This window comes from Solanum dulcamara, chromosome 10 (genome assembly GCF_947179165.1).
Source record: "Solanum dulcamara chromosome 10, daSolDulc1.2, whole genome shotgun sequence".
NCBI lineage: Eukaryota > Viridiplantae > Streptophyta > Magnoliopsida > Solanales > Solanaceae > Solanum > Solanum dulcamara.
The window spans coordinates 61,987,452-62,059,540 of record NC_077246.1 but is presented as its reverse complement, the minus strand read 5'-3'; the positions used below and the strand labels follow the sequence as shown (position 1 = coordinate 62,059,540).

General features: G+C 32.8%; 2 protein-coding genes and 1 pseudogene across 3 annotated transcripts; 1 reads left to right on the top strand and 2 right to left on the bottom strand.

Moving 5' to 3' along the window:
• The first annotated feature begins 18,481 nt into the window (after positions 1 to 18,481).
• Positions 18,482 to 22,718, top strand: LOC129870569 (uncharacterized). Of its 2 annotated transcripts, XR_008762097.1 has the most exons (4): positions 18,482 to 19,209; positions 21,142 to 21,958; positions 22,063 to 22,139; positions 22,615 to 22,718. XR_008762097.1 is itself a non-coding variant. In XM_055945392.1 (2 exons), exons 1-2 carry the CDS (start codon positions 18,728 to 18,730, stop codon positions 21,587 to 21,589), a joined length of 930 nt encoding a protein of 309 aa, XP_055801367.1. In that variant the 5' UTR covers positions 18,482 to 18,727; the 3' UTR covers positions 21,590 to 21,988. The 2 variants fall into 2 exon arrangements, 1 of the variants encoding a protein (XP_055801367.1); XM_055945392.1 differs by lacking the exons at positions 22,063 to 22,139; positions 22,615 to 22,718 and having other exon boundaries at positions 21,142 to 21,988.
• On the bottom strand, positions 22,268 to 33,094 carry LOC129869856 (thioredoxin H2-like; annotated as a pseudogene).
• A 25,606-nt stretch (positions 33,095 to 58,700) lies between these two features.
• Positions 58,701 to 61,026, bottom strand: LOC129871511 (homeobox-leucine zipper protein ATHB-54-like). Its single transcript, XM_055946441.1, has 3 exons — positions 60,716 to 61,026; positions 59,739 to 60,145; positions 58,701 to 59,208 (listed from the first exon to the last, which is right to left on the bottom strand). The coding sequence occupies exons 1-3, from the start codon at positions 60,822 to 60,824 to the stop codon at positions 58,858 to 58,860; spliced, it is 867 nt and encodes a 288-aa protein (XP_055802416.1). The 5' UTR covers positions 60,825 to 61,026; the 3' UTR covers positions 58,701 to 58,857.
• Positions 61,027 to 72,089: the final 11,063 nt, after the last annotated feature.

Below are 72,089 nucleotides of genomic sequence, written 5' to 3'. Positions count from 1 at the left end.
ATCCTTCCTAAGTGTCTTCTTGAGCCTTTCAGCGTGTCTACTCCTGTTGGTGAGTCTATCTTAGCTGAGAAGGTCTATAGAAATTGTAATGTATCAATCTATCATAGGGATACCATGGCTGACTTAGTTGAGTTGGACATGGTTGATTTTGATGTGATTCTTGGCATGGACTGGCTTTATTCTTGTTATGCTTCAGTTGATTGTAGGACCCGAATTGTCAAGTTTCAATTTCCAAACGATCCTATCTTAGAGTGGAAGGGGAATTCTGTAGTGCCTAGGGGTAAATTTATTTCCTACCTTAAGACCAGAAAATTAATCTCTAAGGGATGTATATATCATATAGTCCGAGTCAAAAATATTAATGATCAGACTCCATCTCTTGAGTCAGTTTCCATTATGAATGAGTTTCCTAAAGTCTTTCCTGAGGATCTACCCAGAATCCCTCCTGATAGAGAGATACACTTTGGTATTGATGTCCTTCCTAATACACAACTTATATCCATTCCTCCTTATAGGATGGCTCCTGCTGAGTTGAAAGAACAACTGAAAGACCTCCTAGATAAGAGGTTTATTAGGCCAAGTATCTCACCTTGGGGCGCTCCTTTCCTATTCGTGCGAAAGAAAGATGGGTCCCTTAGAATGTGCATTGATTACCGACAACTAAACAAGGTCACCATTAAAAACAAGTACCCTCTCCCCAGAATAGATGATTTATTTGACCAACTTCAGGGTGCCATATGCTTCTCTAAGATAGACCTCAGATCAGGCTATCACCAGTTAAAAGTGAGAGAATGTGACATCCCGAAGACGGCTTTCTGAACCCGCTATGGTCATTTTGAGTTTCTTGTTTTGTCCTTTGGATTGACAAATGCTCCAGCAGCTTTTATGGACCTCATGAACCGAGTATTCAAGCCATACCTAGATACGTTTGTAATTGTCTTCATCGATGATATTTTGGTCTACTCTAGAAGTAAGAGTGAGCATGCTAATCACCTTAGGATTGTCCTTCAAACTCTTAAGGAGGAGGAGTTGTATGCTAAGTTTTCAAAGTGTGAGTTTTGGCTTGAGTCTGTAGCATTCCTAGGCCATATTATATCTGGGGATGGAATCCAAGTTGATACTCAAAAGATTGAGGCAGTTAAGAACTGGCCCCGACCCACTTCTCCAACCGACATAAGGAGTTTCTTAGGTTTGGCTGGTTACTACAGGAGGTTTGTTGAGGGATTTTCATCCATATCCTCACCATTGACTAAGCTGACTCAGAAGAAGGCTAAGTTTCAATGGTCTGATGTTTGTGAGAAAAGTTTTCAAGAGTTGAAAGCTAGATTGACTACTGCTCTAGTACTATCCCTACCCGAAGGAACGGATGGTTTTGTAATCTATTGTGATGCTTCAAGAGTTGGGTTGGGATGTGTATTGATGCAGAAAGGTAAGGTCATTGCCTATGCCTCCAGGCAGCTTAAGACTCATGAGAGAAACTACCCCACTTATGACCTTGAGTTGGCAGCTGTGGTATTTGCTCTTAAGATCTGGCGTCACTATCTTTATGGTGTACATGTGGATGTGTTCACATACCATAAGAGCTTACAGTATGTATTCAGCCAGAAGGAGCTGAATTTGAGGCAGAGGAGATGGCTAGAGTTGCTTAAGGATTATGACATGAGCATTCTCTACCACCCAGGTAAACCAAATGTAGTTGTTGATGCTCTTAGCAGGTTATCTACGGGGAGTACAACCCATGTGGAAGAGGAAAAGAAAGAGTTGGCAAAGGAAGTGCATAGACTTGCGCGTTTGGGAGTTCAACTTATTGACTCTAGTGAGGGTGGTATAATAGTACGAAATGGAGCTGAATCATCTCTAGTTGCAGAGGTGAAAGAAAAGCAAGATCAGGATCCCATTCTTCTTCAACTGAAAGATGAGGTTCACAAGCAGAAGGTAATGGCTTTTACCAAAGGGGGAGATGGAGTGTTGAGATATCAAGAAAGATTATGTGTTCTAAGTGTTGATGGTATTCGGGAGAGAATCATGAAAGAAGCCCATAATTCTAAGTATTCCATCCATCCAGTTTCAATAAAGATATATCATGACTTGAGAGAAGTATACTGGTGGAGTGGAATGAAGAGAGATATAGCAGAGTTTGTGTCCAAGTGCCCAAATTGCCAACAAGTTAAAGTTGAGCACCAAAGGCCTTGTAGAGTGGCTCAGAATATAGAGATCCTGGAATGGAAGTGGGAAATGATTAATATGGACTTCATTACCGGTTTACCATGAACCCGCAAACAACATGACTCTATTTGGGTGATTGTGGATAGGATGACTAAATCGGCCCATTTCTTGCCGGTTAAGACTACGAACACTGCAGAGGATTATGCCAAACTGTATCTTAGAGAGATTGTTAGACTGCATGGAGTTCCTTTGTCTATCATCTCTAATAGGGGAGCTTAATTTACTGCTCAGTTTTGGAAGTCATTTCAGAAGAGCTTGGGTTCAAGAGTGAACCTTAGTACTGCTTTTCATCCACAAACAGATGGCCAGGCAGAGCGTATGATATAGACTTTGGAGGATATGTTAAGAGCCTATGTCATTGACTTCAAAGGAAATTGGGATAATCATTTACCTCTTATTGAGTCTGCATACAATAATAGTTTCCATTCGAGTATTTAAATGGCTCCTTACGAAGCTCTGTATGGGAGGAGATGTAGATCACCAATTGGTTGGTTTGAAGTTGGTGAAGCTGAGTTGATTGGACCAGACTTGGTTCACCAAGCTATGGAGAAGGTGAAAACCATACAAGAGAGGTTGAGGACTGCTCAAAGTCGCCAGAAATCCTACACTGATGTTAGAAGAAGAGATTTGGAGTTCAAAGTATACGATTGGGTATACTTGAAAGTTTCACCCATGAAGAGTGTGATGAGATTTGGAAAGAAAGGGAAGCTTAGTCCCCGCTACATTGGTCCTTATCAGATTATGAGGAGGGTAGGTAACGTAGCCTATGAATTGGAGCTGCCCTCAGAATTAGCTGCTATTCATCCCGTGTTTCACATATCTATGCTTAAGAAGTGTTTGGGAGATCCTTCTCTTGTTGTGCCAGCTGAGAGCATTGGGGTGAAAGAGAGTTTGAGTTATGAAGAGATTCCAGTTCAAATTCTTGATCGTCAGGTTCGCAAATTAAGAACTAAGGAAGTGGCATCTATCAAAATCCTATGGCGAAATCAATTTGTTGAAGAGGCTACATGGGAAGCTGAAGAAGATATGAAGGCTAACTATCCTCATCTATTTGTGCCTTCTGATGACGATATTCAAGGTAATATTCCTTACTTCTACCTTTGAATCGATGTTTATTCTTGAGTTTGAGTCATTGACCATTTGAGTATCGGAGTTGATGTATTGATGATATTCATTCTCTATGTCTCCTATTTTCATCTTCATTCGAGGATGAATGATCCCAAGGGGGAGATATTGTAACAACCCCTAAAATGTTGTATGTCGGTATTTCAATTCTCGATGAAAAAATACAGCTTTTGTATTTTGGGCATAACTTTTCATAGGTTGGTCCAAATTAGGTGATTCAAATTTCTAAGTAACCACAACATCATTCCCTACAACTTTTATGAAGAACACATCTTAATATTCGGAGTATAAGTAGATCAAATAAATTAATCTTTGCAAGATATAGTGTTGTGACGGAATTGAGTATTTATAGAAGAAAATTCATATCTCACTGTAGGTTGCTCTAAATTGGTTGATTCTTGGACGATATGAAACTAAACTTCCATATCTACAAATCTTATGAAGACACCAAATCCTAATAAGGAATTTATCTTATTCAAACGCAGCTTCGAAAAAGAGTATTCGGTTAAAAAGAACTCATCTTACCTACCATGGAAACATCTAGATACATTTGACATCATTCATGACATAAATTATTCTCCATTTAATATCATCCATGACATCAATATATTCCATTAAATTTTTAGATTTTTCTTTATAATTATTTTATTTATTGTTAGGTCCCTCTTTCCCACCTATAAATACCCACCTTATTTCCTCATTTTATTCATCAATCTTTCTTAAGCATTTCTTCTCTCTATATACTTCTTGTCAAATATAGTTTTAGTTTTAGTAGTATAAAAATACTACTCCGGTTATTCTTATACTCCGGGTAGTACACAAAACGCTCCGGCGAGAAGAAAAGGCTAGGAGTCCAAGAGTGTTCAAATTCGGAGTAAACCTTCGGATTTAAGGTATGTAAGGCTTTCATAGCATTGGATTGAGTTCGTCCATGCGCCCAATATTTAAATTCATTATAATTGAGATATAGTTGAGTTTTATCCAAATCTTGAATTCTAAATAAATTAATTCTTCTTCTATTGAGTTTGATATATTTATGCATTAATATTATTATTGTTATCTCTCATATTATTGGAATTATTATTCATGGCTACTTTCCCATGAATTCTAATTGATTTGATGTTCATGAATATTTTTATACATGTTTTGAGTAAAGATGTTGGCTTTTTATTATTTTCATTGATAAAAAGAAAGTTATATGAATTAATACTATATATGTATTTTATTGAGTTTTGAAAGAGCAAAAGAGTTGAGTTTGAATGAATTTAAGCAAATGATATTTTGAGCAAGATGTTTTGATGAGATGTAAATGATGTTTTTGAAAGTATAACGATTGATGAACATGAAATGAGATGAGTTTGATAATTTAAATTAAAGTCCAATGAGACTAGATGATGAGTTTAATATGAGCACATATTTTGGGAGTAGTATTGAGCACCGAGTTGGGTAAGAGTTTAATTGACTCAAACCCCAGAACTACGTAGCCAGCATAGGATAGAGGCTATGCCTCTTAAGTCCCAAAAAGAGGACTTTGATGAGTGGATCCAAGATGGTGATGTCCTTTACCCTGGCAAGATATTGGATGGATGTGGCAACGACATCGCTTCATTGTATCATAGCTAGCTCATAAGTGATGGTTGTCGGTTAGAGAAACTCCCAACTGAGTAAGCATTGCTTATTACTATTATTTTTATTATTATATTTTAAACTTGCATTACATATTGATGTTGAGATGATGTTGAGTTCTGAGCTGAGTTTTATTGAGAGGAGTATCTTGATATTTGTCCTTACCTTCCTTCCAGTTTACATACTCGTTCATTCCACGTACTGACGTCATTCGACCTGCATCATTTTATGATGCAGATATAGGTGTTAGAGATCCTCAACAGGCGCATCGTTGAAGATCATTTCTTTTCGGCTATTTGGTGAGTCCTTCTTGTATTCGAAGGAACTCCTTATCCTTTTATTATATTTGAGTGTGATGTTTCTTTTGAGGTAGCCATGGACATGCCATTGGCACCATCTAAGAGTATTAGAGGCTTTATAGACAGAGTCTGATGATATAATCGGAGTAGTTCTCCTTAGAAACTACTTCTTCTAAGAATTATCTATTTTTCCTTTGATTATGACAAGCCCACATTAGTATTCTTAAGTCTTACGCTGATGAATAAATAAGAAATGAGACCAAGTGGTTCTCTTAGAAGCCAAAAATGGTTTCTAAGTGTCGGCCACGCCTAGGGTACCCTCTCTGGGCGTGACAAAATGATCACGCTTGTTCCTACTTCTGTGAATGGATTCTTAATGGTAGATCGTGTGTTCTGATCCTGTGATGCCCTCTTAATAGGGAAGGATTCTTCTGCAAACTTAGTCGGTTTGGATATGACATACTTGGTGTTTCCTTGGGCCAGTTGAAGTGTTCCAGTAGTTCTAAAAGTGCCACCTTTCTTATGAGAACTTAGAAAAGAGTTACCATAGATATTTACAGTGACTGGCGGTCTTATTATATACCTCGTCATCGAGTTCACATTTTGTCTATGTATAATGGAATGTGGGGGTCATTGGGTCTAGTGATACCACTCTTAAGGATTGTTTACAACTACAACTACTAATCTGCTATTTTTGATAGTGTTGTTAGAGGTTTTATATGCTTGGGTATATCGCTTGCCAATTGGTTATGCGATCATTTTTTTCTTTTGGTTAGATGAGTCATATTCTCTAGTGATGAGTAGCCAATGTTTAAATATCAGATTTGTATAGCTTAAGCTTATGGAAAGATTTGATTGTGAGAATGGAATCTTGACATGATCTATGATGGTTTGTGTATTATGAGTATGGCTCTTGGTTTAGGTCTACTTCTAGTCGTAGCCGATATTGGTTCGGACTTGTCTCGTGGTTATCTGAGGAAAGATTGTCCTAATGGTTATGCCGTGACATAGAGGGTTTTGATTCTGGTTTGGTCCATGGGGTAGTATATGACATGGAAATTACTCCTGATTTGTAAATTTGCCAAATTTTGATTCGAAAGTTCAGTTCTTGGTTAGTAGATCCTGATAGTGTGGTTTTAAAAATGAGTTCATTTAGAGAGGCAATTACTGACGTTGAAAATTGTGACTCTGACTCTTAATAGTGCCGAGAATTCTTCCTTCTTTTACTTTATGTTTGAGAACGAACATGGTTTTTAGTAGTGAATAATGTAATGACCCTGGAGGTAATTTTTGGTAATATTTTCAAAATGACTGTTTCACCCCTCCCATCCAAAGTTGGTTTTGTGAAATCCCTTGGAAAGTTAAGATTTTGGGGAAAAATTAAATTTTGAAGGCTTAAGTTGTCAAATAGTGGTTTTTGGTGTCTTTCAAAGTTTCAATTTTTGTAATGGAATTTCGTCCATTCAATCAGCTCCGAATGTGAAATTTAGTCTAGGAGAGTTGAAGAAATCATATTTTGAGTGATATCGTGGATTTGAGGTCCTAAGTTAGAAATTGCTAAGTTTTTGATTCTATAGTTGACTTTGGTCAACATTAGGTTGGACATAATTTGGTTCAAACTGAAAAAACCAATGGAGTTGAACTTTTTTTAATTTTGGTTTTAATTTTTCGATTTGATCGGTTGATTTCAGTTTTTAATTTTTAATTTTGATAATTCAGTTTGTTTTTTTGTTTTTAATTATTTAATTTTGGTTAATCGAAAAACCAAAACTAATTAATACACCAATAGTCCAAATGTCCAATACCATACATGACCCAATTCAAATATCAAATATGTGGCCCAATGCAAACCCAATTGGCCAATTCCATATCTTATATGCCAAATTCCCAATTCCCAGATTCTGAAATCCCTAGTCTAAACTCTCTTGTTGTAACACCCCATATTTTTTTCGCCAAGACTCAAACCATTCTTCATATGTGTGTAGACTCGAATTGAATGACTTGTAATTTTATATATGAGTTAGTATAAATTCCTGAGTATTTGAAGGGTATTAGAAGTGATTTAGGGTCATAAGAGATCCCTAAAACCAAGCCAAGTCCAAAGAATTTTTATTGGCTAAGTTTTTGAATGAGTTCGTATAAGGGTTAACTTCAAACAACCATATCTCCTAGAATATAACAAATTGTATGGCCCATGACCTATCAAATTACAGGTCTTTGAGTCTTCTTTCCAACACCACCAAGATTGTATTTTTTGGAATTTGAAGTAAATTGTTATGATCATTTTACTGAAGCATATCCGGACAGGAAAATTCGGCGAGCTCACCAGCCAATTTGGCGACTCGCCGAATAGTTCGGCGAACCACGACCTAGCTCACCGAATAATGCCTGAAATCCTTCAGAAACTGTTGGATTGGGCGAGCTAAAGCACCCTTTGGCGACTCGCCGAATGGTTCGGCGAGGAGACCCCCAGCTCGCCGAAATTGCCGACAGAATTTATTAAAAGGTGATTTTTCTCAATCTTTCAACCTAATAATATTCTTATACATAGAGATACTCTCAAAATCCCAAATTCTCCTTCTCCCAAATATCAAGAACTTCAAGAAAGGAATTTCTCCAATATTGGAAGATCTAAAGACTCCAAGTTCAAGATCTCCTTCACAAATCCATAGATTGGTTTCTCAACTTCAAGATACAAGGTTTCAAACCCAACACTTTTATCCAATAACTCCTAAGATTCAGGTATGTAAGTCTAACACAACGTTGGACCAATTCCTTCCATGTGCCCCTTCATATTTATTGATTCAAGTTGAGTTGAGTTGGAGTTTTCGAGTTCCTTGTATTGAATTCTTGAGTTATCTATTGTCTTTTGGGTTCCTTGTACATATTTAAAATACGTATTGATACTGTTCATGGGTTGAGTATTTGATTTGGATGCATGTTCATGTCTTTATTCACATGAACCCTAATTGAAGATTATATTTGATTTTGAGCATTGATTGTACAAGATTTTGAATTTTCACATAAGTTGATTTTTTTCATTATTTTGAATATGGATATATTGAGCATAAATGATGATTTTGAGAAAAAATTTTAATGAGTTGTGATTGATTTTCAAAAATATATTTCTAAAAAAACTTGATGATATGAGTATGAGTTGAGCCCGAGTTGAATTGAAAGAGTCTTTAAGAATTTTAACCGTTTTGATCGTAATTTCGCTATGCATTATATTGAGTCAAAATTGCATGTTTTAAAGAGATTTAAAAGAGTTGAGTATTTAATCTCAATGATTGGATTTGATTGAGTTGATTTGAAAGAGCATAATAATTGAGATGAGATTGAGTTTAGATGGGAGTCCAATGAGACTAGTCGAAAATTTTGATTGAACTGATTTGTTTAAGTTGAATGAGCATTTTGAGTTTTGGGGGTAGTATCAAACACCGAATTGAGCGAGATTAAAACTCACTAACTATGTATCCAGCATAGAAGAGGATTGGACTATTACAGTCGGATGTTTCCCTATTTTATTGTCCTGAAAAGATAAGACTTGATTGATTGGTGGATCCAGATTGGTAGATTTATCCTTTACCTTGGCAAGTATTGGACGGATGTGGCAACGAAGTCGGTTCATTGTACATCACCTAATTATAGGTGGTGGTATTGTTGTTAGTTAAGAGAGACTCCCAGATTATGCATGAAAGTATATGACATGTTTTGAACAAGTTGCATATTACTGATTCTTTCTTAAAGCATTGTTATATTTTATACTTGCATATCATATTGAGTTGGGTGAGTTTGATTCTATCTTAAGTACCTTTAATGTATTGTTATTTCATTCTGTCATATTACATACTCATACATTCCACATACTGACGTCCATTTAGGCCTGGATCATTTTATAATGTAAGGACAAGTGTTAGAGATCATCAACATGCGCTTCGTTGAAGATCTATTTCTTTCCTGATAGTGGTGAAACCTCCTTGCCTTCAAAGGGATCATATTAATTCTTTCCATTGCTTATGAGTAGTTTATTTGAGGTAGCCATGAACTTGTCATTGGCATCATTTAGGTAGTAGAGATAGAGGCTTCATAGACTAGATAGTGATGGATTTATTTTGATGTCTTTAACTCTTGATTAGTTTTCTTTCAAACTATATTTTTGATTTGATTGATGGAGATTGATGATTGAGTTATCCCACTAAGATTTGTTTTTCTCTTAAACTAAGTATTTCGATGAATCAATGAATGTGTGATCAGGCCAAGTGGTTCGCTTGGGAGCCAGCAATGGCTTCTGAGTGCCAGTCACGCCTAGAGTACCCTCTCAAGGTGTGACACTTGTCTCTCCATCTCTACTCTCCCATATCTTATGGACCCGACAGTTATGGACTCGATGGTCATAGACTCGTGGTTAGGGTTGGTTGGCTGGGCGTTCGTCTCTTGTCTTTCACCGCCGCTATCTCTCATCTCGTACTCTAAGTCGTGACTCATTACAGGCTCGCAGCTCACTCATGATTCATGACTCGTCCTATCGTCCATTAGTTGATTCAACTCAGTGGCTCTTCCAAAAATAATTCTTCTCCTCATCACAAAATTGCAATGGTCTCAGTTGGCAGGTGATAATAAATCTCCTGATTCTGATGTTGGTATGCAGTGAACATGCCATCTCTTAGAGATCTTCTACTGTGGTTGGTTATTGTTAATATCAGTGTTATTTACTTGTATTATTACTAAGACAAAGGGAAACCATATTGTGACATGGTGTTTTAATCTCGTACTTATTATGAGAATGTAAGAATGTTATTTGTGTTATTTCTAAACACTAGAAATAGTGTTGTGATGTTATGATTCTTGTTATGTTTGATGATGATTGATGAATGTCTTATTTTGGAGTATAACATATTGTTGAGAAAATCAAACTTATCAAATATAAAGTGCTTATTGACAAGAGAACATATTTCATTTTGAGGGTTAGTGGAAAAATCTCACAAATCGAAAATCAAATCGAAATTGCAAAAATTAAACCAAATCAAATTTATTTTAGCTTGATTCGGATCAACATTTTCACCAAACCAAAAATTGAAAAATTGAACCAAATTTTGTAAACTGAACTTAATTGATCGAACACTCAGCTCTAGTAAACATTCAGAGTCCAGATGCTCGAAATGGGATTTTGACGACTTCATTGGATTTAGGAGATGTTTTTAGGCTTAGAAAGAGTTCTAGCGTATTGTTCAGAAGCTCCAAGTGCGTTTTGATCTTTTTGAGTCCTAAACTAGTTTGGTTGCAACTAAATAGGTTCCGGGTTAAGGATGTAACACCCCGCCCATTTGCACATTGAAATTAACTTGTACTGTTGGAATAAGACTAAGACATCTTAACATATTAGGAAGTATGTTTTATGAGTTATTTTAATTGCACAAAGTTCGTATGTTAAATGTGGAAGTGAAGGAGTTGCAAAATAAAAGTTAGCAAAAGGTATTGTAAATATCATTAAGGAATTCTCTGAAATTCTGGGTCAAATGTCTCAGCATGTTTCTCCTAATATATGAGGAGTTAGACTATCTGTGATCTATCGAATCAAATTTCTACGAGTCTAGTTTCCAATGAACTAAACCGTTTGTCCATGACTTTTGAATTAAGAGATATTCGCATTTTCGTGAGACTACATAAGAAGGCACCTCAAGTGGGTCCCCAAACTCTAGTCGGTTTTGCTTTATATATATCCATATCCTTCATTTTTTTCCATTAACACTGATCAAAAACCCTAAAAATTAAAATACAATCCACTAAAGCCTCGATGAGTGTTGATCTTTTCAACTCGGGAGTTTAACAAAAGTTGTTTTATGTTGCGAGCTCATCGTTATGGTATAATTTTCTTATTGATTTAGGCTCCATTTGATATTGATAAAAGGAGGCAAATTTTTAAGCTCCTTATTCAAGAATTTTTATTGAGGTAACCTTTTTTTTACAACCCTCCTTAGTAATTTCATATCCTAGTATTATTTCTATTGATTTTTGAGCCACGTGGTGGTATTTTTGATATTGTGGCTTTGGACAACCCCTTTGTCTTAGTTATTTGGGATATTATTATTGTTTATTTATGGTTTTAAGGTGATGGAGGTAATGGGGGGATCGGTGTGATTCTTATTCCATTTGTTTTGGATGGTTGTTAGGTTGAACAACGTGAAGAATGACTAGTTAAGTTTCCTTGGGAGCTTGTCGCTTCGTCGAGATGTTGTTGGAATGTATTCAATGGATTTAGCTGCTGATTATTGTTGTTAGTAGACTCATATTTGCCTTGTACTTTGCTGGTCACGAATGTGGCATTAGCTCCTTATTGATTAGCTATGGCTTGTTTTGTGGTCATTTTAATTTTCGCATTATAGCACTATTTTTGGTTGGCCAAGCTTCATAGCGACATCTTTTGGGATTTAGTTGGAAGGTATGTTAAGGCTATTTTTTCTCTTCTGGCATGATCCTAATGGCCTAAACTTGTCATGGCCTATTTATAGTCGTTGCCATACCCTATTGAATTGGCTACCACTGTATGATTAATGTCTATCACCGATACTCTATTCATTACCTAGTGTCCTAGAAGAGCATGTTATAATTGTGTTTTGATCAATTATGATTACTTGTTATTATTGTGATGTTTTATCGTCTAGTTGCCGCTTATGATCTTGTTTTGGCCTCAATAGACATTGACACTCCAGGGTTCTTGAGCATACAGACTAATTTATTTTATGAGCCTATGAACCGGATAGACCAAGCCTATGGGCATGATAGATCGAGTCTATGGACCGAGTAGACCGAGCCTACGGGCTGGATAGACCGTACCTACGAGATGAGCAAGTTATACCTATGAGATAGTATATATGTATTATACCATAGAGCTTCAGAGTTGCATTGATTCATGGAACATGTACATTCAGACAGTTCAAATTAGATTATCATTGGGATCTAGATAAGGGGCTAATATGGGTATTTAGCGATTGTCTGCGCTCGTTAGGACTTATAGTGATTGTGTGTTGTTTGTACCTACCGGCTTATGGGTGTCAGGTTAGGTTATTACTTGTTATGTGTTATATTGTCTTGTTATAGGGAGATGAGGTATTGTACTTATGTTTCACCCCTGCCCTTTTCATTCAGTACTTATACTTCAGTTTCATCTTTCTATTTGCCTTATATGCTCAGTACATTATTCGGTATTGATGCCTTTGTCTGGGGTACTGCATTCATGCCTACAGGTTTTGAGTGACGATTAGACAAACCTATCGACTAGTATAGTAGAGCTTCAGCGGGTTGGTTGGAGCCTTTCCTTTCGGGGGTCGCCAAAGTCTTAGAGGTTTGTATTTTTCTATTTATAGTTTTTGGGTAGGTTAAGGCTCTGTCCCACCAAGTATTGTATTCATAGAGGTTTGCAGACTAGTCAATTGGGTTGCATAACTACGATGGTGGCCATTTTGGCCTTATATGTTTATTAGTTGCATCTTGTTAACCAATTATGCCTTGTTGAGTGTTGGTAGCAGTTAGCAACTTATTTGCCTAGTTACATTATGTATACATCTTTTTAGTTATTATATAGAGATCATGGTGGCCTTGACGGCCCACATAGCGTTAATGTTTTTCTAGATATCATGGCGGCCTCAACGTCCCAAAAAGGACTTATGTGCTATGTGCTTATTGATTTATATGAACTATTGAGAGTATTTATTTTCTTTCTAGAGCTATTGATAGGGGCCTTACGGCCGAGGGCTTATTTTAAGTTAAGATATAGTTGTTTGTTTTCTTGACTGTGTGTGGCTGCCACAAACCTTTAGCAAGTGGCTCAGCAAGGTTGGCTTTGGTCTAAGTTTTGGCAATAGGTGCCAGTTGTGCCCCATGAGTTTGGGGTGTGACAAAGGAGACCTAGAATTCAAATTTCGACAGTTTCATTGAGTCTGGAATATCAAATTTAGTATGATAGCATATATGGTTTGTGTGCACGAGATTCCCAATGAATTCCAAGAGTCAATTCAAGAACTTTTGTGCTTGTGTGGGATGTTTTTTCTATCTATTGCCTAGGCTAACCTCCTTCGCATTCGCGGTCACTGTACCGCTTTCGTGAAGAGTAGGGCGTGATAACCTCCATGATCGCGTTCTCCTCGCCACATTCACGGGAGGCTAACCTAGTGACATTCATATTCGCGGACGTCCTCCCACATTCGCAAAGGGTTGACCCAGTGTACTCTGCGTTCCTGGAGAAAGTGAGGCGCATTCGCAAAGAGGAAAAAAATTGTTGAACATTAATTTATTCCTAAATATGGGAAATAGGTCATTTTCATTATTTTTTTACTTTGGGAACTCGGGGGAAGGCAAATTCAAAAAGGGTTTTGCGTGAAAACTATTGGGTAAGCTAATATAACATATAATATTCTTTATCCATCGAATTTATCTTGATTTTAACCTTGAATCAGTGATTTTGGTTTCAAGAAATTAGGGTTTTTATTCAAGAACTTGGGTTCAGATAAATGATAAGTATGAGTTGAATACAACTCCATTTTCGAAATGGGTTTCGCCAAAAAGTTTCAAATGTTTTGAGGAACATTTTCATATAAAATTTCTAGATTTGAGTCCCATTCTCGAAACCGAATTTTGAGCCGATTTGACCCTTTTTCTCGAATTACATGTTTGGTGTCGTTAGTTTCAAAATTTGATTGTGAATTATTATTTGATTAGATTATGGTTATTTGGACACTATTCGAAAGGGGGAGGATCAAGTGTGTGATTGATCGGGTATTGATTAAGGCAAGTGAACATCTAAAACCACGTAAATCTTGTAGAACTCTCGAATTCTCTTTTGTTTGTGTGTTAAGGAGTAATGAAAATGAGGTATGGGACTTAAATCATATGAATTATCCTTAATGAAAGATCGATGTTAATATAAAGGCAATGTGTGCTATGATTTTGATCGAAAATGTGAACTTCTTGGCTTGAACTCGATGTGAATTCGATGAAATGCTATGATAGCCTTAATGTGATTGTGAACTTGATGAAATTGTCATTTGCTCATTGTTTATTCTGTGAATTGACTTAATATATTTTCTCACCGATTGATCCTAATTATGTGATAAATAGGTAATGAAATGGAGATTTTGATGACTATAATGATGTGGCTGATGTACATATTCGTGTTGATGTACCATTGATATGGTAATGTGAATGATCTTGATATGAGTTGAGTTGTGGTTGTGTATACTATTATATTCTTATTATCTGTGTGAATATGCTTATTTGCATTAGTTCTGGAACACTGTGATTAAACCCAATTGATACTTATGCCAATGAGAATTGGTTCTGGCTATTGATACTTATGCTGATGGAAAGTGGTTCTGGCGATTGATACTTACGCCGATGGGAAATAATTTTTTGATTGATAATTATGACGATGGGAAATGGTTTTGGCGTTGCCGATGGAAAATAATTCCGACAACTGATGATTATGCTGATGAAAAATGGTTCTGACGGATACATAGACCTTGTGCATTCCCCATGGGTTCCATCCTGCTAGTCAGCGGATGTATATCATTAGAACAGACATGCATCACTTTATTTAACATCGCATTGCATTGTATTACATTTTATCTGTCATCATGAAATTGTGCATAAACTCCTTGTTGTATTTGTGATTGATATACTTGATGATGATGTGACTTATTCGGTGATGCTGATGAGCTATTATTGATCCATATGCCATATGAACTGTGTACTCTAGATTGCGTTGATTTCTGTGCAGGTTTGTAGTTGAGGAGGTTTGGTTGGGATGAAAGGAGTTCTTGCGTACTAGTAGATTTACCTTGTTTTTTAGTTGGCTTGTTGAGTATCGTGTTATTTGGTACTCACTCCTTGCTTCTACACTTGTGTAGGTTTTGAGCCTGGATCGTGATACAGATTCCTTTTTTCTTATCCGAGGCTTCGAGGAGATTTGAGAGGTAGCTAATTGATGTCGGCGATCTCTCCTTGTCCCTTTTACTATGCTTTGTTCTATTTGAGAAACAAAGACATTGAGACTTGTACTTGTCTTTCATTTTCATTTTATTTAGAGGCTTGTACATGTGGCAACCAGTCTTTGGAGGTTATTGTAGTTGATTAAGACTTCCTCTTTTGTACTATCTATCTTATTTAAATTGCTTCCATATTATCTTTCCATAGTTGATTGGGTTTAGGTTGACTTGTCCAGTGGGATTGGACAAGTGGCATCACACCCGAATTTGGATCGTGACACTATATTTTTAATAATTTTTCTTTCACAAACCCAACAGAGGATTGATGTTTAACCATTGTTGAAGTTCGAAGTTTAAAAGTTTGAAAATCGATTTTTTCGCAAATAAGCTCATTTTGAGTGGTAATTTGGTGTAGCTTTTGAGGTGTTTTTGAATGAGTATGGTGCTTGAATTCAAAAAAAATGAAGTCAATTTTTTGTATAAGTGTATAAGATTATATATTATTGTATATGAAGGTATAAATACCTCTTATAATTTTATATAATATTATATATTGAATATATAATATTGTATATCAAGTTTTTAAATATTTTTCTAAAAATAAAATATCAAAATTTTGTATGTTGTTGTATATTATATTGTTGTATACCAAAATTAAGTTTGGGGCTAAAAATTTATAATATAAATTTGAAAAAAATTCAGAAAAATACAATTATCTAACTTATATCTTTAACATATAAGTTATATAATTGTACTTTCTAATAAATTTCCAAATTTTGTTTGTATAAAATAACAACAACAAAAACATACTCAGTGAAATCCCACAAGCAGGATCTGGGGAGGGTACACAGACCTTATCACTACCTCATGGAAGTAGAGATGTTGTTTTCGAAAGACTTTACCATTTTTTTTTTGTAAAATATAACTTATATTGTAAAAAAAAAACTAATTATAGGGGTGTTCAAAACCGAACCGTAACAATAAGCCAACAACAAAATTGGCTTATTGGTATTGGGTTATCGAATAAACTGTTGGGGAACAGATTAAAAATTTGTAATTAACGGCTTAATGGTGTGGAGGCGAATTATCCAATTTTCTTATCATGTAAACCGTTAATCCGCTAAGAATTACCATACTTACACTTTTATTTTAGGTATATTAGGCTCATTTAATATTTTATCATAATATATAAGAGTAATTATATATTTTTCCTTTATTAGTCCTAACTCTGAAAGGCTAAAGCCGTAGAGCCAGGAAAACTTATTTATTTTTATATAATTATATATTTTGCCTTCAAAAATAAAGAGCAACAAATTCAAAAAAGCACTAAAGTTTAAAAGTGGTAAATGTGTAAAGAAGCCCCTCCTAATTCACTGTATTTAAAATGGTGAAAAGAAGTCATCTCTTTTGTAAGGTACATTAATCGGAAAAAAAATGCACCATAAATATTAATTAGAAATTAGCCAATATATCGCTCGATAACTTTCCAATAATTTTTAATTCATTACCAAATCAACCGATATCTTATAAATTAACTAGCGAATTAGTAAATTTAAAAATCAATATCCAATAAACTAAAACTGTTAAATAAAATTATCCATCTAATCCACCCTTAAGCAGCACTAACTAATGTAACTTTATGGGGGTGGACTAGAGTGCATTTATCTCTTTAATTAAACTAATGCAGGTGAACTTTAAAGTATATTTCTTTCTTTTACCCGTTTTGGAGCCCCTCTTGTCGGGTAAACTTTATATTTAAAGTATGAAAATTATATTTTCTCCTATTTTATGTACCATATTTTTTTAAAAGGTTGTTTAAAAAAATGTGTTATTTTATTATAATTATAAATAATTTAATTTTAAAATTCTCCTTTTATTCTTAATAAAATAATTTAAAACCACATAAATATCTAATGATTATTTTAAAGCATAAATTTGAAAAGTCTTTTTTTCTTGAGGAAATTTCACCAATAACTAATATAAATATCTTAATTATACTCCTTAGCTACAATTTGCCTATTTATGAGTTGTAGTTTGTATAATTTATGGGTTTGTATAATTCGCGGATAATTAAGCTATTTTTATATAAACTCGAAATAACGAATTTATACAAACACAAACATCTGAACTATAAACAATTATACAAATTATATTAATACAAAATTACATTATACAAAAGTTATGCAAATTATATTATATATATTTCAAATTATACGAACGTGCGAATTATACGAGCTCGAATAATAATTAATGTTAAATGTTAGTGGCGAATTGTAAATTAGTTAAACTATATCTATGTTACCTAATTAACTAGTATATGTTTGCTTATTTACGTAGTTTTCCCTTTTTTCTTTCTTAAACACTATGTCACTTCAAAGCGTGTCACATAAATTGGAACGAAAGGGAGTAATATTATCAGTAGGGGTGTGCATCGATCGGTTCGGTTCAATTTTATATATTATCAGTTTGGTTTATCGATTTTTTATTTTTTATTACGCTAAACTAATAACCAAATGATAAGATTTTTTTTATCGATTTTTGATTTATCGATTTTGGTCTTGAACGATTCGATTTTTGATTTAACTAAAAAGAAAATGCTCATAAAACAATTATATGATTTCTCCAATAATTTAATGCGACAAGACAATAATTTAACTTTACAGAATGCTCATAAAATAAATTCGGTAGTAATTAACATGAAAAGAACTATACAGGTGCAACAAAAATAGAAAAACTAACACAATAATATGAATTGAAGGGTAAAGGGTGGGTTTAACCAAGATACTAATATTTAATATTTATGTATGGATAAAATAATAAATTAATATGTCTTAATGGTTATCGATTTACTCAATAACCCATATTAAAAATTCAATATCAAATCAATAACTCCAATAACAATAACTCAATAACAATTTTTTTGAATTCAATTTATTGATGGATTCAGTTTTTTCACACTCCTAAATTAATGGGTGTTTATTGGAACGGCGTCGTATACACCGCCGCCCAGTCGCCAAATCGCCCAAAACAGATTCTGTTAGTGCACGCATTTCCAACAGAAGATACTCTGTCGGCCCATTTTTTACGCGCCCTGCACGTTCTCTTAGCACCCACTAACTTTCCTTCTATTATATTCCTCCGTTATACTCCGTCACCGTTGTCATCCTACATGGCGTGTACAGTTGTACTCACCTTACATAACAGCCCCGTCCTTTTAAACATAAATAAACACTATATAAAAAAAAAATCTTTATCCCTCTGCGTATCTTAGCTCAACATTTACCATTTTTCTACCCTACGCATTTACCGGCTCACTCGCCGGAGTTTTTCCCGGTCAATGACTAATTCAACTTCCTTTTTCCCGATTTAACAAACTTTCCAGAATTTTCGCGAGAAACAGCCTTATATATTTATATACAAACATTCCTTCTTCGTTTTCATCAAACAGTACTGTGAAGAGAAGAAAATATGGGAGTTGATTACTATAAGACACTGAAAGTGTCACGCAATGCGAGTGAAGAAGATTTGAAAAAATCGTATAAGCGATTGGCAATGAAATGGCATCCGGATAAGAATAGTGAGAACAAGAAGGAAGCTGAAGCGAAATTCAAGCAGATATCTGAGGCTTATGATGTGCTTAGTGATCCACAGAAGAGGCAGATCTATGATTTATATGGTGATGAGGCGCTGAAATCCGGTCAATTCGATCCATCCTCACCTAGTGGTGTCTATGGTGATGGAAGAGGATTTAAGTTCAATTCACGTGATGCGGAAGATATTTTTGCGGAGTTTTTTGGTGGATCGGCTGGGTATACTAGGAGTACTGGTGGTACTGTACGGATTCGGAAAGCTGCGCCGGTGGAGAACAAGTTGCCGTGTAGCTTGGAGGAGTTATACAAGGGTTCTAAGAGGAAAATGAAGATTTCAAGGATTGTTCTTGATGGCACTGGGTAAGTAAACACCTTACATGTTACATTATACAAACTCCAGCAAATATTTACATTAAAATTCGTTATCTACTTTTCTCATTAAGAAATTTACGTTTGCTGAATGAATTACATCTGAGCCATCTATATTCGGAATTATTTCTTGTGTACTCCTTGTTTTCCTTTTCATCTGGCCTATTGACGGAGATAATTGGAGTTGATAGTAGTGATTTGATCTTTTGTGTGGTGAATTTGGCATAGGTTGCCAAGTTGATCCTCTCCACCAAGGTTGTTTATAGTTGTGATATGAATCTGGATCCTTATGAAGTTACTTCCATGCCTCAACCACTAGGCCATCCCCTTGAAACTGGGCCTTTGAGATTATCCCACAGTAATGTATTGGAACTGTACACAGTGTTGGACCTAGAATTTCGACTAAGGTTTGTCAAAATATAAAGAAGTAAAATTGCGTAAAAGCCAACGAGTGTCAATATGTAATATATATACATAAAATGATATTGGTGAGTCGAGGGGGAGTTCTTTTTTATCAGCATTAATCTGGCAAAAGTACATTTAACTTATATTATGCTTATTAGTTGGGACAGCACCGAAGCACAAATATAAATGGTTTGTGTAGTATGAAGTTACAGAGAAGAAGCTAGATATCAAATTTCAGAGTTGCTGATACTTTCTTGAATGTGTTTCAACCAATTTGAATGTGTAATTCTGTAGATGTGACAGTTGGAGCTAAGCCGAAGGAGTTTGTCACTTTTTGACCATTTAAAATAAACTCTTTTCATCAACCATTTGCAACTGCTACTTGTGACAACTAAGTTGTCCTTAATATGCTTTTACCATCTGCCTCTTGATGAAATGAGTGATAATTCTAATGTTAATCTAATTCCCTTGTGTTGACTCTAGTGGGAGATTGATAGCTTATTCACATCCCACTTCCCAATAGTGAGGGTCTTATGGTACATAACTTCTGAGAGTTACTTTTGAGCTTTAATGGGGAATAGAACACGTGGTTTCACAGAAAACCTTTTAGATAGCTCTTCAAGCTCAATGAGGAAAACCGTAATATATTGTTTGAAGCTTTCATTTTGAAAATGATGGAATTTGAAGTTAGGCTGCGTACACACCACCCTCGCCAGACCCCACTTGTGGAATTATACTAAGTATGTTGTTGTAAAATTGATATTTTTTGAGTTTGCAGACGCCAGAATGATTTATTTTAAAATAATACATCTTTGTTGCTTATCAATCTGAATATAATCTGAGGTAGTGTTTTTCCTATGTGTTTACATACTTCCAGTCTGTTAGACTTAAATCTTCCTATGCATTGTTACAGTTATGGAACTCGTGCTTCTGTCATCTATTATTACTTAAATCTTCCTATGCAAGAATACTCTTTTGCTTTGAGGAATTGCATATTGTTACTGTTATGGAACTCATGCTTCTGTCATCTATTATTACTTAAATCTTCCTATGCAAGAATACTCTTTTTCTTTGAGGAATTGCATATTGTTACTGTTACAGAACACATGCTTCTATCATCTATTATTACTAAATTAGTCCAAAAGTTTTTGATCAGAGATGATTTTAGGTTCAAAGCTACTTTCCCTACAGAATGCGTCTTAAAACATTGCTTAGATATGATTACTAGGGAGGTAGATTAGGCATGCTGCATGTTCCATTTCCTGGTTGCAATGATATAGTTTCTCACACAAAATACAGCTAATAGGAGGACAAATTTCCTGGCTGCTAAAGCAGCAATTCCTTTTTGGAGCTGAGGGGATAACACAGAAATGACTTAACAGTAGAATTCTGTGAACATATGATTCTACCGTGGCATGTACTTATAGAAGTTACAGTTAATTAGTTTGCACTTAATGGATCTAATACTGTTTCTTAGTCTCACAAGTTTTGTCTTCCATGTATGAACTATATTTTCAGTAAGCCCACAACTATTGAAGAGGTCTTGGCAATACACATTAAACCTGGTTGGAAGAAAGGCACAAAAATTACTTTTCCAGAGAAAGGGAACCATGAACCTGGAGCTGCACCTGGTGATCTTACTTTTGTGATAGATGAAAAGCCACATGATGTTTTCAAGAGAGATGGGAATGATCTAGTGATCAATCAGAAAATCTCATTAGTAGATGCTCTCGCTGGGAAAACTATCAACCTAACTAGTTTGGATGGAAGGGAACTCACAATACCAATCACAGATGTTGTTAAACCAGGACATGAACAGATAATCCCAAATGAAGGAATGCCAATATCAAAAGAACCTGGAAAGAAAGGAAAATTGAGGATCAAGTTTGAGGTTAAATTCCCGTCAAGGCTTAGTACAGATCAGAAATTTGATATCAGAAGAGTATTGGGCAGAACTGCTAACTAATCGAAGGTTTTACTTGAGATTTTACCAAGATTGATTGTTTATGTACATACTTGAAAAGTTTGCATAAAGTTTATGCTAGACATAAGACAGAAGAATTGTGCATAGTAGGATTAGTGTTTTGACACGATGCCTCTCTAAGTTTACTTTTATTTAGCACCATAAAGGGAGCTAATATAGCAGCTACTCCAGCTGCCCATCTATAATTCTTATGTTGGATATTGAACACGTTAGGTAGTTTACTAGTTTTAATAACTGTGCTATTTAATTTGGAGGTAGATGCTATATATCAAGTAGTTGGAGTTTGGAGTAGCTTGCTATGTTGTTCGGATTGTGAAATTTCATCTGTGGGTGGCAGATTGTTGCAGACTGGTAATGGAACATATTCGTTTGTTATTTTTAGCTTTGTCATGTTTGGTTTCCTGGCATTGGCTGGATGAAGCACTTTTTCATTCATATATTTTCTCTCTGTTCAGGTTTTGCCTTTTCATTTAGCTCCTTGTCAACCCAGAAGAATATGAAAACTTTTTTGTTAGTGTTGACATTTATGCAGGTAACTTCCAATCAGTTACTTGTAATATATACGCCATATGAACACAAAACAAGCAAGGCATCTTCTTATTCAAACCAGTATACATATACAGCAATCACAATAGTGCTATCATCACTCTTATTGAAGCAATAGTGCTATCTTTTGGTTTCTTAAGCTCTGTTTATTTCAATCTTGTTCTGCAGCCCATCTTTATCTGCTCCCACAAGTTTATCAACTATTTTACCTTGCTTTATCAGCACGAATGTTGGCATTGCTTGCACCCCATATTCTTGAGCTACGTCCTGCTTTCAACGAATTAGTAACATTAAATATTAGTGGCAAAAAGAAGTAAAAAACAAACAAACAAACAAAACTTGCAAGCAAAGCATATATAATTAAAGCTCATACAGCCAGTTCATCCACATCAATCTTGATGAACTCAACGTCTGTATATGTAGCGGCAAATTTATTGACAATTGGCTCCATGTGTCTGCAGGGACCACACCATGAAGCTGTAAAGTCAATAACAATCTAACAAATCACAACTCACAAGAAGAAAGAAAAAGAAAAGAGTCAAATGATATTAGTACAGCCTATATAGCTCCCGCTATGCGCGGAGTCCGGGGAAGGGCCTGACCACAAGGGTCTATTGTACGCAGTCTTACCTTGCATTTCTGCCAGAGGCTGTTTTCAAGGTTTGAACCCGTGACCTACTGGTCACATGGCAACAACTTTACCAGTTACTCCAAAGCTTCCCTTCTAGTACAGCCTATATAATTATATAATATATTCTTTGAAATGTTTTGAAGAAAAATCCTGTAAAATGAATATTACCAATTTGTTAGTTTGTTTCAAAGAATCACAATGAAGTTTCCATGTTGCTATGGAATGGAAATGAATGACTTGATTCTTGATGGGTAGAGTTGATGCCAGTGCATTATTAGTTTGTTGCTAAGCAGAAAGTTGTTGGCACCCATTTTCTCAAGAATTTCGAAGCAAATTTTTTGTGTGTTTAGAACTTTGGATTCAGTGGAAGAAATCCCTTGGCTTACTATTTATATTTCTTGCTAATGTGAGGGAAAATCTTATTCAAATTGAAGCAGAATATATTCTTTAGTAATTTGAAAAGCATTAATAAGTTGCTAATATTCTAAAAATTTTGAGAGTGCAAATTAAATACTCTAGGTCTATAGAACATTAATTTCTGTTTTTGATGGTAACATTGACCATAAAACTTCAAAGTATATATAGTTATACACTACTGATATAGCTTAAGGCATAATATATAAACCTGCATGATGAAGCTTTTAATATAATGTATAAATAGATAACATTTCGTACAAGAAGTTGATACATTAATTCTCATTAACTTTGCTCATACACACACAAAAATGACATTTGTAACTCATAAATAAATGGCATTGGTGTAGCAGTTAGCAACATTAATGTACACAAAATAAGGAAAATGTTTTTTCACGGAATTTTAATGCATTAGTTCATATTACTTGCTCCAACTAATAATTAGATGTTGTTGCTCTCAAGTTGTACATGCAAGCACATCAGTAGCAGTGACGGAACCAAGAATTTTATGAAGGGGTTCAAAAAAAATTAAACACGCTAATCAGAAAAAAAATATGTGCTTATTAGGATTCGAACCCTCGAGCTGAGACAAGCTAAGGCAAAATATTAAACCCCATTTGCCACTGAGCTAGTCCTTTGGCTTATGCTCAGGGGGTTCAATGTTAAATATATACACATAAATTAAAAATTTTATCATATATACAGTGTAATTTTTTAACGAAGGGGGTTCGGATGAACCCCTCACTTGCACGTGGGTCCGCCCCTGAGCACATGTGGTCGCTAAGTAATATAGTGACGTTTCAATGAATTAGAACTATAAGAATCGCAAAGTCCTTGCTTTTGAATCCAAAACGAATCATTTAGAGCTCCGATTTCTAGTTTATTTTATTTGGTAGTTCGATAATGGAATTTCTTTGTTTTTGTATTTCCTGAGTAATTGATTCTATTGATGGTACATAGAAAACTAAGTCAAATAGATATCGATCTCACAAGCACTTGATTTTACGGTTTATTGAATTCAACTATTATCAATTAATCACACAAGTATTTTGACCATTAGTTTTGATTTTTGTTCTATAAACTACTGTAGAAAAATAAACTAATAATTTACTCTAATTTGCGCTAGCTAATGTTGAGACGTAAGGATTTTAACACAATAGAAGATGATATTTCGTGGTTATGAATTTACTAGCAATCATCATGTTGAGTTATCACTTATTGACTCTAATTTTCTATCGAATTGTTGGTTAACAGAAACTATTGTGACTAGGCTCTCTCGAGCTGCGTAGCCCTTTGATCAATGCCCTCGCTTCTATGCTACCTCTCGGTGATCAAGAATATGATTATGAGTTATGGTTAAGTAATATAACTTGATGTAAGAATACTTATTAATAAGTGAATTTTCTTTTATACAAAATATGTGATTACGAGTTTGGTTCATTTATACATGTAAAAATCAAAGCACATGATTTAAAGAAAATAAAATAATATAGTTTAAGTGCTTACTTAAATGAAAGAAATATTTCTTTTTGAAAGTGTATTATAAAGTTGGTTTGTTAGTGGATGTTTCATTATTAAAGTGGATAACTTGGCCATTTTTTATTCTTCTTATTTGGCTATAAATATAGCCACATTTCAGCAATGAAGAAAATATACCGATACTCAACTCTCTCTCTTTCTCTTATTATCTCTCTTTCTTATTAATTTGCTAAGTTAGTTTATTTTATAGCACGTTATCAACACGAAAACTATAATCAACTGAATTTTATACCATCTACAAATTTGTCCTACGTCTAAAAGGGTGTAGTGGTAATATATTTTGCTACCAGGTAAGTCATATGTATCAGTTTCATTCCTTTTTCTGGTATGAAAATTTGCAACAACCTTTGCCAAATAAAAAGGGAAAACATCACTTTCTTTTATCAAGTAAGTTAAATGTTACATAACTTCTACGATTTTATTATGAATATTTATTTTTTTAATGTATAATTGTGTTCTCATATACAATGAGATGATTATGATTTGTTCTGATTTTGAAAGCCACGGAAGGTTACATAGTTTGCTTTGATCTAGATTTTCATGTTAAAATATTTTTATGATATCTGAAAGTTACTGGATTTTTAAATAAATTTATTTAATACAAGATGCACATTACTTACTCATGTTTAAGTTAACAACTGAAGGTGGTAATATATAGTTTAAAAGCTCAAGAGTGAGCTCCTATTGAACTTTGGAATATTAGGTCATTGGTTAAAAGTAAGACGATGGATTCAAATCCTATCACACCAAGAGAATAAGACATCAATTTGAGTTTTGATGCACCATGTATCCATGATGATACAATGAAGACTACAACAAAAATAAAATATTTTTTATGAAAAGTCATGAAATTTGTCCCACTAAATTTGCTCCATTCCCTGAAGTGAATGTGGTAGCATAACATGATAAGCTTGAAACTCACCCAATTCATTTGCTCCATTCTATCATATGAATGTGGTAGCAGTAAATAATAAGTCTAAAAAAATGACAAGTTATTAAATGTATAAAAAGGGCGTGAAGGGACAACACTATAGTAGTCATCATTGTGGTAATTATGAAAGGAAGAATCATGTGGGTTTTTCAAATAGTCCTTCGAAATGTGAAGCTAATTGGACCCGTGGTATTGGATAAGTTTATAAATCCTCCATCAAAAGAAACGAAGATAAAGTGATGGTATACTTGACCTTCAAATTGATGTTGAGGTGTGTCATGAAAATATGATGAATTTCAAAGGCATGACAATGAGTAACATAATGACCTTTTTAATGAAAAATTATGAAGTCCGTCCCACTAGAAATGCTCCCTAAAGCAAATATGGTAGACGCACAAGGCCAGTCTGAAATAAGACAAAATGATTGGGGCCAGAATAATGTGTGTGGGCATGGCAAAGGCAAGAGACGATATAATAATCGTCGATATGGTGCCTCCAATTCTAATGCCCGGATGGAGTCATATTTGACTCTTAAAGATGATGTTTTTGATGGCCTCGATGTTATTACTCATCTAGAAGTTGGAGACTTCTTTGAGGATCGAAACTAAAGATTTATTATTGAACTGAAAATAAATAATGTTGTTATTTTTATGTGTTTTACTTAAAGTTGAAGTACTTAAATTTTATTTTTGTTAATTTTTCGTACTCCTTATTATGAATTTTTATTTTATGAAGATAAATAAAATTTCAGTATTCAGTTGGATCAAAGATGAGTAATTGAGATATGTGTCTTTTGGATAGTGCTACAACTCACACTATATTAAGAGAAAAGAAATATTTATCTCATTTGGTTATAAAAGGGGTCAATATTAATACAATATCTGATACTACAAAAATAATTGAGGGATATGTAAAATCAGTCTTATCACTACCTGGGGGAACAATATTGGCCATTAATAATGTTTTGTATTATAGTAAGTCTCAAAGAAACTTATTAAGTTTTAAGGTTATTCGCCAAAATGGCTATCATATTGAGACTGCTAATGAAGGAAAGGTTGAGTACCTTTATATTACTACAATAAAAGCGGGAAAAAGATTTATGCATGAAAAATTATCCGCACTTTCTTCAAGGTTATACCACACAAGTATTAGTGTGGTTGAATCACATGCCATGGTAAATAAAAGATTTATTGACCATAATGATTTTATCATTTGGCATGGTCAGTTGAGTCATCCCGGTTATAATATGATACGCAGAATTATTGAGAATTCACATGGGCACACTTTGAAGAATCATAAAATTCTTCAATCTAAAGAATTCTCTTGTGTTGCTTGTTCCCAAGGAAAATTGATTATTAAACCATCAACAACTAAGGTTGGGATTGAATCCCCTGTATTTCTGGAACGTATATAGAGTGATATATGTGGGTCAACCTTCATGTGGACTATTTAAATATTTTATGGTTTTATGTAGATGCATCTACAAGATGGTCACATATGTGCTTATTATCAACTCGCAACATGGCTTTTGCGAGATTGTTAGCTCAAATTATAAGGTTAAGGACACAATTTCCAAATTATGCAATAAAGACAATTCGTCTTGATAATGCTGGTGAATTTACATCTTAGTTCTTTAATGATTATTGTATGTTGGTTGGAATAAAAGTTAAGCATCCGATCGCTCATGTCCATACTCAAAATGGTCTAGTAGAATCATTGATTAAACGCCTTCAGTTGATAGATAGACCATTACTAATGAGGACAAAACTTCTTCTTTCAGTAGAGGGCCATGCTATTTTGCATGCGGCAACACTTGTGCGCATAAGGCCAACCAATTTTCATGAATTCTCCCCATTACAGTTGGTTTTGGGGAAGGAGCCAAATATTTCCCATCTTAAAATTTTTGGGTGTGCGGTATATGTTTCAATTGCTCCACCGCACCGCACAAAGATGGGTCCCCAAAGAAGGTTGGGAATATATGTTGGGTATGAATCTCATTCTATTATAAAATATTTGAAACTTATGACTGGAGATTTATTTACGACAAGATTCGTTGATTGTCATTTTGATGAATTAGTATACCCAACATTAGGGGGAGAACATAAGCAATTGAAAAATGAGATAGATTGAAATTCATTGTCACTATCTCATTTAGATCCTCGAACAAATCAATGTGAGAAAGAAGTTCAAAAGTTGATTTATTTGCAGAATATTGCAAATCAACTGCCGGATGCATTTACTAACCTTCCACGGGTTACTAAATCGCATATCCCAGCTGCTAATGCTCAAGTTCGAGTTGATGTTTCGGTAGAAAAACTTGTTCAAGCAAATAAGTTTAGGCCATGCTTAAAACGTGGAAGACCAATTGGTTCCAAAGATAAAAATCCTCGAAAAAGAAAAGGAATAAATGATCAAGATGATCATAATTTGGAGGAAATTGCTCAAGAAGAGTCCAGAGACATAAAGAATGGTGATACCACCGAGGAGGTCCAAGTACCTGAAAATATGAGAACGAAGAAATCTCAATAAATTATGTTTCGGCGGAAAAAAGGTGAAACCGAAATGATATTATTATCGATAATATTTTTGCTTATAATGTTGCCATTGAAATAATGCAACAAGATGAGGATCTTGAACCAAAATCTGTTGATGAATGTAGACAGAGAAATAATTGATCAAAATGGAAGGATGTAATTCAAGCAGAGTTAACTTCACTTGAAAAATGTGAAGTTTTAGGATCAATAATCCGAACACCTGAAGGTGTCAAGCCAGTAAGGTACAAATGGGTTTCTGTGCGTAAACGAAATTAAAAAAGTGAAGTCGTAAGATATAAAGCACGACTTGTAGCCCAAGGATTTTCGCAAAGATCTAACATTGACTATATGGAAACATATTCCCCTGTGATGGATGCAATTACCTTCAGGCATCTAAGAATTTGGTAGTTCATGAAAAGCTTGAAATGCACCTAATGGATGTGGTCACTGCCTATTTATATGGCTCATTGGACCACGATATTTTTATGAAAATTCCCGAAGGATTCAAAATGTCTGAAGCATACAAGGATTCTCGATAAACTTGTTCAATAAAGCTTCAGAAATCCTTAAAGGGTTGAAACAATCAGGGCGAATGTGATATAATCGTCTTAGCGAATATTTGCTACAAGAAGGATTTAGAAATGATCCAATTTGCCCTTGTGTCTATAAAAAGGTTTGGATCTGAATTTGTCATAATAGCAGTATATGTTGATGATTTGAATATTATTGGAACTCCTGAAGAACTTTCAAAGGCAGTAAAATATTTGGAAAAAAAAGTTTGAAATGGAAGACCTCGAAAAGATTTTTTTTTGTCTTGATCTACAAATTAAATATTTTGCCAATGAAATATTTATCCATCAGTCAACATATACTGAAAGTATTTTAAAGAGGTTTTATATGGATAAAGCACATTCACTGAGTATCCCAATGATTGTGAGATCTCTTGATATTAATAAAGATCCATTTAGACCTCATGAAAATGATGAAGAACTTGTTGGTGCTGAAATACCATATCTTAGTGCAATTGATGCATTAATATATCTTGCCAACAATTCTAGATCAGATATAGCTTTCTCTATAAACTTGTTAGAAAGATTTAGTTCTTCTCCAACACGAAGACACTGGAATGGAATTAAGCATATATTCAGATACCTCCGAGGGACCATTGATATGGGATTGTTTTACTCAAATGAATCCACGTCACAATTGATTGGTTATGCAGATGCATGATATTTGTCTGATTCTCATAAAGGTCGATCGCAGACAGACTATTTATTTACATGTGGTGGTACAACTATATCATGGCATTCAACAAAGAAAACTATGGTTCTCACTTCTTCAAATCATGCAGAGATAATATCCATTCATGAAACAAGTCGAGAATGCATTTGGTTAAGATCAATAACTTAACTCATTCAAAAAACATGTTACCTTTCTTTGAAAAGAGACGTTCCAACAATATTGTATGAAGACAATGGTGCATGTATAGCTCAACTGAAGGGATGATACATCAAAAGAGACAGAACAAAACATACTTCACCAAAATTCTTTTTTACGCATGATCTTCAAAAGAAGGGTGAAATAGATGTCCAACAAGTTTGTTCAAGTGACAATTTAGTAGATATGTTTACCAAGGCATTGCCGACTTCAACCTTTAAGAAAATGAGATATAAAATTAGAATGCGTCGTCTTCGATATTAAGTGATGTTCTCATTAGGGGAGTAAAATACACGTTGTACTCTTTTTCCCTTAACCAAGTTTTTGTCCCACTGAGTTTTTCTGGCAAGGTTTTTAATGAGACAACAATCAAGGCGTATTACCAGATGTGTGTACTCTTTTTTCTTCACTAGGATTTTTCCCACTGAATTTTTCCTAGTAAGGTTTTAACGAGGCACAACATCTATAGGTGTTCAGAATAACTATATATATTTGTCCTTCCACTAGAATTTTTCTTTTACATGGACATCCAAGGGGGAGTATTATAAAATTGGTTTGTAAGTGGATGTTCCATTATTAAAGTGTACAACTTGGCCACTTTTTATTCTTCTCATTTGGCTATAAATATAGCCACATTTCAACAATGAAGAAAATATACCAATACTTAACTCTCTCTCTTTCTTTTACTATTTTTTTCTTATTAATTTGTTAAATTAGTTTGTTTTATAACAGAGTAGACTTTATTGGTTTATTATGATATATATCTTTTATCATTGGCCAGAACATTGTACAAATGGCTGGTAGTCCTCTTGCTCTTTCTTGTGATCAAATGCTCCTCACGTTATTCGTTTGGCCAATTTTGCAAATTAAGCCAATTACGTGATTCTCAATACTCACACCTAATTCTCTCATTTTATTTTACTTGGCTTGACATAAAATATTTATTAATTAATTGTATATTTATGTTTAATTATTAATATTTCTAATAGGCTTCTTGCTTACGACTTCCACATAATTGATAACACTTTCACAATTTGTATTTACTTTTCGAAAACTAATGTGATATTTATATTATTGTTAGATGAGTATCGTAATTGCTCGGTTAGTATCTTTCTATTCAAAGCTCTCCGTTAAACTCCTACTTGAAAAGGAGAATAGCGGAGATATTGTACTATTTTTACTACATATATATACAACTATTAACGAACATCACTTCAAGTTTGTCAATAACCTCATACAACAATGGAATTCAACTTTAGTTACATCACTTATTATAGCCAAGTTTATGAATGAATCATTCTTTCTAGTATTAGCATGCATAAAAAAAAAATTAATAAAAATATTAGAATAATAGCAAAGCTAACTGAAATGGAAAAAATAAACAAGAAAGAAACAAAATGTGAGAAAATGAAAAGGAATATAAATTAAAAGTACCCAATAGTCAATTTTGTTTATTCATGTAATTTAAAGTTATTGGAAATCTATTCTTTGACACGTTATGAACAAATTCAGGGCTTGTTCAACAACAAATAAATAATGCAATCTCTCTTTAATCTTGTCTATAATGTATGGTCGATGTTTACAACTATCTTGAAGATTTGAAGGTTCCCCTTTTTCTTCCATTTGCGGCATCAACTTTGCTTGTACCAACCGATTAGATTTAACAGATCAAATCTTGACAACTTCTTCATTTAAACACTTCTTTTTTTGGCGGAAAGATGATAAAAGATTAGTATATAATAGTGTATGTATTAAAATTTTATTGGATTTAAATGTATAAATTAATTTGGACTATATTAAAGTCAAGAAAATAGTCCAAATAATATGATAATTTAAGTCAAATGTCACGATCCCAACCCGCTGTGACTAGCACCCACAATTCTTATTCCAGTGGGAGAACCATTTCTATAGCCAGCTTATCAAAATCTAGGAGATAATAGTTTAAAACTTGTGAAAGCATGAATAAACCAGAAATAATGCTGACTTCCCATAAACTCAGTCAACCAGATTAATAACAATGAAGCGCGGAAGTAAACACATCCTGAAAGTCATCGTATTAAAACTATAACTAACTAGTCTAGAGCAGGAATACAACTCCAAATAGAACAAATAATAAACAGAAATATTGTCTAAACATTCGAGTCCTGAAAGAAGGACTAAGATAGATAGAAAAGTCCACGACAGCATGACAGAATAGCTCACCCTTGAACTTTAAACAACTGGCTAATCTTCCAACCTAAATCTCTCTGCAACCGGCTGAATATGCCCTGTACTCAACAAAAGGCAGAGCAAGAGTAGTGTCATTATACAAAACAACGGTGTACTAGTAGGATCACGCGGTTAGCCAGTAAGCGGATCATAGACAAGTAAATTCCAACGCAATAGACATATACATATACACAATAAGTCAACCACATCTCAATATCACAGCTCAATGTCTTTCACATGTTATAACTTCACTCAAGGGACCTTCAAACAATCAGCTTTGTGTCAGAACGTGACATCCGATCCAAGTATGTATCGGAACGTGACACTTGATCCAATTATGTGTTGGAACGTGACACCAATCCAAATTATGTGTCGGAATATGACACCCGATCCCAATTATGTGTCGGAATGTGACACCCGATCCCAAAATATCACAATCACAAGAACATTCAATGTTTACAATATTTATACCAACAAGTGATCATTTCACATATAATTTAGCATATTTCCCTATTCATATACATACATGCATATAATTAAGCAATTTAACAAGTATATGAAACACATACGGGAAACTAGACCATCACCTACCTCAAATTCAAGTTTTCAGAACCTTACAACGCAATAGCCTTCTCTTTTCGGGTTCGTTCTTCTCGTTCTTGATTTAGAAACATTAAATACATATCAAGGATCAATATAATGGACTATCTATCAAGAAATATAACACAATTTCATTCCCTAGGCCAAACCCATGATCCTAACCTTACCTTGGGATTATTTTTCACCTTAGATTTTCAGTCCAAACCCTTCCCCAATAAGTATCGCCCATACTTCTAGTTCCTAGGAATCAAAGTATGCATCTTGGGAGTAAAAATCTTACCTTAATTATAAAAATACGTGGAAAATCAATTAAAATTGCCCTAGGTCGCCTCTTGGGTTTTAGAAACTAAACTGGTAGAAAAAGACCATTTCTGGCCTTTTTCACGACTTAAGTCGCGATTGTCCCATTCTGGCGGGACAGATCCCGCCCTAGCGGGATATGCAGGAATAGAGAGCTCGGAGTTTGTGCTCTAAGCTCCCCTTTCACAACACACCCCTTTTCAAAGACGTATTAAAATATACCCCTCACGCAAACTCCATTTCGAGAGTTTTACTCGCCCGAATGCGATTCTACGAAGCCATAAATGCTCCGTATTGCCTTGGCTATCAGCCTGTCCAATCAAATTATCAATTTGACCTCCCGTCATTCATGTAATCACCCTAGACTTCACCTAACTCAGAATTCATCTAAGTCTAGCCTAGGCTCAAAGTTGCCAAAGTTACTACCCAAAGTTTTCTGGCTCGAAATTCTTCTCCATTGGCCTATCCCTAACGAAGGGAGTAGGTCGTTACATCAAATATGTGAGCCACTAAAATCATAGAATGTGTCAAAATTATGTGGTAATCCAAGTTAAATTAAATGAGTCACTACAATCATGTCACGTGTGTATGTGACATGTTGTGACCAATCAAATTAGAGCTTTTCACCAGTGGAATATGATTGGTCAATTATAACCGACCAATCAAACACATAGGTACACCTAGGGGTGTTCAAAACCGAACCGCAACCAATAAACCGATCGCAAAATTAGCTTATTGACTTATTGGTATTGAGTTATCAAATAAATGGTTGAGGAACAGATTAAAATTTTATAATTAATAGCTTATTGGTTTGGGGCGGATTATTCAATTTCCTTATCGAGTAAGCCGTCAATCCATTAAGAATTACCATACTTACACTTTTATTTTAGGTATATTAGCCTCATTTAATATTTTACCATAATATATAAGAGTAATTATTTTCCTTTGTTAGTCCCAATTCCTAAAGGCTACAGCGGGAAAGTCAAGAAAACTTATTTACTTTTCTATAATTATATAATTTACTTAAAGAATAAAGAGCAAGTCAGGAAACTAAAAAAAGCACTAAAGTTTAAAAGAGGTAAAGGTGTAAAGAAGCCTCTGGCTCATTGCATTTAAGATAGTGAAAAGAAGTCATCTTTTTTGTAAGGTACGTTCATCGAAAAAAAATATATCATAGAAATTAGAGGTTAACCGATACACCACCCGATAACTCTCCAATAATTGTTAGTCTGTTACCGAATCAACCGATATCTTATAGATTGGCTCGTGGATTAGTAAATTTAAAAACTGATATCCGATAGACCAAACCATTAAGTAAAATTATTCGTCCCTCTTTGTTACTTGTTCGACTCTAATCATGTCTTCTAATCTATTGAAGAAATATAAAACTTAATGTCTTCTCAGCGAATCTGGTTAATATATCTCTGTGAAAATTACGTAATGGTATTTTTTTCCTTTGTTATTACAACTTAGAAGACAAATTATTAAGTATTGAAATGAGATGACCCTAATTATCGGTGAAGAAAACAAAAATAAATTATTGAGGTTTAATTTATTTGTTTAATTCTACTTGGATTGCACCACCAGGAATAAATTATTGAGGTTTAATTTCATGTCTTTTCTCATATCCTTTAATACTGCATTTCTTAGCCTATATCTTATTCAAGCAAAGTTGTATACAATTGTATTAAGTAAGTTAAGTCAATCTCTTTATTTTCATCTTGAATGATCGAAAAAATAGAACATGCTCCATTTTTTCTCCTCTCTCTGTTCACTCTTCACTTATTGTACTCCCCTTTTACCGTGTCTGGGGATTCATGAATATAAATAAATGATGGAGAGTGTAGAAATTAATTGAAAAAATTCTTGTTTAAATTATCTATTTTTCGAGTCTATTTTGATAAAATATGTTTTTCAATTTGTATTTTATTCGCGGGATTTTTTCTAAAGTAGAGTTGTTTGTACTTTCAAATTCATTTAATTTCTGCAATCCACTTTGCATTCCGTAATTTAAATGGTTTAAGTTATTCATGAAATGATACATTTACAAAGTGATGAAAATCCTCTTTCATAGCCTCCCAACCAGTTCGATGATGTTAAGACACCTAAAAAGGTAAATCAACAATTACAACACAAAATATAGACAAAGATAAATAACATAAATCAATTATTTTGTTTGTTTCGATGCTCTTATCCATGATGATCAGGTTCTTGACTTCTATTTTCTATGTTGGAGCTTAGTTCTTATGTGCACCAATCGATACTTATAATTGAACTCTAAAATAACTTTGGCTAATTAGTAGCCACTTTGAATATTAAGTACATAATCTCGCACGACTTATCTTTGTCATGAAATTTCTTTATATTTTATCAGACCCAACATGTAAAGTTTTATTGGGTTATATTGTTTTTGTTGAGTTGCTATGTTTCATCCCTTGAGTTCTTGTACGTTAATTCACTTGGAGAAGCAACATCTCAGAATAATGCACGTGAACAAGCATGTCGAGAACCGCATATCGTGTGGTAATCATCTTTCGACATAATCTGTGGGAGGGACCAATGTTCTTGCTAAAATCCAATATCCTGAAATTGCCGTATTAAAATGTGCTATTTCCTAATGAAGTCGTGCTTCATTTAGACTTTTGTAAATCACAAGTATTCTACTAAAGCTTGGTTCTCATTACTTGTTACCGTAATATAATTTGATTTAGATAAATTCTAGGTCCAAGAGGAGGTGTTCCTGCAACAAAACTTTAATGATCTAAACCGTTGTTAGTTATGATTAAAAAAAATCGCAAAAATTTACTCGACTGAATCCCACCATTCCGCCAGAGTGGGAGGTCGTGGGACAAAATTTAAATCGCGACTTTCTTATTTTCTCCACTTCTCTCAAGTGGAAGTTAGAGGCGAGGGTTTCTGCAAAACCCTCCAAAGAGGTTGCTCTTGACTTGTGGAGAAGAGGGGAGGGAATCTCAACATTCGGAAGGCGTCAACCAGTGGCATTCAATACGGTCTTACCCGTAGAACATCAGGAATCAATGATTTCAGCAACATTATCTCTCCACGATTGTTTGGCGCCCAAGTAGGCTAGGCTTCTCTTTTCTGAGTAGTAAATCTATACCTACTGTGTAGTATAGAAGGGAATTTAATGAGAAATGATATAACTAAGCTGTGGGTCACGGGTCATGGGTAGAAATTCGATTGTGTTAGTGTCTGATTCGAATGTGACCTGGTAAAAAGGTGCTATAATGATTTGAAAAAATATTATTGATGGTGATATTATTGCATACAAATGGTTATTTTATAATGGGCGTAGTATTGCGTACAGTAATATAAAACTAAGTAAAGATTGATAATAAACCTTAAGGGGTCGTTTGGTTTGAATACAAGTTATGACGGGATAAGTTATGATGAGATTAGTTATGATGGGATAAATTGTGATGGATTATTTTTTATTGAGTGTTTGGTTTGTTACATTCAAAATAATATGCATTATATAAATTTTAAGAATAAATTATTTGTTTACGAAAATATCATTTATGAATGTGAAAAGTTATGTATAAAAAGGGTTTAAAGGAATATTTTTGTCATTTACCTACTTTATCCCGGGATTACTATACCACTCAAAGGGAAGGATAACTTATCCCAGTCATAATTATTAATACTGGGATAAGTTATCCAACACTTTGTAACCAAACAAACAATTGAGGGTTACTAAAAATTTATCTCAAGACTATTTTGCCTTATCTACCACACCAAACAACCCCTAAGAGTTTGATGGTGTGGGTGTTGGTTGGGTTCTCGGAATGGTCTTAAGGGTGTAATTGCATTACTTATGATATGCCTAAATGTGTACCGATAAAGGAAACGGGTTAGTTTTTATATAAATGATTACTTGTTGGCTTGTTTGTGATGAACTTATTCTGTTGATATAATGTGATCTATTGATGGTATTTTATGATTGATTTATATAACTGGATCGGGTGTCACGTTTCGACATATATTTGGATCGAGTGTACGTTTCGACACATATTTGGATCGAGTGTACGTTCCGACATATTTTTGGATCGGGTGCCACGTTCCGACATAAATATGACTGGATTGGGTCCTCTGAGAGTGCCAAGTACGTGTGTGTAGATGGTCCCATGAGAGGACTTGATGATATATGTATTTCCATGTAATAATAAGGTTAGTGGTAAATGAACCACGGATTAAGGACTTGTAAGTGGACTCTTGAGTTGAGGTGTGTTAGTTATAAGGAATTATGATCTTGAATAAACTTAACGGTGGATAAGAAAATGAGTCTTGTTAGGCCTAGATGTGATCTATATGGTATAATTGTATTCTATATTTATAAATTTAGAAGTTGAGGTTTCTAGTTGCCGGAGAGTTTTACCATTGTGATTTCCGAGTAACTGTGGTAGGGGTAGTGGCTACCTAGAACTCGGGGTGAGTTAGAAAATGTGGTTGTGAGATGGATATGCCTTGTGTTATAAGACAGTTAGACTAAGACTAGTGATGGTTGGGTGAAATCATTGAATAGTTAAGGTTATTAGACGGGGACTGTTACAGTGAATGAACAGTAGTATGGTGGGCTCACAACCCACGGGTCTTAAGTTGTAACTAGAATGGTAGTGGAAATTGAAGTTTAGAGTGGTAACCACCTTAAGGTGGGAATAAAGAGTGTACTCATTTGGTTGGGATGGATAAATTGATAAGTTTAATTATTATGATATTTCTTATTTTTCTGTTCATATATTATGCGGTGGGTATGAGACTGAACGATGATGCCTACCAGTACGAGTTATTTGTACTGATACTACTCTTGCTATGCCAATTGGCATAGTCTGATTGCAGGGTCAACCAATGACAAAACGCAATCAAAATTGACTTCCAATAAATTTAATTAATGAAACTGAGATACCTACCAATTAGAAAGTGCATCCTAAAGATGTAAATCACCATTAATATAATTAACGAACAAAAAATGCAGCTTCTTAATGTGAAGGCGGATTGCTAAACCGTAGAACGAAAAAAATTAAGGAACAAACAATCCAAATGAATTAAACTACTAAATGTGATGACAAATTGAAAAAAGCATTATGTCAGAGAAAATTGTCTAAGAATCAAATCTATGATCTGAACCAGTATAAGTGCTTGGACCAAAAGAAGATGACAGAAAGACGATGAGGCCCAAGAACAACACTACAAGAAAGTAGTGATACGATGACATTTATTTTGTGACATTTGAAATAAATGTCAGAAAATAAAGACTTTTTCGACATCAATGGAAAAATGTCGTAAAAAACGATATTTAATGTAGATGTCGTAAAAAGAACGATATTTATTACAAAATATCGTAAAAACAATGACATTTGCTACAAAATTTAAAGAATAAGAATAAATGTAGATAATATTTAAAGAGTATCAATTATTTTCAAATTATCACTACAACATAACCCATTTATAATACAAAATCTCAGCTACAAAAAAATAAAGCAAATTCCTCTTATTCTTTTTATATATATATAATATTACTTGTAAGCTTCAATATAAATTAAATAGCTATGTAATTTTATTTAATTTTTTTACATTATTTTTAATAGGAAATTTTTTATCCATAGTTATTACTTCCATTTGTAGTATATATACTAAAAAGTAAGCAAAGTAAAATATATATGTAAAACAATAAAATTGAGGATGACAATTAGGGGAGCAAAAATCCCCAAAACCTAGCTCTCATCATATTATTTTTTCCTCCAGCCGCCATACTTCCCGTTTCCTCTATCAACTTCACATATCTAATTTTATTTAATATTTTTCTCTTTTTGTTTATATGCGAAGTGCAGAATCATTGTTTTTCATGTGATAAAACTCATCGTGTTCATATTCTTTTCAGGAAACAATGAAAGAAATAAAACTCATTGTTTTTTATTGATTTTTGAACTTTTATTTTTTAATTTTTCTGAATCAAAGCTTGAATATCTATATATCTATTGATGTATTACTACTTTTGAATTATGTGAATTATTTGACAAACAAATTTAGTATTCTAATTTTTTTCCAGGTTAACATAATCAAAAAGATTGACAGTTAACCGGAAAAAATGTGGATAAATCTAAACAAATTATAAGGCACTTTAGTTTTTTTTTTTTTTATGTGAATATTTTGTGCAGAATTTTTGAAGGGAGTGGAATCAATTGCTTACGACGAAATGCTTAACTTGTGGAGGAATGGTTCAAGAAGCTTTGTTGCAGAAATTATTCAAGAATCTAAGGAAATTAAATCGAATTAGGAATAATTTTAACTTAGTTAGATATTAGATATTAGGAATTATTGTTCTTTTATTGTTTAATTAGATAGATTTCAAAAATTCTGCACAAAAAATTCACATAAAAAAAATAGAACTAAAGTGCTTAAAGGTAGTATTTACTTTGAATATATTTCATGTTTGTAAATATTGGCACTTGTGAATATGCAAATTGAACATATACATTTGTGTTAGACAAAACTTAAGTATATTAATATTTTAATGAATTTGGAATAGAACAGGTATAAGGATCATTTTTGTATATGTCGTTTATTTATTATCGAAATTTACTTAAATGTCGGATAATTTACGACACTAAATTAACGATATTTGGTTTAAATGTAAATTAAATATCGAAAAATAAATTTACGATATTTAAACAGCATAATACGATATTTATATAATGTTGTCGTATCTCTATTTTCTTGTAGTGCAACTTACTTCAATTATGTCAATATTAATCACTATTGTTGAAATTATGGTTCTTATTTATAGGATAATTATATAACTCATGATCAAGGGTGTGTTTGAACAAGAAGAAGAGATGTGGAAGAATTGCAAGACCAATTGTTGTAATACGATACCTTGATTTTTGTTTTCAAAATCTTATTGGTAGATAGTATGTTTTAAGTAGTTTAATTTAAAGTTTCAAAATATTAAACAAAGTTCTATGAGAAAATTTTCAAAACAATAATATTTTAGCATTTAATAGGACCCCTTAGCTACACTTTCAATATTTATTGAAAATAGTTATATTTTCACTTGCTATGGGGCTTATTTATGTATTACTTTTTTTGGTTTAATTTATTAGAATATAACTAAGAATTAACAACTTAGAGAAAATCATGGAGAAAATCTTTCAAATTAGGTAAATACAACTGAAAATAATTAATTACTAATGTTACTTTTTAGGAGTCAAAAATATTGACAATTGGCAATTATAGGTATTAATTTGGTCGTCTTCCTCATCCTCCCTAACGAGCTTGTATTCTCCATTGTTGATCCTTCTACGAAACACGTTTGATAAACTTTTTTGGCAGAAAAAAGGAGATCGATACAGTGAAGATTCAATTGAAAAAACTTGGTGAAAAACATAATGTAACTTATGATGAATCGTGAATTTATTTTAGATTAGTTTCGAATTCAATTTGTTTCGAACATCAAGTAATTGATAGTTTTCTGTCAAATTCTATATGCTTTGGATGCAGAAATTCAAAATTTTACGATTATATGTTTTGAATTATAATTCTTATGTGCTTGTTTGTTCTTTGATGCAGAGTTTGTATGGGTGTTTGATTTGAATATACATTTTGGACATAAAAAAATATAATTTAGGAAATACATGTGTGTATGTGTATATCTTTCGAATTTGTATTCTTATTTGGTTGTTTGTTCTTTATTTCAGAGTTTGTATGCTTATGTATTTTGAATACATAATTGCACCTAAAAAAATACTAATTTGAGGATAGAATGGTTGAATGGTTTGTATTTCTTGTATGTCATATATTTGAAATACAAAATAATTTTGAATACAAATAGACGGAATACAATGTGTTTGTAATACAATTGTTTTGGATCTTATTTTTATACTAAATTTTGTATTTGTGAATGAATGAAATAATTTATTTTTTTTGGAATACAGTTTGTATGCTTATCTGTTTTGAATAAATAATTGCACCTACAAAAATACAATTTGGAGGATAGAATGGTTGAGTGATTTGTATTTTTTGTATGATATATATTTGAAATACAAAAGAATTTTGAATACAATAAGTTGTTATTCTATAAATTCTTTGTTGATTATAGTCTATTTCTGGAATACATAACAATAATGAATACATTTTTTTATCGTGGAATGCAATGTGTTTGTAATACAATTATTTTTTATTCTTATTATGATACTAAATTTCATATTTTTGAATGATTTAAATACATTTATTAATGGATATCAGTTGAGGAAAATTATGAAATAAATTAGGAAAAGGGAATAGGGAAGAGAGAGAATGTGGGAGGGAAAGGAAATTGGGAGGAGCGAGAATGTGAGCAATAATTATTTGTTTTAGTTTTTCCCAAAAAAAATGGGTATCAATTGAGGAAAATTAGGGAATAAATTAGAATATCTTTAATTTGCTATAAAAGTATAATGTATTTATTTTTAATAATATTTTTAAATTATAATTATTTTCAATAAATAAGTTAGAAATTTTGACTAGTTCCATAATTTTTCCTTTTAAATTTATCTTATCAATAATTTTACAATTTTAACTAGGATTTTTTATGACAAAAATGACGCCTTCTTGGTATCAACATGTCAGCTTCTGGGAAATAAATTCACACCTGAGGGTATATTGATCTTACTAGTAAATTTGTCCGCGCTTCAAACGGTTATAAAAAATTAAAAGATACTAATAATTTTTTTAAATATTATTAAAGAACATAGCTATTTGTCTACAATATTATTGTTACGATTTTATAAATCTTTAAAAATAGAAGAAGAAAATACGAATTCAATGCATAATCTTTCGAGTTTTTGACGACATCTACTTTCATAAGCAGGTCATAATTCAATAGCCTTCATCTTATTCTTAAAGTCAAACTAAAACATCAATAAAATAAGCATTAAAAGCATAACAATTTAAAAGGCCAATCATTGATTTCTTCTAACAATATCTCTATTTATAGGATTACAATACGAAATATCAAATAATGTGATATAATTATGAATTATTTTAGAAATTATGATAAGAAAAAGTTTTTAGAGTAATAAAAATATAGACCATTAAGATTTATATTAAAAATAACTCTGAAGAATTACATATTTAATATAATTAATAATGTTAAAGAAGTGACTTTTTGGTTTTTTTTTAGTATAACACATAAATGAGAGAGAAATAGAGAAAAATCCCCAAAAGTAAGGAAAATAAATAAATAAATGGAGGTGTCACCTCACCTTTTCTATTCCTAACTTTATTATTATATATATATTTAAATATTTAAAATAACGTTTCTTTTCTTCAACTATAAATGAATTATAGATTATTAACACTTAGTTGTATGTTTTTCATTAATTTTGAGTCTTGCATAATTGATAGAGGTGAGGCTACAAAAAATTTCCTTAATAAAAATGCAAAGGAAGCAATGAATTTCAACTCTCTCTTTTTTTTCTTTGTTAGAGTAGAATTTGGGTACTATTATAATTTTATTCTTGTAAAATATTTAAAAGAAGTGAAAAAAAACTAAAAAAAATGTAAAGGAAAAAACTCAAAATCTTTCTAGCTTTTATACTTTTCTACGTGTTTATTTTTTTAAAAATAAAAAAGTATGTCTATATTTTATTATGATTCACATGAGGTACAATTATAAAAATTATGTTGATAATAGTAGTTTGTAAGCAATATTATTAAAGAACATAGCTATTTTTGGAGTTGTAAGTAACTATCGTTCTCATATTTTGAATAATAAAGTCAATATTTTTATGTGAGAGATTAAAGAGTACATAAATTTCTATAAAACAGTTAAAATACTTACAAATTTATCGAAATGCTATCTTCATGTTATCAATATTTGCTATAAAATAATCACTATTTACATATTTCAGATAATAAATTTAAATAACATTTTAAATGAGATCAAAATGTAAGACGTAAGTTTATATAAAATAATATATACACACACACCAACTTAGCTTTTTTTTCTCATGGCTTAAAGGCTAATTGCTATCGGGGGACTTATAATATGTCATTAGAACATGACATTTGAAAAGATAAGAATTATACGCAGCCAAATTAGAACTACAGCAATGATATTCTTATTTTTGAAATATTGAAAGTTAATCACCATATACATCTCATTTTGAGAAATGAAATTGAATTCCTTTTAAATTTTTTCAAGTGCTCTAAATTCTTCATTCATATTGAAATATCCTGATAAAATATATAAAATCTTCAAAAGGTTAAAATCACAATAAATCAAGAAAAAAAAAAGCATAAATAATATAAAAACAAAAGAAAAAGAGATTATGAATACACCTTCGTATCTTGACTTTCTTGAAAAAATTTATCACAACATTCTCTTTCATTCTTGTCACATGAAAATTCAATCTCCTGCAACTCAAAAAAAGAGAAGTTAAGAAAGCATGTAAATGAGTTTATAGCAAAAATAAGAAACTACAAAAATATGAATATTTTAGGAAAATATAATAAGGAAGGAAAGGTTAAAATTAAAGTTTGTAACTGACTTGAAATTATAATGCTTGATTGGTAAAACTTCTTCAATAGAAAATAAATGTGATTGAGATTTATCAGAATTTAAGATTTAAGAGGTGTTTTATTTTTTAATAAACCAAAGAAATATGAGAAAAGGAAAAGGAAGGGTCTTAGGAATTAATTAATAGTATTAATGATGATATTAAAAAATATTTTTAATTATCTGCAATTTTTATCGAACAAATTAAATGAGATTGGTTGATAGAAAAAATAATGGAAAAAAGAACACATTTATAATAATAAGGAGAAGAGATAAATAAGATATTTATATTTTTAGAAAATAGTAGAAATAGAAGGTATAATATTAAATTATGATAATAAAAAAGAGAATAAGTGAGATTTATTTTTAGAAAACTACAAAAATCAAAGGTAGAAAGAGGAATATAAGGAAAAACAATATTTAAAAAATATATTTTTATGTTGAGGAAAAACGGTGGCCTTTTGAACTTCCTTATTTTTAGGAAAGTATAACTGATCATTAAATACTAATTAATAATTAATAATATATAATATAATTGTGTAAAATATAGATGAAAAGGCCTAAATTCTGTGGAAATAGATAAATACCTAATTTGATCATTGAGGCATGCCACATCAGCGGGCGAAGATCCTCCTTTACATTGATAGTAGTATAGTACCCGCAGCGCGGATATTATATTAAATTATAATTATAATCATGATTTTATGTAATTGAATATGTTAAATCATATTATAATCAATAAATATCTAATTATTATCTTATTTTGTATTAAAATATACCTAATAATAAAAAATAATAATTGAAGAAATTTTTTTATAAATAAAATCATCAAGTAACTTTTCGATGTACTCCAAATATTTTAATTAGATACAAACAATTTGAAAGTATAAAATGATTAAAGAATAAGGATAATATAATTTAGAGAATATTTTAAAATCTCTCAAAATAAGTTGTTCTATATTATCTTAATTAATATTTTTTTGTTCTTTACGTGACTTCAATATTTTTTATTTTAGAAGAAAATATATTTTTAAATTTTTAACTAAGCAAAAACTCTTTAGTGAGATTTGTTTTTGTTGTGTTTATGGTTTATCAGAAACAAATTTTTTTATCCCACAAAGATAGATAGATACAAATAAGATCTAAGTACATCTTATCTTCTTCAAATCCTATACGTGAGATAATAATAAGTATGTTATTATTGTTGTTACAAAAATATAAAGCGCAACTAATAATTAATTTATTTTTACAAATTACTTTTGAATTTTAGCTTCAATTGTCTTGCATATAATTTATATTTTATTTTTAATTGTTTCAATCCATTCTCAATTTTTTTATCAAATATTTTAAATATTTTTTCTCTTTCCATCTTTGCACATCATTGTTGCATTATCTATTATTTAACTTTTTTTTGGTATTCTTTATTTATTTATCTTATTGGTCAAATTAATTCAATAAATAAATAACCTCACATTATATCTATTACACTTTTATAGATCAATTTCTATATTATGATATCTTAGTTAATATTTTTCATTTAATGTACCAATAACCTAAATAATATCATAGTTTATTTTTAATTATATATTTTGAATAACTCTAAATTTAAATAGAAAAGTCCTTTGACTAACTTCGCCTTGAGCCAGTTTGGATTGGCTTTAAGTTGGTCAAAACCAACTTAAAGCCCCTTTTTAGCTTTTGGACGTGTTTGCCTAATGCTGACTTTAAGCCATAAAGTTCTTAAAGCAGTCAAAAATGAAAAGTTAGGATTTCTAACTTTTTTTCCCCAAAGTGTTTAAAGTCATTTTTTTTGACCATGGAAATTACTTTTATATCCCTTATATTTTAACTAAATTCCCAAACTACCTTTTTTTATTCTTTTAACCCTAAAATTCACATCATAAGCACTTTTATCCAAACACTCAACTGTTTATTTATAAAAATAACTTTCAGCACTTCAAAGTTCTAAAAGCACTTCATACATAAAAGTTACTTTTTTTAAGCCCATCCAAACGGGCTCCTTAGAATTTGTTGTTTGTCATTATTAGTGAATATCGTTATTTTAATATATGTCATTAGTATGAAAAAATAAATCTTTTGAATATGATAAAAAAAAAAACTACATATTGAATATACCCGTGCGATGCGCGGTTAATTAATAAATATAATTATAAATATACATGATTCTTAAATAATTTCAAAATGTAGCTTGCTCTGAAATAGTATTATTATATCTGCATGATATATATATATATATATGATATTAGCATATTTAATACATCAACAGGTTATAATAGTTAATAGTTATAAACAATAAATCAATCTATAAACTTAGTTTATTTTATTTTCTTACATTATTTAATTATTTAATTTCTTTATTTTTCAAATAATAATTGTCACACATCGTATTGGGGCAGAGTGGATGAAACGGAGGCTCGCTTTCGGTATGCTATGTGACAAAAAGGTTCCCCCACAACTTAAGGGCAAGTTCTACAAAGTGGTGGTTAGATCGGCTATGCTATATGGGGCGGAGTATTGACCAGTTAAGGTCTTTCACGTTCAAAAGATGAAAGTTGTCGAGATGAAAATGTTGAAATGGATGTGTGAACATACCAGGAGCGACACGATTAGAAATGACGCTATTCGGGACAAGGTGAGAGCAGGTTTAGAGCTATGCGGGGTGGAAAATTAATGCGGGGCGGGTTGTGGATTTATACGGGTTTAAGGTATCAAATAATAACCTAAAGAAAATTAAATCTTTTGTAATTACTAAAAAAAAGTTATAAACTTTTTATATTAAACTTTGACTTTAGTTTTAATTATTTTTTAAAAAAAAATTAAACTAGATGTGTCCAGTGAATTGTTAGTTATTGAAATGTTAATTAGAAATAGTTAATTAATAATTAAGAAATAATATTGAAATATTAACTAAAAATAATTAATTCGTTATTGATGTTGATTAGCGAAAAAAAATTATGAACTTTATTTTCATATTAAATTCAATTAAAAAAAATTAAAAATTTATGCAGATTAAGCTCAACCTGCCCTGTACCCATCCCGCCCTATTGTCATCCCTACATATATTAGGAAGGACAATTTAGTTGGATTATAATTTTTGAATAAGTTGTAATATAAATTGTGTATTTAGATAATTAATCTGAGATATAATAAGACATGAAGACATGGTACGCACGTGGGCAGTGGTGTCCCATGCAAACGATGGTCCGCGTGTTACATTTTTGGACACTTATGCTCAACATCCAAAGCCCAGTCCACTTAAGAGTGCACGGTTGGGCCCCCAATTTAACATTCTTATCCACATTTCCCAACGGAAAGTGACTTTCTGGGCCCTAGGCCCACATCTTTCTTTACACCGTACCTTTCTTGCCACGTTAACACCACCTGTCTCTATCAATGGACCCGAAGGGCCCATGGGCTTTAAGAGCTTCCGTGGTCTACGCTTCTCTGCTTGCGTCGCATTTGTTTGGAGAAGATTTCTTTTTGGCAAAAATTATTTAAATACATAATTTATTTTATTATATTTTGTAGAAAAGAATTATCATTTGAAAAAATTATAAAAATATTTTTGTTCTTTTTTATTTTCGGATACATCATTTTACGTGATAGATCGATAGGATATATCACTTTAGGTGATGTATCGGAACGTATGTGATGTATCTGAAATCAAAACGTGATGTATTAGAATGTTGATGAAACCGAGACGCGATATATCGAGATATTTTTGAGATGTATTCGAATTCCATCATTTTTTTCTTTTTTTTTTTAATTTGGAAAGGAGAAAGAATGAGATGTAATTAGCTTTAACATTATGTGATTGTGATTTATATAATCCCTACTTTTTTTTTTCTTACCTATACCTCCACTTGGTAAATTTTCACTTGTCAGCTCAATATCAGATTTTTTGGGGGTTTGTTTTTGTATGATAGATAAAAGAGAATAATTTTGGGATAAATTTGTAGTACTCCTTAATTTCTTATTCGGTAATAAAATTTGGAATAACTTATCTAAGAATGAATAATTAGTATTGAGACAAGTTTTTTCTTAAAAATTAAGCCATGTATATTAATTTTAGTACAATAAATCAAACATTTATTAAGAAATAGTACTAGGATAATGAATCTCAACACAATTAATTTGTGCATAACCTAATTCCATCATAAGAATTGTTTTGCCAAGTAGCTAAAAATGTTTTTTTACTTAAAAATACTTTTATTTATAAATTAAACACCTTAAATGTCAAAAAAATATTATTTTTTTCTAAAAAATTGTTTTGATCTCTTAATTTCTTGGCCAAACAGACTCTAACTATCAAATATTCCAATACTTGACTAAAGTTCACTCATATCTAACTCCCTCCCTCCCCCCCCCCCCAAAAAAAAAAAAAAAAAAAAAAATCTAATTTATCTTGAGGAGATATATTCAAATTGGCTCTTTAGATTTTGAGGTTCTATTTCATAAGAAAGGATTATGATAATACTTTTGTCGAAAGTGAAGAATCTTTTTATCTGTTTAACTGTTATTCTTCTGTCACTTTTAATTACGACAGAGCTATAATTTTACGAACAAATTTAATATATTTTTGCTTATTAAATTTATTATGCATTTGCACTTGCTGTTGCAAATTCACATCTTCCTATAATTGAAAAAATTGTAATAAAGATTAGGTAGTTTATAACGTTTCTAAAATACATGAATTCTCTTTTTCGCTTCGAGTCAATGCGAGTAGAAAAGGAGAGCATGACATGTCACTACAAATAAATGATTTGATTTCGCGGCAATAAGATAATTGTGACTATATTATGTTTAGCAATAATATTAAATATGAATTTTTTTAACAAACACTTTATATAATTATCTTTATAGACTTTAGCAATTTTAAATATAATGACATTAACTCAATTGTCATTAATTTCTTTTTTGCAGCATCATAAAGAAAAAATTATTGTCATTAAATATCTTATAGTGTTAGTGGTCGAATCATAAATATAACTACCATGATCTTCGACTTGTGTCATAATCATTTGTAACAACGTACATAAAAATTTGATTCCCTTCAAAACCTTACGGCTATAAGCTAGTGTTTGGTAAGGTTCCAAAGCTTTATTTAACTTAAAATACTTTAAAGAAGTCTTGGTTCTCAACGGACTTGGAATATATATAATTCACTTCATTTGTTCCAATCAAGGCTACGTGCTAGAAGTGATGGCATCTTTTGTTAAAGAACAAATTGTAGTAGTTTCCAGGAAGATTTTAGCTATTAAAATATCTTTATAAGGGACACTAAAAGTCTAGAAATCAGCATTTATAACAATCAAAGCATCAGCAAGATGTTTATGTTTTAAAAATAATCATTGATTCCCTTAATTAAAAAAATTAAAACGATGAGGTGTGTCGCAACGTCAAATTTTACAAAATTAAATAAAAGTCAAATTGTCAACATCCAAATTTTTTGGTCTGAAAGATAAACTTTGCATTAACTAAGGGGTCGTTAGGTCTAAGTATATAGAGTAAGATAAGAAAAGACACAATTTTCACCTATGCTTTCCGTGGTAGCTAGGCAAAGTCCAGGTTAGCTTGCTTTTTTGGAATTAGCCTTGAATACTAGCCATTTTCTCATCGCATCAAGAGGAAATGTAGAAGTTGAGGATGAGTACTCACCGTTTAACATAAGAGACTTCTAGTTAACCTGCAACATATCTTCACCCTAAAAAGGATGTAGCAAGAATAGTATCAGTACACCACACGTAATGATAACTATCATCGGCCGATCAAGGTTAAATCACGCAACAATAGAAGCCACAAAATCAACATGAAAATTACATACCACCCCAATAACCCTTGTTCATCAAACTTAGCATTCTAATCCTTATGTCGCGCCGAGCCTATACCCTAAACGTGGTCGACACTCAAAAATCATTTTTGATCCCAAGCGAATTTTTGACCATATATGATTACTGGCCATATATGATTACTGAGTGGAAGACTAAACATACATGCGGAAGATTTATAAAATAAGGATTGAACATCATTTAAATATAATTCATGTTATTATCTGAAAATAATTTAAACATAAATAGTAAAAGACTGAACTGACTCGCTATCCTATTTATGAAGCCTCTACAATCGGAAGATAGGTTCCGGGACAAGACCCGCATCTGCCTAAGTAAAAGACTAAGATCTACTAATACTGAAAAACATAATAAATGGAGTCCTCCGAAAGAAAGAAGGTCTCACCAAAAGCTAATGAGACAGTGATCTCAACAAAACACATGTTGATGATTCTGAACACATGTATCTACATCATGAAAAGATGCAGTTTCGAAAGACGTCAGTACATGAAATGTACTATATGTAATAAGGTTGAATGAAAAATGCTGATCTAATAAGAATGCACTTGCTAAAAGGAAAGGTGGAAGTAACTTGATTGAAAGTAAAACATGTAGTATGATGAAGACAAGTAAAGCTTAACAACTAAGATAATGCAATAATAACAATTTCTAAAATATTAAGTTTACATTCTTTGGGGAGTTTCTCTAACTGAAAACCATCACTATGAGCCTTGTGATGATACAACATCTAGTCCACATTGCCAGAGCCATCCATACTTTGCCAGAATAAAGGACAATAAACAACTGAACTTATGGATCCATATCTAAGCCCTTATCAGGGACTGGGTGAGGAGTCGTCCGAACCAACAACATGATCCTATTTACGTTTGCGGCGCAATTTATGGAGTTAGAGTTATATGAACTTTTATCCAAATTGATGCTCAATACTACTCCCAAAACATACATTAACACTCATAATAATATTTGTGTTGAGTTATTACTCAAAAGTACTTCTTTATAATATACTGACGTTATTTTAACTGACTGAAACTGTCTCAATTGATAATGCTTCCTTTAATAATTAGTAATGCTTTTACTGTGAAAATAATGCATTTCGAACGTTTAATTCTCCCTTAAAACTTTTCAAAAAAGATTCAAATACTTGAAACATTCTTTGATTCTGAAATCAATGCACGAAAATACTTCTGCAAAAACTTGCAATAAGTTTTCAATAAACAGGGCTCATATGATGCAATAAGCATGAACAATAGTTCAGGGATTAGAAATACGTGAAGAAATACAATCTCAATGATAATATTAAGAATACAACGATAAAGAATTAAGATCCACTCAAAATTTGAGAAAATTTTGGGGTAGAAATTTCAGGTATAAATCTTACTGATTGAATTTAAATGTAGGGTGTGAGGACAAACTTAGTCCATCATTATGAGTAGCCTTACATATCAAGATGAACAAAATTCTTGAAGAAACTTGAAGAAAATGCTTGGAACCCTAGATTCCTCCTATTGATTCCTTGTTCTTAGCCTTGAGAATGATTATGAGAGTATAATGATCGAACTAAATTGATAAAGACCCTAATTAGGTTTAAAACCTTCGGAGTTTAGCTTGGAAAAGGTGGAAAAGAACTAAAATACCCCTCTTTAAAAATTGACGGAGGCTATCTACGAGATCATCTATGGTTTGTAGAAACTTTTACTGTTCGTAGAAAGTTGGCTGAATTTTCTAAGTTTCAAGACTTTTGGTTTATGGAACCTTATACGGTCCGTAAAATTTAGATCAAATTTTAGGACTTCACTTTCACGAGTCAATCTACGGACCGTAAGTACTTTTATGAGCCGTAGAATGGTCAGTGAAAGATAGACTTAAATAAAAACTTTTAGGACTTTGTTTCACGATTCGTTCTACGATCCATAAAGTGATTTATGATCTGTGGAACTTAGGTCCAAACTTCAAGTTTCAGAAGTTTGATTTCACGAGCCTATTTATGGTCCGTGGTTACTTTTAGGGCCGTAGATGGTGTTCGTAAAAATTAAACTTCAAAAAAACTTAAGTCTTGTTTGGGCTTTTTTTTCTGATTTGATTTGAGTTGGAATTTTTGGGGTGTTACGCCTTAGACCTTTATTTTACATGAAAAATATAATTAATGATCATCCCCATTAAATATATTACCAGATTTGCAACATATAGAAACATCTCACAATCAACAAATATAAACACCACAAGACCACATCAATAAAAGATCATTCAGTCATCCTCCGCTCAATGCATCATGAACCCACAATGTAAAAAGGCAATATAACATTTTCTTGATTTCTTCTATATGAAAAAGGGTTAAAGAGAATACAACAAAAAAAAATTATGTTCTTTTTTAAAAAAAAAATATACTTGTATTATAAATAATCAATTTTTCTATGAGCGGAATGACCTCGGAGACCCTTATACTTGACTCCATTTGTCACATAAACCCTTTTATTCATGTATTTGCCAAGTGAACCCTCAAACCCACTGAAACACAGTATTTTAAACACTTTTTTGACCTGTCATCCTATGTGGCAAAAGTAGTCCAAGTGCGTGTAATATACTCACTTTAGGAGCTTGAAGGGCTTTTAAAAAGCCACAAACGGTCATTTTTGGGTGAAATAACAGCATCTTCTTCTCCAAATTATCTAAAACTATTATTGAGATTGTTCTTCACAAATTTCTTCAATTTTCTTCTCGTTTATCCCTCTCCAAATTTCTTCTCTTCAAATTTCTTCTTGTTCTCCATAGTCATTCAGGCCTCGTGGAGTTTTTACTTTATTTTTTACTCGTTAAAATTTATTATTCTTCACAATGACAATTCATTTTTTCTATTGTGGACTTCTTGCTGAACTTAAGATGTCAAACACCAACTAATCCTGGAAGAATATTTTGGGGCTCTCAAAAATATGCAAATGGTAATGGTTGTGGATTTTTTCGATGGGCTAACATTGTTTATCATACATACCAAGTTCATCCTACATATCAAGAACAATACTACATGAATAACTTCTCAACAAATGCTGATCATGGAAGACATGAAAGGCAAGGACGGCAGGGAAGTCAAGAAAGACATGAAAGACAAGGGAGATCGAGCATTAGTATTGATATTAGTGTTATTGTGATTGTTCTCATTTGATTTCTATGTTTTGTATTAAAGATAGCGTGATGATTTGTTCATGTCAATACTATAATGATGAAATATAATGTAATGAAAATATTCAGTTTAAGGCTTATAATTACTACTGTGATCTTCCCCACAAATTAATAAAAAAAATAACTTGTTTGTCATAGCAAGTTAACACAACAAATGGAATTAAGCTAAACCAAAAAATATAAGTTAACAGTTGAAAAGTATTCTAGACCACAAAACTATGTGTCTTGAGTACTTGGTGTCGACTGATTTGCTAGTGTGGCATGAGTTGTTCTAGATTGAGTGCTTCTAGTGGCATGAGTGCTTGTATAACAATTTGCTCTTTTGTAACTTTCTTCTTGTAGTTGTGTTTGAGTAACTGCATCTCCACTCTTTCACCTTAGTCCATTAGGTTTGTATTCAAGATCAATATTGGTAGGCATTGAACTTTTTAATGTAGGACTTTGTATCCAAGAAAATTCGATGGGGGCCACTATCGGGTGGCGTTATGACGATTCAAGGCCCGCCATGACGGCTTTTGCTATGGCAGACAAGCGTTCTATAGTAGTCCTTGGCTTCACCCACTCTGAAATCTCTCGCGTTTTGAAAACTTTATTCCTTTTCGGCAGGGCAAATCCTGATTTAGTTTGACTAGGTAGACCATTAAACCTTGGATATTAGTATAACTATTTTTAATAATAAAAACACAAATTGTTAAAAAAAAGTTAAAAGAAGAAGAAAAAGTTAGTTGAAAGAGAGTGAGATTTTTTGAATTTTATAAAAGTTTAATAAATGTTAAATATTACATTTTAACACCATTTAACTTAATCACCATTTAAATAAAACTTTGACCTGAACTGATCAAAGGTGTCAGCTGGTCAAAGTTATTAAATACCTTTTTTATAATTTCAACACTTGTTTGATGGTAAATGTTTACTCTCTCCTTTTCGTTTTTTTTAGTTCATGTTGCGATTTTTGAGAGTCAATTTGACTAAATTTTAAAGCTAAATTAGAATATATTAATATGATATTTTAAAAATAAATTTTAAATATTCAAAAACTATACAAGAAGTACTATAAATTTTAACTATTTTCATATCAATATAATGCAAAAATATATTTTAAAATGTTAATCAAAGTTCATATCGTTTGACTATCAAAAAAGAAAATAGTGACAACTAAAGAGGAACGGAGGGAGTATTAAATAAGGCCTAATGATCATTCTTTGATGCTTTAACTTTAAAATTATTAAATATTGTCAAAAAGTATTTTAACTATTAGATTGTGTGTAAGATAATAGTCAAATATTGTAGGTAAATGCGTAAGACATAGTCAAATATTATAAGTATTGTAGGTGAAGAACATGATCTTAGGGATACGTTTTTGATCTTTTGTGTCTAGCTTTGTGTATATATTCTAGGTGTAATCTATCATTTTGAAGTATAAAGTAGAATACACTTACATCACATACATGGTATCAGAGCTACTGATATTTTTGTAGAGATTCAAGTTATTTAAGCTGTCTTTTCTGTTCCAACAGTTTTTTCAAGGAATGGAAGCCACTTCCGACAAATTTTTTAGACCATCACAAATTTTCATTCGAAATTTGTGAGGGTCAACCATTCATTTTAGTCTTACCCATAATATCCCCTACAATTTTCAGCAACTAGAAAAGCTTTCTGGCAAAAACAGTCATTTTCATAAGCTGTTTCTTTCTATTTCTAGCGAATTTCTTGTTCAATTCAGATCCAAAAAACACACAAACACCTTTTTTTGTATTCATTTAGTTGTTGAAGCTATAATGTCAAGAAAATGTGAATCTCTAACTTATGTCTCCGAAAAAAATTGCATCTTCAGGTGATGTCAAATCGATGTTTTCCACTATTTTAAGTTCTTCTAATATTACTATCATGAAATTGGAAGGTAGTAATAATTATATACCATGGCTTCATCTGTAGAGATGTGGTTTATGGGACAAGGTTATGAAGATCATTTAGTTAAAAATACTAATGATATTGTTACCATTGAAAGGACTAAGTGGAATTGAATTGATGCTCAATTATGCAATCTTTTATGGAACTTTTTGGATCCTAAATTACTCAATGTGTTTCAATCTTGTAAAACTTGTTATAAAGTTTGGACTAAAGCTAAGACTTTGTATACGAATGATATCCAACGTATATACAAGGTTGTCTTAGACTTAGTCCAACTTCAGCAAATTAATCAAAATATGGCGAGTTATTTAGGATAGATAGAAATATGGCGAGTTATTTAGGACAAATAGATACTTTGAAAGATCAATTTGATTCTCTCATGCCACTTTCAGAAAGTATCACCACACAGGAACAACAAAGAGATAAGTTCTTTATGGTTTTAGCAGTAAAAGAAATTTGATCTGATCTGAGTCCCGTAAGGAATCAAATCTTGGAAAGTTCCTCAGTTCATTGCTAATAGACATTTTAGCTCGATTATTGCGTTCTTGATTCAGAAATAATTGATACCAAATTTGACTTTCTTTATATTTAGAATAGAAAACTATTGATACGTTTTATGACAGTGAAATCTGGCAATAGTAACATAGTCACACTACTCCAATAAAAAAAACTAAATCAACAATAACATTGAGATATCCGTGTTAGCTGTGAAGAATGAAAATTCACAGGAACAAAATGTCCATCAAAGAGGGAACAATAGAAACTCTAGACCCTATTGCAACTACTACAACAAGTCAGGCCATATTCGACAATCTTATTGAAAATTGCATGGTCGACCACCACGTATTAATAATCAGAGTATGGCTCACATGGTTTAGACCCATAAAGACCCACTGGCTAGTTCTATTACTTTGTCTGAAGCAGATTATAACAATTACTAGCAGTATCAAGCAGCTACACAACAGTCATTTTTATCTTGCACTTCACAACATGGTAATTTCTTTGCTTGTCTAACCAAATCTTCATCCTCTTGCCTATTAGTATTGGATTCAAGTGCATCTGACCATATCTCAGGTAATGAGAATCTTTTCCCAAATCTCATTCATTCTGCAACTCATTCTGTAGTTACCCTTGCTAATGGATCAAGAACTGCAGTAAAAGGAATAGGGGACATGCAACTTCTTCCCCTTATTTCTTTAAACTCAATTTTATTTACTTCTGAATGCTCAGTTAATTTGATTTATGTTAGCAAATTACCCAAACACCTTAATTGCAGTGTCACATTTTTGGCTGACTTTGTTGTTGTACAGGATCGGATAATGAGGAAGACGATTGGAACATGTTATGAGTCATAGGGATTGTATCACATATCAAAATCACAATCACCAGTTGCCTTCACTTCCACTACGTCAACTGATCTTCTCCACAATCGTCTTGGTCACCCTAATCTTGCTAAGCTTCAGAAATTAATTCCTAGTTTTTCACTTTGTCTTCTTTTGAATGTGAGTCTTGTCAACTTGAAAAATATAGCCGCACTTCATTTCCCAAAAGAGTCAATAACAGGGCCATATATATGTTTGACGTTGTTCAATCAGATGTATGGGGCCCTAGTCATGTTGTTTCAAGTTTAGGATTTTAGTATTTTGTTATCTTTATTGATGATTTTTTTCATTGCACATGATTTTTTTAATGAAAAATTATTCTGAAGTATTCTCTATTTTTCAAAACTTTATGATGAAATACACAATCAATTTGGTGTTTCAATAAAGGTATTACGCAATGATAATGCCAAGGAGTAGTTATCATCTCCCTTTGCCAGTTTCATGTCGTATCAGGAAATAACTCATCAGACTTCTTATGCATATACTCCACAACAAAATGGAGTCGTCGAGCATAAAAATAAGCATCTCATCAAAACTGCTCGTACTTTATTTATACACCATCATGTTCCTCTTTATTTTTTGGGGGGATGTTGTTCTCACTACTTTTTATTTGATAAATAGAATGACATCCACTGTGTTGAAACATCAAAGTCCTCACTCAAATCTCTTTCCAGTTCGAAATCCCTATCATCTCCCTTTGAGAGTGTTTGGATGTACTTGCTTTGTCCATGATCAAAGTACTAGAAAAGACAAACTCCAACCAAAATCAATTAAGTGTGTATTTCTAGGATACTCCCGTCACCAAAAAGGTTACAAGTGATATGATCCAAAAACAAATAAATATTTTATCATTACAAATGTAACCTTTTTTGAAACATCTATCTATTTTACACCAAGCACTACAAGCAGAAATTTAATTCTTTAAATTTTGCCAGTACCTATACTTTCTTTACTGCAGGCCAATTTTCCAGACAACCTTCAAACCACTGATCCTATTTTTCAAGTATACACCCAATGTGCTCGTCCTCTTAATAATAACAATGATAGTACTACACCTAGTCTAGATACATTGGTAGCTCCCTATGACTCATCTCTTGCTCCTTCGTCACCTACTCTAGTCATGCCTTTATCAGATGTAGAAACCCCACCAATTGTCATAGGCAAAGGTATTCGTACTACTCCAAATAAAAAATCAAAGAAAAATAATTCTTTGAGTTATCATTGATTGTCCCCATTATATTATACCTTTGAATCTATTTATCCAATATACCTATACCAAAGACTGTTAGTGAAGTATTGAAATATTCAGGGTGGAGAGATGTCATGATAGAACAGATAAATGTCTTACAGACCACCAACACTTGGAAATTGGTCCAGTTATCGAAGGAGAAATTTATTGTTGGAAGTCGATGGATCTATACAGTAATTGTGGGTTTAGATGGAACAATTGATCGACTGAAAGCTTCTCTTGTTGTCAAAAGGTACACCTAGATTTATGGTCATGACTATGCTGACACGTTCTCTTCAGTTTCTAAAATTGCATTTGCCCAACTGCTTATCTCCTTGGCAACAATGCATTATTGGCCGCTTCATCAACTAGATATTAAGAATGCCTTTTTGCATGACGAACTTACTTAGGATGTTTTATGGAGCAACTTTCTGGATTTGTTGCTTCGGTGGAGTCAGACTTAGTATGTCGTCTCAAACATTCTCTATATAGACTCAAGCAATCTCCGAGAGCATGGATTGGTATATTTAGCTCTGTTGTCCAACAATTTGAGATGTCTAGAAGTAAAGCAGATCACTCTGTTTTCTATCGACATAATAGTCCAGAAAAGAACATTTATCTGATCGTTTATGTTGACGACATTGTCATAACTAGAAATGATCCGAAAGGAATATCTCAGCTAAGGCAACATTTGTTCAGTCACTTTCAAAACAAAGATTTGGGAAAGTTAAAATATTTTTTAGGAATTGAGGTAGCACATTCCAAGACAAGTATTACTATCTCACAAAGAAAATATGCTTTGGACATATTAGAGGAGACATGCATGTTAAATTGCAAACCTATTGACACTCCTATGGGTCCAAACATCAAACTCGTTCCTGGACAGGGGGGCCATTGGAAGATCCTGGTAGATATCGAAGATTGGTTGGTCAATTGAATTATCTCGCTATTACACACCCCGATATTTCATTTGCAGTAAGTGTGGTTAGTCAGTTTCTCCAAGCTCCATGTAAATATCATTGGGACGCAGTAATTCGCATCCTTAGATACATCAAAAGAGCTCTAGGACAAGAATTGTTATATGAAGACAAAGGTCATGCTAACATCGTTGGATATTCTGATACGAATTGGGCAGGTTCTAAAATAAATAGAAACTCTACTTTCGGGTATTGTGTCATGATTGGAGGCAATTTAATCTCTTGAAAAAGTAAAAAGCAAGATGTCGTTGTCAGATCTAATGCAAAATCAAAATATCGAGCTATGAGTCTCGCTACATACGAGCTTATTTGGTTGAAACAACTTCTTCAAGAGTTGAAATATGTTGAATTCAAACAGATGAAACTTATATGTGATAATCAGACTACCCTTCACATTGCCTCAATTCCAGTTTTCCATGCAAGAATGAAACATGTAGCGATGGATTGTCATTTCATTAGGCAGAAGATTGAATCCGGATACATTACCATCAGCTTTGTCGGTTCAAATGACCAATTGACAAATGTTCTTACAAAGTCCCTTAGAGGAACTCGAATTTAATACACATGCAGCAAGCTTGGAGCATATGACATATACGCTCTAGTTTGAGGGGAGTATTAAATATTGTCAAAGAGTGTTTCAACTATTAAATTATATGTAAGATAATAATCAAATATTATAGGTAAATGTGTAAGATATAATCAAATATTGTAGATATGGTAGGTGAAAGGCATGATCTTGGGAATATACTCTTAACCTTTTGTGTCTAGTGTTGTGTATATATTTTAGGCGTAATCTATCATTATGAAATATGAAGTGAAATACACTTACTGAATTCATCTCTAATAACACAATTAATTTGTGTTTGAGCTTAACAAAGGGCCAATGAAACATTTTGGAACAATCAAAGATCTTAATCTCATCCCAATGGACCCTATATACAACATATTATTGATGTAAATGGAAAAGGCTTTTTTAACACCCTTTATATCTCAGTAATTCTTGAAGTGAAAACTCAATAATGTGAGAACCAAGATTGATCCTCAATTTGAAAACCCATATTGCAAGAATTAACTGGTAAGTCATGATGATGATCTTCTTCAAGTTTTGGGAAGCATAGTGGAGGAAGAAGAGTCCTGCTTTCATTTTCTTGAGAAAAATCAGAGGGTTCTGTCTCAGGAGGTTCCAAAAAAGAAGTGTAATCCCCGTCAGTAAAACGTGGGCTGTCTGAATCAAGAATGTCACTTTTTGCTTCTTCTTGTTTGCACACCACCACAATAGGATTTTGAGGTTCAAGTGGACTAATGGGTTCTGAATTTTCATCCACTTTTACTCTGTTCATCAACTTCTCTTTAAGTAAATGGACCTATTGAATACAAAAGGGAAAAATAAATAAATAAATAAAGAATTAGATAAAATTTTGCACCCGTTTCACCATAGATTTTAAAGTTGAAACTTAGAAATTTAAGTGATTGGCTATGAATTTTTTTCCAATCTTTTTTAAAGTTGAACTCAAAAAAACATGTTTAATCATAAAATTTTCACATATCATTTTTTTTTTTTTAAAAAACAAAAACTACTTTTTTATTTCAAATTTTACAATGAAACATAGCCAAACAGGTAGAGTCTGTTTTCAAAATTATGTTTGAACATGCATTAATTAATTGATCAAAAAATTTTGTAAGCAGAAGTCTCAAAGATCCAAGTTTTTTGGTACTTGAAAATATTTAAAGATTACCGATCAAATTTCAAGGCGAAATAAATATCTAACACTTTGCACACTTCTAAATACCATTTTAACTCTGGTTCTCAATATTTTCAAGTAAGTTGTTGAAATTAACTTTAAAATATGATAATATTCAAATAATGTTTTAAGTGGTTTGTTGATTAAAGTACCTCATTTCTCAAGCTTTCATTTTCTTTGAAGAGACAATCATATTGAGTGTTGAGTTTATCAAAACTAGCTTTGAGAACATCATAATCCTTTTCAAGTTGTTTAGTCTTGTACCGTGCTCGTCTATTTTGAAACCAAATAGCAACTTGCCTAGGCTGCAATCCAATTTCTTTAGCTAATTGTACTTTCCTTTCAGGTTCAAGCTTGTTTTCTACTTCAAAACTTTTCTCAAGAAACTCAACTTGTTTAGGTAACAGTCGTCTCTTCTTTTCAGTTTGGTGAAAGCACACATCATAATTGTCATCGCCGCCGGTGCTGCTGTTATCTTCTTTATCAAGTTGAGGGAAAAATGACCTCTTTTTAGCCTTTTGTACTTGGCCTTGGTCGAAATTAACCATGGATGCAGAGCCTGAAACAGAGCAATGAAGGAACAAGAAGTTCACAAATCTTGGTCAACTTTAATTTCCTGATGGGAAATCGAACAAATCACCAATAAGGTAAAAATTTAGATAGTCAATCTAAAGCTTTTGATATTTACGTGAAAAAACAAAAGCCACAAACTTGGTCCAGAAATTGTGCAAAACAAGTGTCAAGTTCACTTATCAAAAACTTTGATCTTTTTTGCTTGATAAAAACAGAGTAAGGAAAGTAGATAATTTGAATAGATAACTAAACAGAAAATTACATCATTACTTTGTCAATATTTACTTAGTCTATAATCTATTTGAGATCACCGCACCACCAGTGGAGAAAGTCAGAATTTTCACTAATTGAATTTAAAATATGAAAAAGTAAACAAACAAATGAGATAAATGGGTTCAATATCTACTGTATACAGAAAAAAGTACTCAATTTTTATCAAATATAAATAATATAATTTTTTAAAAAAACGGTTCGGATGAAACCCCTACCCCAATGCCTCACCATTCAATAAAAAGTAAAAATGAAGAAGCACAAGGTTAAAAGAATATATTATTACCATGGAAAATTGGGGAAGAGTTGGAGACCCAATTAGAAGTAGGGGGAAGAATTTCATTTGGAAGTAGAAAGGCATTGTTAGAAGGTTCATAAACTTTTGCTACTTCCATGGTTCCTTGTAAATAAGATTTTGGTATTAGGAGTTTAGAGGAGAATGAAGAAGTGGAAAATTGGGATATTGAATTGTGAGTAAGAAATACTATAAATGAGGATCACAGTAAATATTCAGAAAAAGAAGAAGAAGAAGCAGAGAAGAAAGATGAAAACTCAACATAGAGTAGAAGGCGACAAAGGCGATTTTTCGAGGGCAAGAAGAACTACAAGGGGTTTATAACAAGAGGAGCTTTCTATGAATTTCCTATTATGGCCTTGTACTTGAAAATTTATTCAATTTGCCATTTGTGTATAAATTTGTCCGAATATTTACACCAAATCAATATATGTATTTACCCTAAGAGGAATGTGCCTTACCTAGCTTTTGATCCCAAATTCTCAAATATTTTTGGCAAGTTATTTTTAGGTGAAGTTTTGGTGAAATTTGTTTGATCATAAATTTTTTCAAGAATATTTGATTATTTCAAAAAATATTATTTTACACCCGTAAGTTTTAAAAATTATTAAAAATATTCATAAGTTTGTATTATCATTTTATAATGAACATGTTTCGTTAAAAAAAACTTATAACATAATTGATAACAATCAACAAAAACAAAATAATAATATGCACAAGAGCAATGCATTAATTGCATTAAAAATAAATTATTTTTTTCTCAATCTTGTCACTCATTAAACTATTCTTTTTCGGAGGAGGTAGCAACAATCTATTCTTTTATTAATAGATAGATATGTTATTTAATGGTGTTGGTTGGTCAAGTTAATGAAATAGGTTGGTAGATAAATTTTAGTTGGAATTAATAAATGGTGAGTGTTTTTATAAAATATAAAAATTTGGGATAATTTTTAAATTTTTAAAACTTTCCAAGTTTCCAAGTTGTAATTTTTTCTAGAACTTGGGATATTTGCCAAATATATTTTTCAAGTAATGGCAAATTATATGGCCAAATACTAGTTCCCAATTTTTTTTCAAAAACTATCTGGGGCCAAACGACATCTTAGTTCAATCTAAGAGATTGTTTGGTATTGCTGATAAAATCTATTTATTTTTAAAAGCATTTTAATAGCTTTTCAAAAAAGTGCTTTTGAAAAAAAGCAATTTGTGTTTGGCTAATTCATATGAAAACTACTTTTAATAAACATCTTGTATTTGGCTAATCTTTTTTAAATATTCTTTTAAGAGTCAAATTACGAAAAAGACAAATATAAATGTACTTCTATTATTAAGATTATTTTATAAAAAAAAATTATTTTAAATATCTATTATTAAATTTTTAAATAATTTTTTATTTTTATTAAATTAAAATGCACATATGCAAATTTTCAATCAATATTATACATAGATAAATAAAAAATAAATTAATATTGAATTAATAAATATAATTAAAATAAGCAAAATAAATTTAAATATTATTTCACAAGTTAAATCACCAGTTACAAAAAATTCACCACAAAAATAAATGCATAAATTTAAGAAATATATTGGTAAATAATTAAGTATGTATATATGGTTGGAATATTTGTTCTTGAAAAAAATAATTCTATTTCTGCTTTTACTTTTTTTTAAGAAGTAGAAAATTTTAGTTTCTTCCAATAACAGAGACCCTGCTTCTACTTCCATTTACAAACAGTTTTACAGATTGGTCAAACACCTTATTAGTTTAGTCTAAGGCTAGTAGGGGTATTGGGTTTTATCGATTATGATAGTATCGGTATAGAATCAGACTTCGGGATATTGGAATGGGTCTCGAGTGTTTTTTGGTAGATCCTGACCCAATAGACTTGATTTCGATCCGATAGTAACATTTAAATTTTTAATTTTCTTTTAAAGATTTGTAACGGCTGATAGTTCCCCCCCCCCACCGCTACCATTATCACCAACGACTAGAAACAACGCCCCCTTCCTAAAATACCCCTACCACTTTTACCCTCCCTAAACTATAAATATTTATCATTTTCTTCAACTTTTCTCACAAATTCACAAACAATCTAATTACACTTTTACATATTCTCTCAAGTATCAATCTCTCATTTCCATTATAAATTTTATTTTTGTATTATTGGCTAATGAGAATTGTGTTATTTTTCATGATAGTTAGGCCATTGTGTTGATCCTTTATATGTATTTACTGTTTCTAAACCAAGAACGAGAAGAATGAACCCAGAAAGGGAAGACTCTTGCATTGTAAAGTTGTTGAAACTTAAATTTGAGGTAGTTGATGGTCTAGTTTCCCGTATGTGTTTCATATACTTGTTAAATTGCTTCATGATATGCATGTGTGTATATAAATAAGGAAACATGCTAGATTATGTGTGAAATGATCTCTTGAAGGCCTATTTTGTGATTAACCTATTTTTGGTGATATAAATACTGTAAATACTGAATGTATTTGTAATTGTGGTATGCTTGGATTGGGTATCATATTTTGACACATATTTGGATCGGGTGTCACATTTTGACACATATTTGGATCAGTTGTCTTCTGACACAAAGTTGATTGTTTGTAGGTCCCTTGAGAGGACCCTTGTGTAATGTTATAACATGTAGAAGATATTGAGTTATGATATTGCTGAATATAGTTGAACTTGAGATTAGTTGACTTCTTCTGTATATGTATATGCCTATTATGTGGAATTTACTTGTCTATGATCCACTTACTGGCTAACCGCATGATCCTACCAATACACCATTATTTTTGTGTATTTATACTCTTCTTGCTCTATCTTTTGTTGAGTACAGAACATATTCAGTCGGCTACGGAAAGACCTTAGTTAAAAGAGTAAAAGCTTATTTGAAGTCCAAGGTTGAGCTATTCTGTCATGCTGCTGTGGACTTTCTCATTAGTCTCAGTCCTTCTTTCGAGACTCAGATGTTCAAACATTTGTTTAGTATTATGACTTCTTTTGGAAGTGTTCTCCTTTTTCTTACATTGACATTTGGTTAGAGTTTTGGTAGGGACAACTTTCAGTTCCAAGGATGTATGTACTTTCGCATATTTTGGGTTTATAATTAGGCGTTTTTTGAGTTTATGGGAACTCAACATTTATTCTTGATTTAAACCTGCTTCCACATCTTTAAGCTTTTTGTATACTTTGCGATTATTGTTGTTGGGATGTTTAGAATGGTTCTCCCACTGGAGAGTTAGAGTGGGTGCTAGTCACGGCCGATCGGGGTTGTGACAAAGTTAGTATCAGAGCCTAGGTTCGTTGATCTTGTCGTACCAAAATAAGTCTAGTAGAGTCTTGCGGAATGGTACGAAACGTCTGCACTTTTCTTCGAGAGGCTACAAGATTTTAAGAAAAGTTTCATTATCTTCTTTTCTTCGTGCTATACCTTGATTTCAATTGGTATTTAGCGATTCCAATTGGTATCTAGCGATCCCAATTGGTATCTGACCTCTTTCACTCTTTTTTCCAGAGATGGTAAATACTCGCTATAACGGTGTCAAGCTTATAGCTCCAGCAGAGCCAGAAGAAGAGCCAGTTATTTGAGGGCATGGCAGAGGGAGAGGCAGGAGAGAGAGGCGAGGTAGGGGTAGAGGGAGAGCAACACCTGCCAGAGTGGAAGTCTCTATTGTGGAGGTACTAGTAGATGATGCCCCTTCTTCTACCGATAATGAGTTAGAGGGAGAGGAAGGAGTTGGAGAGGAAGAAGAGCATCCTGAGCAGGAGGAGAACACCCAAACTGGGCTGATGGTATTCCCCCTATGGACCCCATACTAGCCCAGAAGATCATGGCATTCTTAAGTGGGTTGGTTGGCACTGGCGCTATCCCCACCATGACTGCAACACCTGCTCCTGTTGCTCGTCCGTTTGCTGCTGTAGCTCCGCTAGTAGATGAGGTGGTGGCACAGATGTATTTTTCAGGCCACTAATGAATTCTATGATGACTGGTACTGAGCATGACATGCTCACTAAGTTTCTCAAACTCAAACTTCCAGTCTTCCAAGGTATAGAAAATGAAGATGCTTATGAGTTTATTCTAAATTGTTATGAGAGGTTGCAAAAAATGGGTATAGTGCACCAACATGGAGTAGAGTTTGTGATATTCCAGCTACAGGGTGAGGCCAAGCAATGGTGGAGGAATTATGTGGAGTGCTGTTCGCCTATATTACCCTCACTCACTTGGATTTAGTTCCATGCTTTATTTCTAGAAAAGTATGTGCCCCGTACTTTGAGGGACAGAAAGAAGGATGAGTTTATGTCCCTTGAGTAGGGAGGGTTATTAGTGGCTACTTATGAGGACAAGTTCCATGCATTGTCCAGGTACGCTATTCAACTGATCACTACTAAGGAGAAGAGGATCAGGTTGTTTGTGAAAGGGTTGAACCCCGAGTTGCAGGTACATTTTGTCCATATGACTTCAGCTGGCAGGAGTTTCAACGAAGTAACAGACTTTGTTAAGAAAGTGTAAGGTGTGAGGAAAGATGGGCAAGCCAAAGCTTTGGCTAAGAAGCCCAAGAGTGCAGGTAACCTTCATGGATCCTATTCTAGAGGGTCAGGCAGGCTGGTGATTGCTGCCCGGCCAATTCAGTCAGCACTGCCCACTTCTATTGGCAGTTGTTTAGTTACTCCACGGTAGCATCAAGCCCATGAGGGTCAGGGAGCATCATTCCCAAGTAGCCGTCTGTCTTTTGATCACGACTATTTTAATTGTGGAGAGCCAGACCATATACGGAGGGGGTGCACTCACCCCCACGGGACATTTTTAGCACCTCAGTAGGCCAGAGTAGTGGTCCTAGTAGCTGGAAGAGGCAGTGGCAAAGGAGGTCCACAGTGTGGGCGAGGAGGAAATTTGAGAGGTCGTGGGGGCCGAGGTAATGGTAGTGCAGACCGAGGAGCAGCCAAGCCGGGCAGGGAGTTAGCCCTTCAAGATGACCGAACTTAGTTTTATGCATTTCTAGGCAAGACCGAGACAGAGGCATCTGACACAGTTATCACAGGTACTATTCTTGTCTGTGACCGGATGGCTAGTATTTTATTTGATCCGAGTTCCACTAATTCCTATGTGGCTGTAAAATATGCCTTGGTTTTGTTATATTGTGTGATATATTGGATGCCCCTGTATATGTTGCTACCCCTGTTGGAGATTCAGTCATAGTCACCCAAGTGTATCATGCTTATTCTGTTGTGTTTATGTGATAGCAGACTTGGATTGACTTAGTGATCTTAGACATGATAAATTTTGATGTGATCTTAGGCATGACTTGGTTGTTCCCCTACTTTGCTGTACTTAATTGCAATGCAAAAACTGTGACTCTAGAGATCCCGGTGAGGGAAAGGTTAGATTGGGAAGGGGTGTACAAACCTAAGACAACTAAGGTCATATCGTTTCTCTAGGCTAGAAAAATGGTGGGGCAGGATTTTTTGGGCTTATTTGGCCCATATCCTGAATGTGGATGTAAAGTCTCCTACTATTGAATCTATTCCAATAGTGTGTGAATTTCCAAAAGTTTTTCCTTCAGACTTACCTGGTATGCCTCATGACTGAGATATAGATTTATGCATTGACCTAGAGCCAGGTACTCGTCTAATTTCCATTTCTCCCTATTGTATGACTCCGGCAGAGTGAGAGAGCTTAAGGCTCAGATTCAGGAGATTCGCGCGATTGAAAAAATATATAAACATAATAAACAATTAAAGATATATACAAAAAAAATAATATTTACTAATTAGAAATATCTTCATGATTCTACCATAAATTATTACAATGGGTGGATAAATGACTAATTAGAATTGAAAAAACTACATTAACAATGAATTATTTTTTACAATCTTTGTAAATATTCCAACCTTTACTCGCTTGAAAATGAAAGTCGAAACATAAGATATAATACTATTAATACCTCCAGCTTCATTTACATAATGTATATTGTAGTGCTATTTATGAAATCATAAAAGCTTCATGTAACAAATTAAACATTTAAAAACGTTTATGGTTCTGCACAAGTAAGATTTTGAGTTGTAACGTTTCTAGAGAATTTACTCTCATCCCCCTCCTTCAACTTTTATTTTAAAGGTCCTAATTAATATGAAGGTTTAGTACAGAATTCATTTTAAAAAAAGAAATCAGTATCAATTTTTTTTCAGTAACTACTTTCATGAACAACTAACAAAATTTCAATATACTTGGTAAGAGGTAATAGAATACTAACCAAAAGTAGGAAATTATAGCCAATCTAGTCGAGCCCCATGTTCGTCAAACGATAATCCAAAACATGCCTAAGAAAGCAGAGTTGCAAAATAGTTTCTGCTTCTTACATGAGCAGTAGCAATTTTCTTTCAGATTTGTCTTAGCATCTCTTCCTTCTCATATAGTATAAATTAAACTCAACATGATGTGAGTCTTTTATCGACTTGATAACACGTACCCTTGCTATTTATTTTTTTTTGGACGAGGAGGAAGGGGTCGGTGGGTTAAATTGGTGTAAAGAAACAATTCAATATCTGAATGAATGTTTGGAAGATTTTTCGAATGCCATCAGACTCAATCAATCTATAAAAATTTAAAAGTTAAGGTTCCTATTAGTGGGAAGTTTGTTAACCTAGTGAGCTCCCGTGGAGATGAGTTATTGGATATCGGATGGTGTTTGGGTGAAGATAATGAAGGTGTAACCGGCAGTTAATCCAGAATGTCTATATTGGATGGAATAATGTTGTCGATGGCATTTGCCGTTGTACGGCGGAAATGGGGAAGATTGTTCGAGGACACGTAGTGACACCAATAGTGATGGTGAATTTGATTAAGTTGGAGCTTAAATATGTAAGCTTCCATAGAAGGCAGAAAAGTTTCAAATGCAAGAGACCCACACGAACCATTGTAGCTTTTCCAAAATAATTGGATTGTGAGAGGTATAATTGGTAGAGACTCATACAAACCATTGTGACTTTTTCAAAATAATTGGACTCTGAGAGGTATAATTGAGAAAAATCTGTAAAATTAGATAAGAGTAAATCCTGCCTTGTGGTGATGCCACATCACCGGACTGAGGATTCTCTTTTTTTATATATATAGAATAGGATTATAGTGTGGATGTCCACTACTCCAAGAATTTATTTTTACTATTTATCTCCATTACTTCCCTCCATTACGAAGATAACCTCCACCTTTATGATCATTATTCTTGTAACCTTACACCTCCATAATCTCCTCCATTATCTTCATGATTAATGTCATGTTTATGACTAATCTTTTATATGCCTCTATGTAATACTATAAATAGAGGCATAAGGGTTCATATTGGAAACACTTGAACAATTGGAAGAATAAGAAAGTTCTCATCTCTTTTGTCTCTCTATATCTATTGCTCTTTTCTTATAGTATTCTTGTCTTATTTGCTTTAGTTTTAAAACAATCTGACTATTTTTACCCCCTCCCATTTATAAACTTAACAAATACAACCCTATATTTACATACTAATTCCTAATCAACTGAAAATCCCTCAAAAATTGCAATCTTCTATATTTATTTATTTTTACTAAAATCCACTCACCCAATCCCCTGCTCCATCCCACTAAAAGAACAACACCAAATATGCCTATATATGCTCGCATGTACATGGAGTAGAACTTACTGCAAATTCTGTGCAATAGAAATGAAATTTATCAGAGAGTATTTTTTGGCCCATTGCTAAGAATATATTATCTTTCAATTGTTAGATGGTAAATTTATCAAACTTGATTTTCTTTTATTACTTTCTCCGTTTCATTTTACTTAACTTCTATATAAAAATTAGATATTTTATTTTAGTTGTCTGTTTCAAGAAATCAAGAGACTGTTGTTATTGGCTACGTCAAAAAAGGAAATAAGTGAAAAAGTAAAGAGATAAAGTTGTATAGGCCTAAAAAAAATCATGATAAAAAAGGCAACTTCAAAAGTTAAAATTAGGCACGTAAAAAAGGTCCAAGATATCTGTATCTGTAATCAAGAATTTGCAAAATAATAATAATCCAGCTTTCCAATTCCAAAGGGGTTTTGCCACCTTTCTGTTCTGCCCATGCCTAATTTATTGAACTGCTAAAGAACACTTTTAAAATTGAAAAATAAATAGATAAAGATTTTAAAGCTCTTTGATTGGCTGAATTGCGTGGTCAATTTTATCACATGTAACGGCAAAGTAGCCCTCAACTGGTAATGCCCTTACCTTATTAAAAGTTAGGCAACAGAGTTTGTGCCCTCATTGATGTGAACTACACTTGTCCAAATTGAAAACACCAATCTAAAAGATCTTCCTTCCTTTTGTTTGGAACGCTAGATGGTAAGAAAGACAAGAAAGCAATTCCCTAAGCAATTTAGTCTTAAAGGCTTATTTGAGCTTACAAGATCGTGAAAGATTCGTGAGTAAATTGTGAAGTACCGCACGAAGATTTTAGTTGAAGTTTAAGTCCGTAACATTAATCTTTTCACAAAGGAAAAGGATCACTTTTTCTCTTAGACTATGCAAACTTGTCGAGAATTTACCCCTCAATTTTGTGAAATTACGCAAATTTCACCTTTTCCGATCATCATTCATCATCTCTCTAAATCAATCACCTCAATAAAATTAGGTCTTAAGTCATTGTTGAGAAGAAACATCATAAAACTTGTGTGCTATCCCTTTTAGAGCAAACATTACATTAACAAATGGTTTTCTCTAAGTTCCATCCTTTTATTTTGTGTAACCTATTTTACAAATCACGTTTGTTCTAAAAGAGAAATTTCTTTGATACTATATAATACATCATTGCACCTTAAAATGAATGATGTATCGAATTTTAGCAAATAATTTAAATATCTATTAGTCTGACTTCAACTTGAAATGAAAAGGTCATTATCTTCCTGTTTTCTTAACCAATTTTAAGAAAAAAATAAAAAATATTAACGAATATAAAAATTTTAATTCCGAGCCCACCGCGTAAGAAACTTAATTCCCTCACTATTGCCCAAGGAGTTAGATTAATTCCTCCAAAGATATAACAGAATAACATGTTCTATAATAGTGACACTTCAAATTATAGAATTTCTTCGACAAATTCAAAACACGGAACAAATCAAACAAGATATACTCTATTTGATTTAAGAAATATACCGAAATTTTTGGAAATTCGGTGAAAAAAAATCTGAAACATTGTCGTTGTATTTATAGGCAATGAAAGAGTGAGATGAACCGGTGCAAAATCAACAGATTTTTTTTTTTAATTCAAAAGGTGCCTATTCTTCTCTTTTTTTTTTCCGTTCACTTTAAAATCTAACAATAGTAAATATTTTACGTATGGTTTATGATTTTTTTCTTTCAAATATTTTAATTATCAATCCATTCGAAAATTTTAGGAGGAATTTGATCTTCGGCTAAAAGTTCTATATTTATATGATATTCTCGATGCATATAATATGCATACTTGTATTGTTATATCCTTATCTTAGGTGTTTTGAGCTTATTGTGAGTTTTGTTTATGTAGAAAATGTGTCAGATGGACTCTCAATATACCTCAAGCCAAACTCGAAATAAAAAAGTTGGTTGAAGTCCTCTATGGGCTCGCGTGGCGAGGAGGTTGACGAGCCCACTCGGACATGTTTTTGGCCTGGCTCATCAAATTCCTTGCCATGCCTTCGCTTTGCTATTTTGCATACAGATGGTTCTCCTGGATCGTCTAGGATGCATGGAAGACGAGCTCTACTTCTTCAATTCTTTATTTTCTTGGCTCGACTTGCGCCAAATCATCTGTTTTTAGTCCTTTTTCGATCAACACACTTTCTACACACATAAAATTCATAGGTTTATCGTAGTTAGGGATGTTAAATGGGCGGGTTGAGTTGAAATTGAAAATATCAAAATGGGTTGAAATAGAAATCGAGTTGGATCATCACCTGCCTAAATTTTACTTTGGGCTCAAATGGGCTGAAACTTGGGTTGGGTCATGACCCACCCAATTTGACCCTCTCAATCTCAATAATTTTAACATATTTTTTTTTATAATCACAATTTGAATTTCAGCTCAAGAAAATAAAAATAAAAAGTTACAAATTGATAGATAAGTCCTAGAAGATATAAAATAGATAGTAATTCATACATTTAATATGATAACATACATTACATCAATGCAAATAAAGAATCTTAAAGCGGGTTGAAATTGGAAAATAAATTGGGCTTAATTGAAGATTCTTTTAAAAGAAACTTACATAAATAGCTATAATTATAGGGTTATTGAATTTGAATAGCTATAAATATGTTATTTACTAAAATTGACTATAGTTTCTATCTATAATTCGTTGTATGTATATATAATTTTTTAATTTTTTTTTATACATTAATACATGTCACGACCTGAATCAGGGTGTGATGACACTCGTCTCAAACCACCGAGATAAATCAGTCTAAAACCCAATTAGAACGGATAATAAGCAAAAAAAGTATAATAGATAAGTAACTACGATAAATGCGAAAGTCTTAGAGAACTATAAAACCCCAAAGGATTGGTTGTCACATGTAAGAGCCTCTGAAACTGTAGAATAGAAATAAACATAAGTCTCAAAAATGTATTTGTTTCTCGAATGTAACAAAAGCATGATTAAAGGAGTAAGAGGGATCACCGACATCAATAGCTACCTCTCAAATGTCTCCAAAAGCCACAAATAAAGAAAGAAAAATCTGAATCGCTGTCCGGGCTTAGAACCTACACAGATGTAGTTAGCAAGGAGTGAGCAGCAAACAACACAGTACCTAACAAGTAAAATGGTAAACAATCTAAAACTAAATAAAATGAGTACTCCTGACACCCCATCCGAACCTCCCATAACTACAACATGCTAGCAGAACAACCCAATCAAGCGATCTATGCACATATATAGCTCATATAACAAGTAAGTTTAATACACTTCCACATTTCAACAGATAGTGTCAATATCACATGTATTTTAGTCTCAATAGTTCACATAATAAGGCAAATAGTCAGATAAACAAGTCAATGCAAACAATGCAATGCGATGAATGTCCAATGTGATGCTAAAGTAACAACCACGGCTCGTGGTATGTCCCATGTATGCAAAATATAACAACCAAAGCGCGTGACATGTCACTCAATGCAATAATATAACAACCACGACGCATGGCATGTTCCTCGATGCAATAATAATAACAACCACGGTGCATAGCATGTCTCTCAATGCAATAATATAACAACCACGGCGCGTGACACGTTCCTAGATGCAATAATATAACAACCATGACGCATGGCACTCCCTCGATGCAATAATATAACAACCACGGGGCGTGGCACGTCCG

Bases quoted from the DNA above. Each gene is read 5' to 3' on its own strand.
- LOC129870569 (XM_055945392.1), top strand. From the start codon at position 18,728: ATGGGAGTTGATTACTATAAGACACTGAAAGTGTCACGCAATGCGAGT. The intron at 19,210-21,141 runs GTAAGTAAACAC...CTATATTTTCAG, and splicing joins ATTGTTCTTGATGGCACTGG to TAAGCCCACAACTATTGAAG.
- LOC129871511 (XM_055946441.1), bottom strand. From the start codon at position 60,824: ATGGAAGTAGCAAAAGTTTATGAACCTTCTAACAATGCCTTTCTACTT. The intron at 60,146-60,715 runs GTAATAATATAT...GCTCTGTTTCAG, and splicing joins CTCTTCCCCAATTTTCCATG to GCTCTGCATCCATGGTTAAT. The intron at 59,209-59,738 runs GTACTTTAATCA...TGTATTCAATAG, and splicing joins ATGAAAGCTTGAGAAATGAG to GTCCATTTACTTAAAGAGAA.